Below are 72,089 nucleotides of genomic sequence, written 5' to 3' on the forward strand. Positions count from 1 at the left end.
AACATCCATGAGAGAGAAACATCAATGTAGATTGACTGCCTCCTGAGCACCCTTTGCTGGGGACCCAGCCAACAACCCAGCATGTGCCCTGACCGGGAATCAAACTGGAGACCTCGGGGTGCGTGGGTCAGTGCTCAACCACTGAGCTGCGCCGGTAGGACTGTCTCTGCTTTAGTACCATTTTAATGACTTCAGTTTTATAGTTAGATATGTGGCATCTCCAGCTTGTTATTCAAAATTATCTTGGGTGTTCTTGGACCTTACTTTTAAAAACTTAATCACATTGTGATGGTCTATGAGGTTTTATTTAAACTTGTTGCACTGATTATAAATTAAGGGAAATTGATAGATTTTTATATGGAATTTTTATGTTCTTGAACATTTCTTCTATTTATTGTTATATTATGCTATTACTATATTTTCTGTTACTGTTGTATAATAATGCAATTCTTTTAGTATATAAATTTTGTGTCTAGAAATATTGCTGAAATCCCTAATCAAATGTTATAATTTGTCTGTTTTACTCATGTAATTTCCAAATAGGGAAATATGTTTCTTACTTTCTAATCCTCATACACTAGGACTTTTTGATTCAATATTGAAGCTGTTATAGTCTAAAAAATCATAATATATTCTCTCTACTTCTTTAATAATGAAATGTGTGATTTACTTAGTTGAATGAATCAGATTTCCTAAATTCAGCTATAAATCTGCCCTTCTGTGTAGTGCTGTGACCCAACTCAATTTCTCTAAGCTTTAGTTTTTCAAAGTCCACAAATTGGATAAGTTATTCAATAAAAATCATTTAATTATTTAATAACAATTCCTAACTTGTAGGATTAAATTTCTAAGAATGTCTGAAATGAATGTTAAAACATAAAATCTGTATTTTCCATTCACTGATAGATTCACACAATTGAGAGTAAAGAATGAAAATGTTTTGAGATCATCCATGTCTAATCATGGTCAGAAAAAAATTATAAATTTACTTGTCCTAAAAGATTTTTTAAAATAGTTAATAAAAATAGCTACTACATAAAATTTTAGAATGTAAACTCAGGATAGATCTTTGAAAAATATTACTTGAAATGGATAAATTGATAAAAATGAACTGTCTAGAATAGTCAGGTATAGCAAATTCTTTAGGAGTTTTCAGGAGTAAAAATAAATCTGTAAAATGGAAAAAAAATCCAACTTAAAATTAGAATCGTGGCCTATGTCCATTCTTGGCAAACTGATTGCTGGGGTTTTTTTCTTGTTTTTTTATTTTATCTTATTTAAAAGCAGACATCTGTAGCCACTCCACAGGTTATGAGAATTGTGATCAGAAACACAGCATATGGTACCAAATGATGAATCTGAACAGACACAGCTAAGTTTAGATCTAAGTAAAATTTCTAGGTTTTGGATTTAATATATAATGTTATCTTTCTTTTTTAAATATATCCTTATTGATTTTAGAGAGAGGAAAGGAGAGGGAGAGAGAGAGATATAGAAGCATCAGTGAAGAGATCTGCTGCCTCCTGCATGCCCCCAACTGGAGATAGAGCCCGCAACCCGGGCATGTGCCCTGACTGGGAATCGAACCCTGATCACCTGGATCCTAGGTCGATGCTCAACCGCTGAGCCATGCCCAGCCTCGCAATGCTCGCATTCTTAACTGGTCTCTTAAAGCACAAGTATAAATGTAAGGCACACTTGCTATATGGTCTTTCCAAAGAAACACTATACAGAATTTATTTATACTTTTTTCCCCCTGACAGATGTAATATAATAAAGTTGACAATAAGAGAAAAATAAGTACATATGTGTGTGTATATTATTAAAATTTCAAATTTTTATGTAGATATAAAATTCATAAATAAGACACATAAATAAATTAAAATTTTACTTAAGTACCAAAGTAATTCTGATAAAATCTGAATAGTTAATTATTTGGCTTTTCCAGATTATTTCTCATATTCTAGACTGTTTGATGATATTCAAGCATCCATTCATAGTTATATAACTGAAATATATTGACAGTATAAAATTCATCATTAATTCTAAAAACATTTTTCAGAAAATGAACCTATAATAGATATATGCAGAGTAAGTTATAAAATCTCTGACTTTGTGCAAAATGCCTAATAAAACTAATGAATGAAATCCTGTTATTTGTAAAATACCCATTATATCTCAATATTAAAATAAGATGTGAGACCTGTATCCAAGAATACTTTTCCTATTGGTAGATTAGGAACAGAGCAGAGTTAGCTTTCAGGTTTGACAAAACTTCTGAGGCATCTTTTGTCCTTTCCCCTGACTTTAAAATACCTTTAATTCCAGTTCTTTACTAGTGCTTGGCCCCTTTGAGGTGCAAAGAATGAATGATTTTACCATTCTGCTCATGCCTTTAGACACTGGAAGAATGGTAGGGCCATTCATGATCCTTCACTTGCATATTTGGACACAAAATAATTATTTCATCACCCTGATGAAACCAGCATTTCTGTTGTTTAGAACCCTAAACCTATATATGTGTTTAAGTCCCTAATTTTAGCCAGTTCTTCATGAAGGAAAGGCAACAGATCTCAGAAATCCAGTACCATCTAAGGAATTATTATCATTAACCTTTAAAAACCTCCTTTCCACGCCCATAAGAAGCTTTATCTGTTCTCCTGCTGGAAGGATGGGGAACTTAGAAGCCTAGTTGTCTCATCATGTATTCATCATGGCCTGTGTCTCCTCATGGTCTAAGATTTCCAAATTCAAAATTACGTTCTTGGCCTCTACTATAACCATTTTATCCCATCGTATAGTGTTTGTTTGTAACAAATTACAACAAATTTAGTAGCTTAAAACAACATGCACTTATTTGCTCACTCTCTGTAGGTTAGAAGTTCAGGTGGGATCCACTGGGTTCCCAGCTGAGGATCTCACAAAGTCAAAATCAATATGTCAGGCAGCCTGAGCTTTCATTTGGAGGCTCTAGGGGAAAAGATGCTTCCAAACTCCTTACTATTGCAGAACCCAGTTCTGTTCAGCGATAGGACTAGGTCCTGCTTCCCCCCAGGATGGCAGATCAGGATCGCTCTTAGTTTCCAGGGAGCTCTCGTAAGCCCTTTCCACACGGCCTTGCCTTTCCCGATAAGCGATGCTGCCTCCAATCCCCTCATGCTTCCCGTCCCCGATTCCTTCCTCTGCTACCAGCTGGCGAAAACTTTCTGCTGCTCTTCTGCTCAAGGGATTAGATTAGTCCCACTCCCTGTCTTAGGGGGGAATAACTAGGAATGTCAAGGACATTTGCCAAATTCCTTTTGCCATGTAACAGGACATAATTACAAGAGTAATACCAGGGGATAAAGATAATGGGGAACATTTTAGAATTTTGCAAATCATACTTAGCCAATGAATATGTGAAGATCTAGGGCTCTGGTCCTGTGGAGAACTATTAGGATAATAGAATTGCATAGAAATATAGTCAAATATTACTTAAAATATTTTACCAGCATATGCATTGTGTTATTTTTCATATGCGGCTGCTTGCCAAAACAATTGCTTCATAAATTACTATTAAAAGAGTGAATGAATTAAAGTGAGATGAGATACGAAGGCCTCCTCATATTTATCTGCTCTCCATTTTATCAGAATGATTGCTGAATATTAATTCAGTCATTTTCTTAAATCATCACTAAATTATTTTTAAAAACTTAACTCTTTTTCAAACATGACTTAATTGACAATATTTTATTTTATTTTTAAAAAATATATCTTTATTGATTTTAGAGAGAAGAAGGGAGAGGGAGAGAGAAGATGAAACATCAATGATGAAAGAGTCATTGATCGGCTGGCTCCTGCACGCCCCTGACAGGGGATTGAGCCTGCAACTTGGGCATGTGCCCTGACTGGGAATCAAACTGAGATCTCCTGGATCCCAGGCCAATGCTCAACCACTGAGCCGCTCTAGGCCAGGCCACATTATTTTATTAAGAACTATATTCTTCTCATTACAGAATTTTTCTGTTTCAATTAGTTTTTGTTGAAAATTTTGTATTTTGGAATTTTGTTTTCATTTTTACTATCAATTATCTATGGCTCTTTGAAAATTTCAATTTATTAGAAAATCATTGGTTTATAATTTGCTTTTCTCATAAGGTGTAAAATTTTTCTCTGAATATACTTAAGAATTATTATTGCATCCAAAAAAAAGTTCTGTTATTTTTAGATTTATTCTTGTGAGTATGAACTTAACATAGATGTCTTATTATCTGCTCCTCTCCCATGAAGGAACTAGCCACTTAGTTGTGAATTCCTTGGTACATTTTACCTTTTCAACTGTAGAAAATCTGTACTAGAAATGTACCAAAAAAAGTAATTTTAATTCTTCACATGGTCCTCTGGCCTGAGACCATGTGCTGAAGAACTAGTTGCTCTCAGACTAAGCAGATAGCCCATCTAGCTGAATAGCTTCAGATTTGAGGACTGAGAAAGCTGCCTTTATGTTGCTGTTTTTCAAACATGCAGACTTATACACATTAGTGGCAACAGAGCAGCACCAATTTTCACATTTAGTTTTTCTATTAATTAAATAAATTATAAGTTAGCCCTGGCCCGTGTGGCTTAGTTGGTTGGGCATCCTCCCAGACACTGAAAGTTGCTGGTTCGATTTCAAGGGCACATGCTGGTGTTGCAGACTTGATCCCCAGTAGGGGGCATGCAGGAGGCAGTGGATTGATGTTGCTCTCACATTGATGGTTTTCTCTCTTTCCCTCTCCCTTCCTCTCTGTTTCAATAAACTATTCTTAAAAATATAATAAAGTATAATTTAAATGGTAGGAATATACATTTATTCTGTGCAGTGAAAACAGAATTTAGCATTTTGGCACTTTTTGTCTTGATTTTAGTTATGTGAAAAACTTAAATATTTGTTTAGAGGAAAGCACTTCAGTAATTTGGTGCTAATGGGCTAAGCTTTATATGAAACCACAGAAAGTTCTATCCTCTAGTTGTTTGGGTTATACTTTTTCAGGGGTAAATTTATACTTTAGAATTCAGAATAAGAGCTTTCCCTCACCACAGTCACTTGTGTTATTTATCTGCAGGCCATCATTCAAAGGCATTTGTTTTCAAATGTCTGCCTCAGAAGTCATAATTCCATTTGAATCCTTTAGAACCACACACAAGCTTCTTAGATAAAACCTCTCCCCTCACTTTACACGTTGCTTTGCCAAACCTAATATGACAAAATATTAATATATTTAATGTACCTGTCACTTACTATACCATTCTGAATTCTGTTTCTTCTTGCTGCTTACGAGTAAGAAATCCAATTAAGAATTATGATAGAGGAGAGAATAGTGTTCTTGATTTTATAGGCAATTGGCCAGTAGAATTTAATGTAAAATTTCTATTTTGGGGGAATTTGAATTAGAGTCATGCCCGGGTAATGCTGTTGCAGTCAACAAGGGCTCACATATATGATGGTAGTCTCATAAGACTATAATGGACCTGAAAAATTCCTATCGCTTAGTGATGTCATAACTGTCACACTGTAGCACAGTGCTTAAGTAATAGTAGTGTATTTGTGATGCTGCTGGTGAAAACAAACCTGTGCTGCCAGTCATATAGAAGTATAGCACATTCAATTATGTACAGTAAATAATACTTGATAATGATAAGGAATGACTATGTTACTGATTTATGTATCATTATTTTAGAGTATACTCTATAAAATAAATAATTTGCTGTAAAACAGTATGCCTTGTTATGCCAGTATCAGCCTCATACATTTCATGTTTACCTAGTCTCTTGATTGCATCATTTTCTCTTGTGCGTAATTTAATTTTGTGTTTTTGTATAGTAAGATGCTGTATGGGCTCATAGCCTAGGAGCAATAGGCTATACCATGTAGCCTAGGTGTGATGTAGGCTATGCCATCTCTGTTTGTGTAAGTGCACTCTATGATTGCACAACCATGAAATTGCCTACGGATTTCTCAGAACGTATTCCCATTGTTAAGTAGTACATGACGATATATGACAGACAAGATTTTTCTCTTGTAAGAAATAAGTTAGACTGAAGGAACTTTTTGAAACTTTTTACATGCCTTATTAAGAAATATTTTACCAATATTCATTGATCTCTTTTATTGATTATTATCTTACAAACATGGAAGGGAGAAGACAAGTGTTACTTAATATAAGTTAAAAAACCTATGCATATGTTACAAAACTGCAATAATTGAGAAAACTAGCAGAGACCACATCAACTGAAAGTAGATATCTGGGGGTAATTCTATGATCAGCAAGAGAAATTTACTCCTGGTCTATTCAAATGGCATGCTTATATAAAGAGGAATGGCCAAAGAAGTATAAATTTTGTATAAGATTTTATCATTTTCTCTACTTAGTTGAACTCCACTAGACTCCTTTTTTTATGCCCGAGGAGGAAAATGTGACCATTACTGTAATTCCTTTTTTCCTGTTAGTGAAAATTGCAAGACAAAATAGGTAGTGCAACTCTAGTGCTGCCCATGAACAGTAGTACCTCAGCACATCTCTACATGAAAGCTTATTTTACTATCACTTAAGGAACTCATTACCCTTTTATGAGACTTACATGCTGCTTTACAAATATAGCACTTTAGTAACATTATGGAAGCGTCATTATTCTTGCCAGTGGCATTTTTTAAAGCAAGGAAAAACTAGTTTGAAAATAACTTCCTTAGTGTTCTCAGGCTTTTGTACTATGCTAATATTTTCCCAAACTTTTGTTGAAGTCTTAGTTTTATTTTAGTTCATCCACCATCTGGAAGTTATTAAAATGTGAGAAAGCCTGTATGATTCTGATTTAATTGTTGAGATAAGAAACTTCTTTGGATCATCTTCAATAGAACAGGCTTCAGGCCCATTTTTGCACAGGAGCCAATGGAACTTCAACATTAGCATTAGTTTACCACCAACACCATTCTGATTCAAATACTAGAACTGTTTATGTCCACAAAAAGCTCAATTAACACAGTTACACTTTATTAATGATTATAGAGGCATCTGAAAAAATCTCATGTGAGTTCTGCCCCAGGTTTTTCCTATTAGCAAAAACTAAAACACAAGGGGTCCCCCAAAATGTATACACACTTTAATAGATGACAGCTCAATTTTTAAAGTGAAATTTTAATAAACACGGCCTTTATAATTGTTCAAAGTGTGTGTATGAATTTTTAGGATACCCTATATGAAAAATTACATAATTTAGTTTACATAAGGAGAGAAAATTCCAGTTTATTTTCATATTATCATTATCCTCAATTACTTTATGGTATTTTTTCTTGAATAAGAAAGTAGGTGACCAAGTTACAGTAAATTATTGGTAATTACACAGAATATTAAGTGTGTCTTGCAGGTAAATATTATATATTTTGTTGTAATTGTGAAATAAGAGGGCAAGCAGAACTATCGTGACACTATCATTTGCTAATTTAGGGCATCCCAATTTAAGGCATGCATCTAAATTCACCTAGAAAAGCATGTTTGAAATATCATTAATAAAAAATAGAAATATCATTAATGAGGTATTATGATAGGAGCATTATTTTGTCAAGTGAGTGTGAGTGAGAAACTTTTATGAAATGTAATTTAATATATTTTTAAGGCAATGAAAATATGACTTCTAGAATTCAGGACTTAATGTCCTAAATGCAGTAGAATGGACAGCTAAGGACTTGTTAACTTCTATTGCTCTGTGAAAATGATTAGTTCTAAGGACATTCTGAGCTTTCTAAAGTTATCATCCAACAACTGTTTCACAGTATGAATAAATTTGAATTATTTATTAATATTAACCCACTATCCCTTTTACTAATACCTACCTGACTATAACCTTTCTAAAAACAAAACAGATTTTTCTTTATATCATAGAAAGGACCTCCAAGAGTTACATGTTCAACTTCATTTATTTATTTATGTTTGGCTGGCCCTGATTTGAACCAGGATGTATGCCAGGGCAGCTGGGGTAAGATGACACTACAGGGATATGAAAAATTCATAACTATAAAGTATCAGGTAATGAATAACAAATGTATTCACTATTTTGTACATTACATGACAGCTAGCTTTAAAATGTTACATGTTTTTTTCTTATACTGAGAGCTCATTAAAAAAGTATTAATAGAGATTTTAATCACCCATCCAGGAACTTTTAGAAGACTAGAGAAGACACTTAAAAGGGTGTTTTTCTAACTTATTATACAATTGCTGATGTTAACATTCTAAACATAATTTGTAGTTCTATAACTAAACATAAAATGTGTCAAGTAAATTTGTTTCAAATTTCAAATTTCCAGATGGACAAACAAGACACCTGTATATTTTGTTCAATTATTTTGACATTAAACTATGCTACTCTGATTTTATTTTAATTAGATTTGAGGTAATTTATTAAAGTTTTAGACAATTGACTTTGTAATCCTCATGAATGGGCCTTTGGTTTTTTAAACTAAGTTATTATTGGCAAAAATTAATGTTCTCTTTCACAAAAGTCCAGATATATAATTTGTATAACATGAAATTGGCATTTGTCTTCACTAACTCTTTCTGTCTATTCCAATTTACCCCTCCCTGTCTTAATCTCACTTTATGGGAGGAATAATATATCATGCTCAATTATGAAAAAAACTTAAACAGAAGAAAACTGTTCAACTTTTAGCTACCTGACAGAATTATGTAACTGATGTATTTGCTCATTTCTTAGTTTTGTTTTAGTTTAGTCAAGTGTATGTTACACACAAAATATCAATGTTCAGTATCTTGGTGGCCTGGGAATTGGTGTAAACAGAACCATTTAGAAAAACTGGGCTTCACCATTCTTGTATTTCTTGGCTTTCCAGGAAATAAGTGACAGTATGGGCAACTTGTATTAGGGGAAGTGAGGAAGAGAAATGTAAGTTTTTAGGATGAGTGACATATTCACAATTGGAATCCTAGTTAATAAAGAGGTGAAAGAATGGGGAGACCACCATCGTAGAGTAGGTCAAGCTGTGCTGAACACTGGCTTTGCCTCTTTTAGAGTTGATTCAAGATGGAAAGTAATTTAAACTTTAAAGGATCTTTGAAAAGAATATGACTTTCACATCTCAGTAAACCCTGATAGTCCATCATGTCTTACAGTAACGAATCTTAATTAAGCATCAACTATGTGAATGGCAAAAAGCTAGATACCGCATATGGTAAAGTGTTACACTATTTCTAGTGTTAAGGAATGTTAAAAATATGACCTGCCCGGCCGGGCGTGGCTCGGTGGTTGAACGTCGACCTAGGATCCAGGCGATCCGGGTTCGATTCCCGGTCAGGGCACGTGCCTGGGTTGCGGGCTCGACCAATGACTCTGTCATCATTGATGTTTCTGTCTCTCTCTCCCCCTCTCCTTTCCTCTCTCTGAAATCAATAAAGATATATTTTTAAAAAAATGACCTAAATTACCGTTAACTTAAATTTGTAATATCAAATTATACATAGGGAATGACTGAATGAAATATGCAGTTGTCTCCTGTGCCTATCTGGAAATTTGAACATCAAAATAAATATATTTGACTTATTCTTTGTTTATTTGTGAAACTGTATATTATGATTAGATTAGTAAAATAACAGTTGCATGTAAGAGTAAGAAATAGAGATATGGAAAATCTAAAATGCAAGAAATTTTTGAGCCATGATTGCGATCTGATGAATCAACTGTTAACAGATATTTCCTCACACTATCCTGGTCATAAATTCTGGAGGCAAGATACTGATTTTTTTTTTTTTTACTCATAAATCAGTCCAACTGATAGGCTTCACTTGTTAACTCATCACATATTTGTCCAGGCATTGTTCAAGGTGCTGGAAATAACGGTGTAAATAAAATAGACATGATCTCTCTTGCTAACATGTATATTTTGGAGATAAATTCTAACAAGGCTAGAGCTCCATTTAGTATTGATAGAACCATAATTTATCCCATAAAGTTCTGTGATGTAGTCTCATATGGCAAAAATTGCCAGAAAGGAGCATCTCAAGTGAAACTTTATCCCTTCTGCTGTCCCCCTTTCTCCTATTATGCTATCGACTAGTGAAGTTTATTCAGTTTTATTTCATGCATTCACTTACCAAATATTTTTGAGTACCTGGGATGTTTGAAGCACTGATTTAATCCCTGGCAATGCAGAGTTAAATAAATATAGACAGAGACTATACAGAAAAGATCCTTGAATTAAATATTGGACAATGCCCTCACTGAGAAAATAAAAATAGCAGGTGTTACTATTAGGGGGAATATAGAATGAACATGCATGGGAGTGGATGGAGACAACACCTAGAAAACCACTAATACCAAAGAAAGAGAAAATGTCAACATGAAGCAGGTGTGCAGAAATGTAAGGTGTCAAGATAAATTGAGTCTGATAAAATAACTTTTTTTGACTAGTAGATCATGAAGGTAATATGAAAATAAATGAAAAAAATCAAGACCATAGACCAGATAATTTAGGCCAGTTTTTTTTTTTTTTTTCCACCCAAGAAATGACTATGTGTGACAAAAAAAGTGGTACCTGATTTTTTATAGTTTTTCTAATTGTCCATTTTAGTCTGATAGAGATATTCCAGACTAAGTTCTAGAAAACACATTACATTCCACCAAACACCATATTAATACAGCATATATTAATTCAGCAACTGTAAATCAATAAATCAGCGGTTTCAAATCTTTGCTTATTTCTACCTCTAGGAAGAATTTTCAGTGGCATTTTGATTTTGCCTTTATTATCAGTGCTTTAACATCAATTACACAGCATTTTAACAGTATGAAGTATCAAATAGAACCACAATTTAAACATTTCTAATGTATTTTAATACTTTATTAAGCATTGTTTGGTGTTAACTGTGAAATTATCTTTTTCTTTTATTTATTGTGAAAATCAGAAGTATAACAAGGAGTAAAGTAAACTTAGGTCAAAAGAGGGAAAAAACAATATTTGATCTGGTTAACACTAATGGGCAATATTTTCCATAATCGATGTCTGGAATGCTGATATGTATTAAAGAATTCTGATCAAACATATTTAAATATATCTGTTCCAACAAGGTAAAACACTTTTATATTGCAGGACTTCTCAGAAATCTGATATACATAAAACCCATAGGGGCGTAGATTGTTTCCATTTTACTCACTTCTGCCTATTAAATGTGTGATTCTCAGCGACTCTTTCCTGTAATGAGAGTACAGCAGTTCCCACATACATTTGGCCACAGGACTATTTTCCCCCCACAGAACATCTAGCCGTACAGACACACTGTGGAAAATGCTAATCTTTTGTAATTCATGGAAGAAGAGCCTCTATTACTGGGAATACTATTTACCAAAACTTCCTCTAGAGCCAATCAAGTACCCCAAAACGTCTATTATAAAGAAAATTCCATAAGCACGCACTGAATGCCGACAGCCCAAGTCACTGTGTAAATGATCTGGAGTACTGAGGTGGGGTGAAGCAAGCCTCTGCCACAAGATTTTGCCACACTGTATTGAAATAATTTGTGTTTACCTCCCGTGCTCTAAATAGGGTATGCAGAGGATGCTGTGGGAGCATAGACACGAGGCTCTTCCCCCGGGCAGCATTTACTGATCCTCAGAAGGAGGCCAGGCAGAGCTGAACCTGAGGAGCCTGCAGTAGCCACGGGAGAGTGGCGGGGCGGTGCAGGTGGAGGGAGCGGGGTGGTGGCAGGGGGCAAACAGCAGAGGGTTGGCAGGAAGCTACTGCTGATAGGAGGCAGGGAGTGGGGAAAGGGCAGCTGAAGGCGCACAAATCCAGGCCTCAGAGGCGTTTGAATACCTTGCTTGGGAGTGTGCTCAATAAAGGAACCTCCTGGAAGTGTGAGACCCATCTGCAGAGACAAGACATAAGCACAGGGAAGTTAAGAACAGATATAAATGGCAGTTTGAGGCAGCAATAAAGCAAGGGAAATGCCAAGTAGCATTTGTTATATACCTACTAGGTGCCAAGTGCTTTATTTCATTTCACTCGCTTAATAAGCCTGTGAGTTTAGTAGCCATCATGAACTGCTGGCACCGAAGTTAAGAGGTGATATATTATACTGTGTATGAACATGGCCTGTGCAGCTGGGCTACCGGGGTTGGAATCCTGTTTGTGCAACTGACAACGTGGACTTGGACACTTTGCAGAGATATGGAGAGGGACTTAACATGTAAATATATATAAATAGGGACATACAGAGTGCTTTAATGCCTTTATCTATACAAAAGGAATCATAATGCCACCTACTTTATGTGGCCATTGTGTGGATTAAATAAATTAATACATGTAAAGTGTTTTAAGCCATATCTGGCACATGGCAAGAGCCAGATAGTTCCTATCTTTATCACAGAACAAGTAAGTTGCCCAAGGTCACACAACTATTTTGTAGTAGAGTCAGGATTTATCTCGAGTCTGTCTGACTTCAAAGCCCAGGCTCTCTTTTCGCTATCTCAAGACAATGCGTGATTAATTTCTAAATACATTGCACAGACAAGAATTTCCAGGGGAGCTCTGAGCTAGGAGAATTCATTTCAGGTTGAGGTAGTCAGAGAGATCTTTATTAAAGAAGTGGGAATTGAGACAGGCCCTGAAAGATGAATGAAATCTTGAGAAATGAGGAGGAAAGGAGTGAGCATTTTAAGTGACTGTATTGGCATCAGCAGAAGTATAGTGTTAGAAAAGTGCAAATATCCATAAATCGATACATTTTCTTCTGAGTTTGGGAATCCTAACAAAAGTATAGTCAGGTAAAATTAATTCAAAAGGAAAATATTAACCTGAAATCTCACCAGTCTACTCATAAAATATATTTTTTTCATTTTTTATGTTATTGTCAAGTATTTGTCCACAGATAAATAAATATATAATTTATTTTATAGTTATGATCATGTGAAAAATCACTAATAAACTATCAATTTAGCACTGTGTGGCATGTCTGTATTACTACACTGTGCAACAGTTGAAGAAAAAATCACTGCAGTTGGCATATGCCAGATCATATTTATACATATTTGTGTGTATATACACACATATATTTACATATACATACATATATACACAAGTATATGCAATATGCTAATATATGTCCTAATATTTAAATAAATCTCATCATTATTCAGAAGCAAAATGTCTAAGCAGCGTTATTGGGTCGTAGTACAAAATACAAAAATAATATTAAGCATTTGTGTCAATTAAAACTTTTTAGTTTTAAGAGAAGAAAACTGTATCTGTATTACTTTAAAATTTTTATTAATGTGTAGTGGGTATACAGTATTATATTAGCTTCAGGTGTACAACATCATGATTCAACATTTATATACCTTATGATGTGAACCCCACAAGGCTAGTAACCACCTGTCACTGCATGAAGTTACTGCGATATTATTGACTGTATTCTCTGTGCTGTGCGTGCCATCCTCACGACTTACTTTCTTTATAACTAGAAGCTTGAACTTCTTGCTCTTCTTCCCCTTCATCTCCCATCCTCATATCCCCTCCCTTCCAACGATCATCAGCTTGTTCTCTGTATGTTTGAACCTGTTTTCTGTCTTGTTTGTTCATTTGTTTTGTTTTATTTTTAGATTCCACATGTAAGTAAAATCATACAGTCTTTGTCGGATTTATTCTACTTAGTATAATACCCTGTAGGTCCATCCATGTTGTTAGGAATCGCAAAATTTTATTTTTTTTTGTTGCTGAGTAATCTTTCATTACACACACACACACACACCCCACCTCTTCTTTATCCATTCATCTGTCGATGAACGCCTAGGTTGCTTCATATCTTGGCTTTTGTAAATATGCTGCAAAGAACATAGGAGTGCATGTATCTTTTCTAATTAGTGTTTTTGTTTTCTTTGGGTAAATACTGAGAAGTGGAATTGCTGGGTGTATCGTGGTTTGGTTTTTAATTTTTTGAGGAATCTCCATACTGTTCTCCATAATGGCTGCACCAATTTATATTACTACCAACAGAGCATGAGAGTTCTCTTTTCTCCACATCTTCACTAACACTTATTGTTTGTTGACTTTTTTTATAATAGCCATTGGTAGGTGTGAGGAAGTATCTGTATTACATTTAAATCAATGCTTAAGGAGAAATTAATTGACTTTCATAATTGTGAATCCAGGGTCCCAAAAGAGATTCTCTTTATGTTGAGTTCAAAGGAATGCTAATAGTCAAAACTCAGGTATTACCAATTCAGAATTAATATAATACTTAAGATTTATGGGTGCTTATGGAGTGTTTCAGGCACTGTACTTAGCATTTTAAGTACTTAATTTTTAAGATTATTTGGGTTTTTCTTTAACTTGATGAGCTAGATGGTTAAGAAATTGAAATAAGGGAAGTTGAATAACTTCCTCAGACCCATCTCTGAAATAATCTCAATGTTGATGGGATTGAGGGCTTGAATTGTTTAGACCTAGATCATCTGCCCACCCCAGAGTTGTTCCTAATGGTGAAATGGCTCAGCTCACCAAAAACCACAAGGACACACATGGAGGAGGGATTTCTGCGCAGGCAAAATCATAGATATCTGCTACTGGAATCTACTTATAAAACATAAAGAACCTCTACTTCCCAGGATCTTCCTGCTTTCCTCTAAATTAAAATATAAAATTTTTACATGAGTAAAATCAAGACAAATAAAAGTGCTAAAATGCTAAATTCTGTTTTCATTAGACAGGGTAAATATGTGTTCCGACTTAGATTGCATACTTAATAAAAGATAATTGAGAAAACTGGCATTGCCCTGAAGCCACTAAAATGTAAATGCCTATGCTTGTTTGAAAAATTGCTACATAAAGTCAGCTTTTTAATCTCTGAATCTAAAACTGGTTTAGTCTATCTGCTTGTATCCTGAGAACAACTAGTTTTGAAGAACAGAGTTTAAATTCTCCAATACAATCCTGAATACTCCGGGACACAACATTTCCCAAATTTAACTCATTTATACATTAAATTTATAAACTTTGCCCTCTCTAAAGACTATATTTATTGTCTTTAAATTAACAAATATTTTTCCCTCAAAGGGATTATTTTAAAACCTATACCATATTAGAAGTGAAAAGTGGATGTTTTCCAATAAATATTTAAATGGATTAAAATTATTCTAATTCAAGAAAATGTAATACCAAATGTAGTACTATATTTTATATAGTACCAAAATCTAAAGTTTATGCCATCAATGTTAGTCCTGTTATGTATTACAAAATAGTTGTTTTGGCTCTTTTTTGAGGACTTTATGAAGTAAGACGCCACAGATTCCTTGATGTTGGCATTCCTTAAATGCCTTTTATCAACACCAGGCTGGCATTACACTATGTCTTTGCTCTTTGAGCAATATCTGACCTCTTCCATAAAGAGCACCAGCATATAGCATACATTACGTGGAAAAGCAATAGTCATGTATTCTTCAATTTATGCCATATTTGGAGACTGTCAGTTTGTACTGATTAAAATAGAATTGAGGGAAGCATAAAAACTATATTCAAGAAAGATATAGAAAAGTCAACATACTCATTAATTTTTGATATTGAAGAGAAAGTTCTGCTGAGTTGAGTAATATAATTTTTTTATATAGTTTGGAGAAAAAAAAGCTTACCTTAATTTTTTTATTATCCTTCATCCCAGAGTTCAGACTTGTCCCAACATGTAATATCCACAAGATTGGGAAAGTCATAGTATGGTTGTCTCTGCAAATATTCTTGACTGACAAATAGTAGGGAAGAGAAGGAATACATATGAGTTGGGGTAAGAGGGGTGAAAGATACTTTAGAATTGTAGTCAACTATGTAGAAGAGATTAATTGAAATTAGAGGCATTTAAAACGAAACCAAGATGCCCATTTTCCTCATGTGGCCCTAAATGGTTCCCTGTATTAAAGAAGAGACTGTTTGTGAGGTCTCATCTTGAGGTGTTCTGTCCTGGAATTCTGAAATGTTTTCTGTGTGGATGTCTAAAAATACATCTTGGACCCAGAATGGAAATATTGAAAAGGCTTCAAAGATAAGAAGGAAACACTATCAGACTCTAGGTAGACTTTATTAACCCATAGTTTTGCCCTTTTCTGAAACTTGTGCATTCATTTTTTAGCTTATGTATACTTGTTTGTTTGTTTTTTTAATACATCTGCCCCTACCTCTGCAGAATACGAAGTCAGGAGCCATGTAACATTTATCTCTGCTACCACAAATGAGTATAATAATATTATTTTTTGAGCTTGTAAGGATTAAATTAACCAATTTATTTAGCATGTTTTGAATAATCTCATGCACACAGACCTTATTAAACACTAGCCTTTTTTTTTTACATTCAATATTATTCTGCATTAGATTCAGGTGTACAGCCATAGTGGTCAGATAATCATATACTGTACAGTGTTCCCCCTGATATTTCAAGTAACCAAATTAGTCATTGATTTTGACTAGATCAGAGAAAACTGATGAATTGTCTAAAATCAGCCTCATCCTGGTTTTATTGACCATGTTGAGGCTTTTATCTCTACAAAAGAGTTTTCTATATAAGGAGTATAAGGAGCTGTTTGAAAAAGTTTCTACTGCCTTAATTTCACTATGTTTTAACAACGTCTAATGGAAACAGAAAAGTTCATTGAACAAAATATTAGTTCTGCAGGCCACTACCTAGTTTCGCAAATTTCAATGCTGATAGTCATGCACCTTGTTTAGACAACCCACTTATATTCTTACATTCATGCATTATTTTAAACAGAAGTTGTGGTAAAACTAAAGCCATTTCAATAGAAAAACAATATTTGCATGCTTGATATACTCTGTTTCTTAATAATAATTATGAGAGTTATCAATTTAAAACTGGTGACTGTACAAGGATGGTTCTAAGCTATTTTGTTTGATATCTCATTTAATATTTAGAACATCCTTATGAAACTGGCATTTTTATCTCAGTTTTGCAAATGAGTAAGTTGAGGCACAAAGAAGTTAAATAATAATTCAAAGATTTCTAAATTAATAAATTATGGAGCTTAAATTTAAACCAGAACTCAAGCCCCTATTTTATTTATTAAAATAGCTTGTTTGTTTTCCTGTGATATTTTTTTTATTTCTTGAGAAACAAAGAGCTTACACCCTGTCTTTATACTGCAAGTATTTTTTATTCTTTTTATCGTCTTGATAGAATCATTCTAATTTTTTATCTTTTATATCTAACTCCATAAAATTGTGCTTAAATTACCCACTAGATTTTTCCCCTCATGTAAATCTGAATTGGTATTAAGAAAAGTGAAACACTCTTTCCATGTTCAAATATTTTGGCCTCTGTGAATATTCCCCTTGAGGGGTTCTTGCTCTATACCTCATAAATCATATAATCACTATCCGATTTTGTCATGCCAGCTAAGTAGTTATGGATACATCGCTAAATGACATATGATTTATAGTTCTGGTAGGTAATCTCTGATGGCAAATATCTTTTAATGTCTTCTTCCATAGGACTAAGTGCCCTTTATTAGTGATTTCTAGAAGTTTTTTTAATTGAATAATAAATTTTAAAAAAAGCATAAAAGATAATCAGAACCGCTTCAATGTATTCAGTCAGACAGTATGTGTATGTATGTTGGATCTGACCTCTTACTAACTTCTGATTGTTTATTCCTGAAGTTTAAAAGAAAAATACAACAATTTCTATAGACAACCAGAAAAATAAGATTGCTATACCGTCTTTTTTAAAACAAAACAAAACAAAACTCTGAATGGTCTTTGTAAAGTTTTCTAAAACATGCTTTTAGTGAGGTATTTGTATTGTTCTTTTAATTTTTTAAACTGCACAGTAATTAAAGATTATATGTATATATATTATATATATCAACATAGTTTTTAAAGCTACAAGAAATGCATTGTCAAATATTATAATGAGCTATTTAAATATATTATTTTAACAAGACTAATGCTCTACAAAATGTACTTCTCACAATAACTTGGACTGCAGGAATCAATGCCTGGGAATAAACATTTGACTTTGTAGTATAAAAAGGAAGATCAGTGAATTCTCTGAAAGATATTGGAAATAAAAATCTTTTAAAAAATTATTAACAGTCTGTGTGAAGTTATAGCTACAATTTACCAATCTTTCTCTAATCATTTTCTTTTGAAGAAAGCTGTGCCTCTCTTATTTGAGGATGTGTCCCCTGAACAAGGATCAGGTTTCAGATACTGTCTAGCTTTGGCATGTTCCACAGGGGGCAGGTTCTAGACCATAAGCCAGAGGTGGTCCCTTTAAACCTCTCCACTCACCCATCCATTCCATTCCTACAAACTGCATCATGTACAAAATCCCAATTTCTGTTGCATGCATTTACATACATGTTTATGAGTATGCTATTTAAATTTTTTTCCTGCTCACATGTTGCATTTTATTTTTTATGATAATTCCTCTTGTCTTTTTTTAATCTTTATTGTTGAAAGTATTATAGGTGTCTCAATTTTTCCCCCAATTGACCCCCTCCACCTCACTCCCACTCCCTCCCCAGGCTTTTGCTCTATTATTGACTATGTCCACAGGTTATGCATATATGCATATAACTTCTTAGGTTAATCTTTTCCCACCCTCCACCCTCCTTCCCTCTTTCCTCTGAAAATGATCGTCCTTTGCATATGTCAGTGTCTCTGGATCTATTTAGTTCCTCAGATTCTTTTGTTCATTAGCTTCTTAAAGAAGACCCTTCAAAATTTCCTGTAGTGCTGATCTGGTGGTGATGAACTGCTTTAGCTTTTTCTTATCTGTGAACCTCTTTATCTGACCTTCAATTCTAAATGATAGCTTTGTTGGGTAGAGCAATCTTGGTTGTAGTTCCATGTTTTTCATCACTTTGAATATTTCTTGCCACTCCCTTCTGGCCTGCAAAGTTTCTGTTGAGAAATCAGCTGACAGTCATATGGGTGCTCCCTTGTAGGTAATTAATTGCTTTTCTCTTGCTGCTTTTAAGATTCTCTCTTTGTCTTTAACCTTTGTCATTTTAATTATGATGTGTCCTGCTGTGGGCCTCTTTGGGTTCCTCTTGTTTGGGACCCTCTGTGCTTCCTGGACTTGTAAGTCTATTTCTTTCCCCAGGTAGGGGAAGTTTTCTGTCATTATTTTTTCAAATAGGTTTCCAATTTCTTGCTTTCTTTCTTCCCCTTCTGGCACCCCAATAAAACGAATGTTGATCCTCTTGAAGTTGTCCCAGAGGCTCCTTGTACTATCTTCATATTTCTGGATTCTTTTTCTTTTTGTTCTTCTGGTTGGGTGTTTTTTGTTTCCTCGTGTTCCAAATTGCTGATTTGATTCTCAGTGTCCTCTACTCTACCGTTGATTCCCTGTAAATTATTCTTCATTTCAGTTAGTGGAGCCTTCATTTCAAATTGGTACTTTATTATGTTATTGATTTTCTCAGTTATTTTCGTAATAATATGGTTGAGCATCCTTATAAACAGAATCCTGAACTCTGCATCTGTTAGCTTGCTTGGATCTATTTCATTTAGTTCCTCTTCTAGAGATTTCTTCTGTACTTTTCTTTGTGACATGTTTCATTGCTTCCACATTTTGGCTGCTTCCATGTGTTTGTTTCTATGTATTAGGTAGAGCTGCTATGTCTCCTGGAATTTGTAGAGTGGCTTTGTGTAGTAGGTGTCTTGTAGGGTCCCGTGGCTCAGCCTCCCCAGTCACCTGAGCTGGGCCTTCTAGGTGCTCCCTTGTGTGGGCTGTGTGCACTGTCCTGTTGTAGCTGAGCCTTGGTTGCTGTTAGTGTTAGTGGGAGGAATTGACCCCCAGGCCAATCAGCTGTGAGGACCAGCTGCAGCTACAGCCAAAGAGCTGCTGTGCTGGAGACACCCTCATGAAGCAGGATTTACTTCAGTGGAGCTTTGGTGCTCACCAGTTGTGCCCCTTGAGTGTGTCACTGGTGGATGTGGCAGGGTTGTAATCCAGTGTGGTCGAGTCTGACCACCAGGTGCACTGTCTCTGGGGCCTCCTGGGAGGTGCAAAGTCAGCGTCTGCCAGTGCCTTGCCCAGGGCCCCCCAGCATGAGCTGCACAGCAAACCGTAGTTGGCCGCTACTTGTGCTGGGCTTGGAGGTGTCCAGGAGAGGCCAAGCTCTGAGCCAATGCAGCTGCCACTAGTGCCAGGCTTGGGGCCGCTTATCAAGCCGTATGGGGCAGCTGCTGCTTGTTTGAGAGATTTTTAGGAAAGTCCTAAGCATGAGGCTTGAGAGGCCACTTGAACAGAAAAGCCCCTGGAAATGGCCTGGATGAGCTGCAGGTGGGGAGGGGCGGGGCCTCCGGGAATCACGGGGCGGGGCCAAAGGTGGGAGTCAGGTGCTGGCGATTCAAACATGGCGCCTGCCTGCCGGCTGTGTGCGGGGAGGACTCGCCACAGGAGCCATGGCCTCCGCCAGCCCTTCTGCCCGGGAGGAAGCCGCCCCTCCGCCTCTCGCCCGGATCTCAGGCAGGTTAGTTCCTCCCCGAGTGTCCCGGGTCCTTTCAGGCTGCTGCCCGGCGCTGGGCTCAGAGGGAGCGTCCGAGTGAGTCCGTGCCGGGCCCTTTAGAGGAGCCTCCGCAACCCTCAGGGACAGTCCCCGCTGGTTTCACAGCCTGGAGTTGTGGGGACGTCTCTTCCCAGCCCTGGCGCCCTGGGCTGGGGGCCTGCTGTGGGGCTGGGACTCCTCCCTCCTCCGGGAAGCCTCAGCTTCGGAGATTCCCTCCTGGGTTTAACGCGTGGCACCTGGTGTTGGCGTCTCTGCCCCTCCCCCCGTCTCTGTGCCCCTTCAGTCCCCTGGTTGTGGGGCTTCTGTGCAGCTGGATCTCAGGAGGCTCTGAGTGACGGTGGTTCTGTGTTTTAGTTGTGATTTTGATGTGGCTGCGGAGGCGGCGGTGCAGCTGTTACCTACGCGCCATCTTGTTTCCTCCCCCGTTGCATATTTTTAATATAAATTCTCATTGTCTTAAGCAGTGAGCACACTCTCTTCCTGTAACCTTAAAGGGCTTGGCCAACCAAAGCAGTATGAACCTGTTATTTGCATTTTTTCAGTTTTTATCTTAACACAAAAGACTTCTTGTAAATATATTCAATCTTATGTGGGGTTTTCTTTCCTTGTCTTGCTTTGGTTTCTTCATTTTTACTGTACTGATTTCATCTTCTAGTTTTATAATGTTATTTTTTCAAGTTACAAAAAGTGGACATTGGCACTGGTGGGATTATAGGCCACTGCCATCATGTTATTAGAATATGGCTAAGCTTTTATCTATTTTTTATATACTGGGCCCACATACAATTGTATTTGAAAAAATAATCTTGCTATTAAAATTGTTTAAATATTCAGTATAGTAAATTAGTAATTTGTACTATGTAAATTTAATAAAATTTAGCATACATATTCCCTTTTTTATTTGATCCTCACCTGAGGATATGTTTTTATTGATTTGAGAGAGAGAGAGAGAGAGATAAAGAGAAACATTGATGTGAGAGAGAAACATCGATGGGTCGCCTCCCATATGCACCCTGACTGGGATTGAACCTGCAACCTAGGTATGTGCCCTGAATCAAAACTGCAGCCTTTTTGTGTTCATGATGATGCTGCAACCAGTTGAGCTACCTGGCTAGGGAAGTTTTTTGTTTTGTTTTTTAAATATGTTTTTATTGGATTTCAGAGAGGAATGCAGAAGGAGAGAGAGAGAGAAACATCAATGATGAGAGAGAGTCATTGATCAGCTGCCTCCTGCATGCTCCCTACTGGCAATTGTGCCCACAACACCCAGGCATGTGCCCTGACTGGGAATCGAACCCCTACCTCCTGGTTCATGGGTTGACGCTCAACCACTGAGCAACACCAGCTAGGTCAGGGCAGTTTTTATTCCCCTTTGATACAAGGTTTGTTTAATAAATAGTTTTAAAAGTTTTCTGGGGAGAGTGTTTTGGTTTGTTTTCTGATTTTAGTAATAATTTCCATCTCTCTGCATGCATTGACAACCTGTTTCACATTTTATCCATTGGAGCCCTTAGCACAGTAATCATAGTTGTTTTAAATTCCTGCTCTGCTAATTCTGACATCTCTGCCACATCTGGTTGTGATGTTTACTCTGTCTCTTCGTAGTGTGTTTTTGCCTTTGGTATGCCTTGTAATTTTTTCTTAATAGCTGTATATGATATACTGGGTAAAGGAATTTTTATAAATGGGCCTTTAGTGATGCGGTGGTGAGGTGTGTGGTGCTATGAGAAGTGTTCTATAGTCCTGCGGTTAGGTCTCAGTCTCATAGTAAGCTTGTGTGTCTGGAGTGTGAACTTAAGTGTTTCTCAGGAATTTACCCTTAGGTAGGACAAGATGGCTCCAGCTGCCTGGAGTTGGGTATTTCCCTTCCCCCAGGTTAGTTAAACTCTAAAGATAGTTCAGCAAATTAGAATCTAATTAACTAGTTTTCCCTGGGAACCTGCCTTGTTAAGAAAAAAGTGCTCTGGAGTATTTCAAAATGGTTCCTTTTCCCTTTTCGGTGCTAGAAGTACAAGGGGATTTTTCTCTGATATTTATTCTAGGAACCTGGTTGAGTTCCTGGAGGTAAATTCACAACATTGTGGCCTTCCCCACCCTGACTGGGTCCACTGGTGTTTCTTTGTTTGTTTGGTTTTTAAATATATCTTTATTGATTTCAGAGAGAGGATGGGAGAGGGAGAGAGAGAGAGATAGAAACATCAATGATGAGAGAGTCATTGATCAGCTGCCTCCTGCACGCCCCCCACTGGGGATTGAGCCTACAACCTGGCATGTGCCCTGACCGGAATCAAACTGTGATCTCTTGGATCCTAGGTTGATGCTCAACCCCTGAGCCACACCAGGCCAGGCAGTCCACTGCTGTTTTCAAACTTCAGACTTGTCCACAATGAGCCTCTAATGTTTTAATTACCTTTCAGATTTTCTTATTCCAGCTCTAGTTCCTCTTTCAAGGTTTCTGCCTGTGATTTCTGCTCTGGTAACTCAGGACATTGTGCATTTGCTTGTCTCTCTTTAATTGGGGGTAGTGGTTTTCCTTGTGTCCTTTCCTCTATTACAAATCAAAGAAAAGTTGTTGATTTTTCTGTCAGTTAGGCTTAACTTGGTTTTCTGATTGAGTGGCAATTTCCAACTTTTCACATGTGGAAATGAAAACTGTAAGTCTGCCTATTATTTTTTAAAATTGTTTTTTGTATTTGTCTTCTTGAGTTATGGGTGTTCTTTATATATTGAGGATACAGTTTATCAGGTATGCTATTTACAAATATTTAATATTTGCTTCCAGTGTATGACTTATCTTTTTATTTCCATAAGAGTGACTTTCAAAGAACAAAAGTTCTTAGTTTTGATAAAGTCTAATATTTTATTTATATATTTGTGGAGCATGGTTTTGGACTGTATTAAGGAACATTTGTCTTAAGGTTAAGATTACTTTCTATTCTATTTTCTTCTTAAAAGTTTATAGTTTTAGGTTTTACACTTAAGTCTATGATCCATTTTAACTAACTTTTTAATATGACATTAAATATGATTAAAGTATTTAACTATTTTTGCATAAGGTATCTAATGGTTTGCAGCAATGCATGTTTAAAAGATTGTCTTTTTTCACTGTTTCTTTTCTCAACTTTTTCAAGTATTAATTTACAATATATGTGAGTCTCTTTCTGGACTCTGTATTCTTCTCTAGTTATCTGTCTGTTATCGTGCTAAAATTCACACTATCTTGATTATAATTTTATAATGCTTATTGAAGCCAGGTAGTGTAACTCCCCCAACTTGATTCTTTTCCAAAGTTGTTGTGGCTAATTTAAGTTTTTATGTTGCTATGGCTACTCTAGATCCTTTGGATTTCCATACATATTTTAAAACAGTTTATCAATTTCTTCAAAAACATCTGCTGAAAAATTGATTAGGATTTCATTGTATCTATAGACTAATCAAGGAAGAATTTGCATCTTTAAAATTTTCAGACTTCAGACCATAAAAAGAGTATGCCTTTCTGTTATTTGTGTCTTTTAAATTTCTTTTGAAGGTGTTTTTAAATTTTCATTATACTGGTCTTGCACATCTTTTGTTGGATTTATCCTTAAGGGTTTTATACTTTTGTGTTATCGTAAATGGTATCCTATTTTTAATTTCAATTTTGGGGTGTGGTGTGTTTTTTGCTAGAAACAAGATTGTTTTGTCTATGTTGAACTTGTATCATTAATGTTACTAATATCATTTATTAGTTCTGTTATTAGTAGCTTTTGTCTGGACTCCTGGAATTCTACATAGATAGTTATGTCATATACAAATAAAGATTTTTAGTTTATCTTTTTATTCTATCAGTTATCCAGAATTGAATGAAAAAATACTCTAAAATATGTTGGCTTAAAACAACAATGCTTTACCATTGTTATAGTTTGTATGTTGGTGGGGTGGTTTTTCTATTGGTTCTGCCTAAACTCATTCATGTAACTGCATCAAAATTGCCCCTGAGTTGCCAAATTTCTATGGACATGAAACAGACTGAGAAAGTTACTTATCCAAAAATATAATCCATTTCTTAGGGAAAAAGAAAGAAGTCTAAGACCTCTTGATGGGAGGAGCTACAAAGAATATTTCCATATTTAGTCTATCAGAGTATTGATATATTATTTTTTACCTATTGCTTGATTTTACTTATTAATATTTTAAGTAAATTTTGCTGTGTATTTTGATATTTTGTTTATTTAATTGAATGTGCTGCATAAAGTTGTACATAATATATTGATAATATGTTAGTCATTAAATGTCTAAGGACATTACCAATCTAAGATTAATTAATCTAAAGATCTATGGAGTTATCTTTCTTGTTGATGTTGGTCATTTATCTCTTTATTGTACTTAGTCTTACAAGGGGGTTATTACTTTTATTAACCTTTCTGAGGAATCAAAATTTGGCTTTCTTGATTTTCTATGCTTCTGTTTGTTTTCTATACACGTGATTTATGCTCTTACCTATTTATTTATCCCTTGTACTTACCTTTGTTCATTTTGCTCTTTAATTGTACCTATTTGAGAAGTAGGATCATTTATTTTTTAACAAAAACATTAAAAACTACTATTGTCCTTTTTAGCACTTGATTATCAACATTTTATAAATCCTCATACATTGTCTTTTTAGAATTATTTGTTTTAAAATATCTCCTAATTTATTTTATTTTATTGTGACTTGTGGATTATTAAGAATTGGATTGTTTAATCTTTAAATATTTGAGAATTTATATATATATATATATATATATATATATTTGGTTATTCATTTCTATTTCAATTCTTTTTTAAAGTCAGAAAATATACTTTTTACAATTTTAATCCTTTAGACTTGACTGAGACTTGTTTTATGGTTCAGTATATGAACTGACTTGGTGTTTTATATACACTTGAAAACAATGTGTTTGCTGCCATAGTTGAAAATAATGTGCCCGGCTGGGCGTGGCTCAGTGGTTAAAGCATCGACCTAGGATCCAGGCGATCAGGGTTCGATTCCGGGTCAGGGCACATGCCCGGGTTGTGGGCTGCAGCCGATCAATGACTCTCTTATCATTGATGTTTCTATCTCTCTCTCTCTCCCTCTCCTTTCCTCTCTCTGAAATCAATAAAGATATATTAAAAAAAAAAAAAAAAAAAGAAAAAAGAAGAAAATAATGTACATTAAATTGGGTCATTGTCTGGTGGTTTCTTACAAAAGTAAATATATTCTTTCCATACAATTTATCAGTTGTACTCCTTGGTATATACTCAAAAGAGATGAAAAGCTATGTTCACACAAAACCTACACATGGGTGTTTACAGCAGTTTTATTCATATTTGCCAAAACTTCGAAGCAATAAAGATGTCCTTTAGTAAGTGCATGGATAAATAAACTGTGGTATATCCAGACAATGGATTATTATTAATGCTGAAAAGAACTGAGCTATCAAGCCATGAAGAAACATAAAGGAAACTTATATGTATATTACTAAGTGAAAAAAGCCAATCTATAAGGGTTATATTTTATATGCTTCTGACTAAATGACATTCTGTGAAAGGCAAACTTAGAGACAATAAAAAGATCGGTGATTGACAGGATTCAGAGGTGGGAGTAGGAGAGAAATGAATAGGCAGAGCTCAGAGGATTTTTAGGGCAGTGAAAGTACTCTGTATGATATAATGATGACTATATGTCATTATACTTTTGTCCAAACCCATAGAATGTACAGCACCAAGAGTGAACCCTAAAGTATATAAACTTTGGGTGATTATGATGTGTCAATGTAGGTTCATTCTTGGTAAAAATGAACCATTCTGGTGAGTGATGTTGATAAATGGGAGGTGGGGATGTGCATGTGTGGGGCAGGAGGAATATGGGAAATCTCTGTATTTTCCTTTCAATTTTGTTGCAAATCTAAAACTTCTCTTAAAAAATAAGACATTGGTTCATGATGGTTGGAAGTGTTCTAATCTTTTATATCTTTTTATTTTTCCTATTTTTCTAATTATTGAGCAGTGTGTTCAAGTCTTCAAGTATGATAGATTTGTCTATTTTTTCCATAAGTCTGCTAGTTGATAAGAAGTGATTAGATTACAGGTGTATTTTTAAATCCATGGTCCATAAAATTTGGAGTTGCCATTTACTGTGTTGCCATTTGTGGTATTTTCTGTTATCAGTGGACCCAAAGGATAAAGTGTTTTAAACTATTTGTAGGTAACGCATGTGGAGACTGGGGAAAGTAACTCAAATTTAAACATTTGAGGGACCAGAGTTTTAGGATTGCCAAAGTTAATATCCCATCACTGTGTCTGGACACAAAGTAGAATTCTCCTAGAAAGCTTGACTCACTAACTTATCATTGTGAAAATCTCTTTTGCATTTACATATTCAGCTTGAAATGTAATATTAAATTTGTTGACATATTCGTTTGATTTACATTTATATTGTTTTCTATTTGACTTGACCTGAATCTGTGTTAAATATTAAAGCAGAGTGCTTGTTCGTTGTTCGTTATTTCTACCTCATGCCTAGAGTTCTCTGATCTGTACAAAGTATGAGTTTATGAATCACAAAATACCTGTGTTGGTATATCAAAGATCATCTAGCCTGACCACCATTTATAGTGAGAAGCTCCAGTACAAAATACCCATCAAAGGTTAATTATCCTCAGCTAATGCATTTCCAGTAACAAGATTGCATTCTTCCTCAAGACAGCCAGCTTCTTTATTTAACAAAAAAACTTTGACATTGACTGAATATATATCTTAATTACTTTGTAAAATTAATCAGAATGCAGATATTCATAATTTTTAGAAAATATTATATATATAAAAATATCTGGCCCTAGCTGGTTTAGCTCAGTGGTTGGAGTGTCAGCCCTTAGACTGAAAAGTTTCACCTTTGATTCCTGTCAAGGACACATACCTCTGTTGCAGGCTAGATCCCTGGCCCTGGAAGGGGTGGGTGCAGGAGGCAACTAGTCAATATGTCTTCCTCACATCCCTGTTTCTCTCTCTCTCTCACTCTCCCTTCCACTCTCTGAAAAAGCAATGGAAAAAAATCCTCAGGTGAGAATTTAAAAAAATCTGATTTACAAAATAGATAACCATGGGCATGATAATTTTCTCTGTGGTTTTCAGGGAACCTACACACACACACATATATGTGCATATGCAACAACTACCAAATCTGAATATTAAAATCCTGTTTCTGGTGCAGTTGGACAGGATTTACCTAATGGTAGGTCAGAAAATTATCAAGATTCAACTCAAAATTGACCAAGAATTTGCTAAGCAAAAATGAATGAATGAATGAATGAATGAATATATTCTGTATTGGCTCATTCAGCTTAAAAGTTTTTTGGTAAATCTGACCTATATCCCAATTGATCAGTCAGAATACAAAGACTGCAAATAAAGGAGCTATAGTTTTCCAGAGAAACTTGCATTGTATATTTGTCCTATTAGAAGAAGGGTGAATGGGCAAAAAAATACCATAGATGTCCATTAAAATGAACTAGAATTTGTAACAAGGAATGGATGGAAAATTAATTTCAATAACAGAGAATAGCAAGATCCTTTGTGATAGACCTTGTTCCTGGTTGGTTCCAAGCAGCCTTGATAAAACAGCAGAAGCAGCAGAGGTGGCCATGACCTTGTTTTCAAATTACTTTGAGATGGTAACCAGAATTTTAGATGAAAATAAAGAAGTAAATTCAAGTCATAGAGCTCAACTTGTGCTTTTTGTGATATAGATAGCATTGTATTACTGTTGTTATGCAACAGTGACATACATTCTGCATCTGAAAAAATGCTATTTACTGACTATGTTTTATTATGCAATTGACATTATAATATATAGCTTAGTGTACTATTTCTATAAGGCCAGATGCTCCCAGTATCACAGCTGTCATTGGAGAATTATCTGCTATCGATTGTATAATGGTGTTAAAACAATTTTAGTAAATAGCTCTTATCTGTTATGAAAATTTATATTACTTCTTTTCCTTTAAAAAAAATACTGATCCCATTAAACTAACACCATGATCCAGTGGTTCAAGATTAAATATTTAGTATTAGTTTATTTTTATTGTTCTACAAAACATGTCTGTGGTTTTTTTTTTCTCAGTATAGGTCATTTTATTTCATAATAATCTTATTTAAATAAGCAGTCTTTCTTGGACTATTGTGGAATGGCAGTCTCTAAGCATTTCTCATGGTTCCTTGGTGGGATGGTCACTTAATGATCAAATTAGAGCTCACTCAACCAGATCTGTGGTAACAACAGTTACTAGGCTGCAGCTCTCCTTTTCAGATTTACAGAGCATCCAGGTGGAGTTCATTACTGTGAATCACCCAGCATGCTCCCCTGGCAGCAGATTAAGAAAACAGTCTAAATTAGAGATGGCTGCTCTGCTAAACTTATTCTTCTCTCAAAATGTGAGGCCCCCCTACGCTTAGCCGCATACATCTTATCTGTAGCAACCTTCTATCCAGGGAGGTCTCTATTACTGTTGCTGCTGTATCTCTACAATACCTAAAATATTTATGAATCTGAAAGCTGAAAAATTACAGATTTGCTGTTAATACATTCCACAGCTGCATGTTCTTGGTTTGCAAATTTATAACTGGGAATTTGCTACTAACAAATTCCAGCTTTTGAACAATTGTATGTATTTCTCTAACTCTCTGTTTTGCCCAATCTCTGTTACTCTCACTCCCCAGGCTGGGATGGCTGCAACGGTGGTACAGCCTCTGGGGAAGGAGGGAGGAGGGGGGGTGGAACTGTATGCCATCAGTCACCAACAGCCCCTCTGGCTGATTAAGTAGCAGGTGTTAATAGGAACCCAGGGGAGTGCTCTCCTGTTCCCTTTAGCTGGAATGATAGTGACATGATTCAAGGCCTGAAGGGTTTGGAGCCTTTTTAGGAAGGGGGAAGGGAAGTGGACTTGTAAAGTGGAAAATAATAGAAGGAGTACGTTGTTTCGAAAGGCATCTCCTAATGCTTGAAAGATATTCAGTTTTTGAAGACTTGAACAATGAAAATACTAATAGAGATGTGCCAGGCATTAAAAAAAGGAGTGAGGAAATACTCTAACCTTTAAAACACTGCTCCCTCATTATAATTTTGGTTTCATTGGAAGTTTGTTATAAAAAATGTTATAAGATTTCATTCTTGTTTGGGACAGGTATTTATTACGTAAATATACAAAAAAGTTGATGTTATGAAAATATTGCGAAAAGATGCCATAGCCCTTACAAAATTGCAAAACACATGCTTATACATAAAATGCACAAAAATCAATAGATTCGATTGATAATACAAGTCAGTGATGATTATTAAACTATGGTAAACTTCAGATTTTCTTTAACTATAAGATTAATTTGAATCTCTCCTTTGTCTTAGAGAAGTTTGTTAAACTTTTGAACTAGACTTTTAAATTTGATGTATGCAGAATTAAAATATTTTAAGGACTTTATTGATATCAGTATCCCCCAAATGCTGTCACACTTCTTTCTGTTCATTAAATACCACACACTATTACTCAACTGCTAACAGCATTGGTCAATGTTTGTACTTTATATACATAAATTTTTATTTAGAGATAAATGTTATACTTTATAGAATATATTATATATTTTTGTGCCTAGTTTATTTTACCTAACATGATTGTGAGATTAATGTCCATTACTGTATGCAGTGCTGGTTTATTCATTATTATTTTTGTATAGTATATAATGGACAGATATACCATAATTTATATATTATAAAATTGATTTTTACTGAGTGCTTCCCAAATGGATATTAAGCGTAATGTACATGTGAGCATTCCAATGCATGTCTTTTGGTGAGGATAGGTACATGTTGCTATTTGGTATAAACCTAGGAGTAGAATTGCTTTATTATAGGGTCTGCAGATCTTCAACTTTAGTAAATGTTGCCAAAGACTTGACTTTTACCAATATCTGAGAGTTCTGGTTGTTCCACATTCTCACAAACATTATTTTCTTTTTCTTTAGTTTTAGCAATTCTTTGTGGTTTCAGTTTGCATTTGCCTAATAATGAGTGAAATTGATCACTTTCTCTTATATGTATTGGACACTTGAATATCTCCTCATGTAGTGTTTGCTTTTTTGTTTTGTTTTGTTTTTGCCTTTCTGTATTGATGAATATGAATTATTTATATATTCTGGATACAAGTCTTTCTTTGACATAGGAATTGAGACTGTTTTCTCCTAATTGAGGCTTACCTTTTCACATTCTTAATATCATTTCTGTGAAAATAATATATTAATTCTAATGTAGTCCATTTATCACTATTTTCTTATGGTCAACAGTATTCTGATTATAGTAATATTAGAAGAAATTAACTTTTAATTCAGAATAACTTATGAATTTTAGAAAAAATATAAAAATATATTTAAGGCTTTGGAAAGCAACTGAAACAAAAAAGAATCTGGAAGTCAACCCATAAAAACTGGGAACTTCATTGAGTAAGATTTGCATGTTAGTTTTAACCTGTGACAGCCCCTATCCATATAGCATGGAGTTGTTGAAGCAGAAATCCACATCTTGCTAGCTTGAGGACTCAAAACATAGAATTTAGGGCTTCTAGAGTGACTGGAAAGTGAGGAGAAAATCCCAGGAAGAACAGAGACTCAGAGTGGGAAATAATCTCCTTGTAAATTCCACCTCTGGCCTTGGCTGACTTCTGAACTAAGTATGCTGCTTACCTGAGACTGTAAGAAGCCTGCAGAAAGCAGCAGCTGAAAGGCTGAGGTAAGGAAGGTTTCAGATGTTATCGTCTAGAGGGGAAAAGGAGTTTGTAGTTTTAGTCCAGTCAAGTTAACACATTTCAAAGGAAAATAAAAGAATTTAGAATATCTACAAAGTATCTGGCCAATAGAAGAATAAAATGAGGAGACATGTGAGAAGCAGAAAAATGTGACCCATAGTCAAGAAAACATAAATCATTAGAAACAGAAAATAAAATGTCAGGTGTTATAATTATTAGACTAAGGTTCTGGAGCAGTTATAAATATGTCCAAGAAAATAGAGAAAATTTTGGTTATAAAAGTTGAAAATATGGGAAACATCCAAAAAGAAATCAAATACATAAAAAATGTTTCAATGGCTATTCTAGAACTTATATTATCTGTAATTTTTTAAAAAGATGGTTGAGCTTAAAAGTAATTGAAGCTGGGCAATGAAAGGGTGAGCAAACTTGAAGTTAGATTAATAGAAATTATTTTACTCCAAGAAGAAAGAGGTAAAAAAATGAATAAGAAAGTTAACAGAATCCACTGTCTTGTGGGACAACATCATGTGACTTAACACACATGTAATTAGAGTGTCAGAAGGAGAGAAAGTAGAGTACACATCATAAATATTCCTTTAATAAATAATAGCTAAAATTTTCCCAAATTAAGAGAAAAACATAGATCTAGAGAACCAAAAATTTCACCCAAATATAGCAAGATACTTGAGGAAAACCACACCTCAGCACATCATGGAGATCTATGAATAATGGTTGATTTCTTCTTAGAAAAGTATGAAAGCCTGGAGACAAGTAAATGAAAACTATAAAGTGCTGAGAGAGAAAAAAATCAGAATTCTGTAGCCAGTGAAAATGAAAATAATCTTCAAAACTGAAAGTCAATCAAATAGTTTCTTACTGCTACTTTGATAAAATACCACAGCCTCAGTGGCTTCAACAAAACAGATTTTTGGTCTTAACAGTCCTAGAAGTCAACAGCCTGAAATGGAGGGCACTGGGCTGAAATCCAAGTGTTTGCAGGACCAGGCCGTGGGGGGGAGGGGGAGTCACTTGCTTGCTCTTCCAGCTTCTTAGTTGTTGCTTCTAGTCCTTGGTCGTTGGTTTTCTTCAGAGCCAGCTGTTACATCCTCCGACCTCTACTTCTAGCATCACGTCTTCTTGGCCTTTGACTTTTCTGCCTCCCTATTTCACTTGTAAGAATTTTTTTTTAAAAATCCTCACCCGAGGATATTTTTTCCATTGCTTTTCAGAGAGTGTGTGTGGAGGGGAGAGATGTGAGAGAAACACATTGATTGGTTGCCTCCTGCACGCTCCCCAGCGGGGGCCGGGGATCAAGCCTGCAACTGAGGTAGTGCCCTTGGCCGGAGTCCACCCTGGGACCCTCCAGACAGCAGGCCAGTGCTCTAACCACTGAGCCAAACCAGCCAGGGCTACTTATAAGAACTTTTATCATTACATTGGGCACAACTGGATAAGCCACAATAATCTACTCATTTTAAAATTATTAATATAATCACATCAGCAAAGTCCTTTTTGCCATGTAAATTAGTCTGGTCATAGGAATTAGGACTTTTGGGGAGCCATTATTCTGTCTATTTTGCCAGGGAAATGTAAACATTTTCAGATCAATAAATCAGAGCAAGTTCCTGACCCACATATCTGCAGTAACAGAAATGCTAAAGAAAATTCTTTATAGATAGAAACATATATTTAGAAGAAGAAATAAAAAGCATGAGAAATGGTATTTACTATTAACTATGTTGACAAATATAAAAGACTATTTTTTTCTTTCTAATTTTTATGTATTTTAATTTTTTTCTTAACTCATTGCACTAGGTATATTCACAGTTATATTGCTGAGTTCTACTGATGCTATCAGGGATCCTTCTCTTATACCAGACCTCACTGGTAAAATTTTCAATATCTTATTGGTGAGTACTCTAGTTAAAATAGGGATTTAAAATGATATTCTTTATCAGATTGTGTTCTTTTCTCCTATCTTCAATATCTCAGTCATCTAATGGGTATGTTCCCTAGTATCTGGTGGTCGTTTTTTTTCACTTGAGTAACTCGAATTTTCTTTATTTTTTACATTATGGTAATTTTTGGGTGTATGCTAGATTTTGTGTGTAAATTAACCTTGTGGTTCAGATGATATAGTTTACTAGAGAGTTTTCTCATTTATTCTCCGTGAGAAAGTTAGGGCAAGGAGACAGATCACATCAATCCAATTAGTGATTACGGTAATTGAGGCTATTTTGCAGCATTAGTAAGACTGGTTTTCTTATGGTCAGTTCCTAATCCTAGATTAGAGCTTTCAGTAGAGTGCCTGAAAGAGTACTGGAGAGTGAGCTCTGTTCTTCAGACTTCTCAGCATAGGTCTTCAGTCTACAACCCCAAGACCCTTGAAATCTGGTAAATATCTTAAGAGGGAAACCAAACCTGTGCTTGGAACTTGCCTCTAGCCCAGAAATACTTGTGACTGTGGGAGAGCTACTCATTTTAGAAGTTTTTTCTTAGTCTTCCAGCGTATTGTGCTTTACCTCAAATTCCAGGTTGCTACTCCAGTTCCTTGCAGCTAAGGCTTGGTTGATTTTTCTTTCCACCAGTAGAGGGGTATTGCTTGTACTAATCACAGTCTTTCACTCAAGCTTACAATTGCTAAATACTTTCAGGGAAAAGAGGGTTCTGGAAGTCAGCTCACCTCTAAAAAGCTTTCTACTCTCTGTAATTTCATTAATCTAGCCTTTGTTGTAATCACATTTCTGTGATGTCTTTAAATATTATTTTATAATGTAATTGACTTTGCCAGTTTTGCAGTAGAGCTTTGTCCTGCCATGACTTACAATATCATATCCAAGGACAGTTAAAGTAACTTATTTATTAGGTCCACATAAACACTGTGTCTTCATTCATCCCACAAAAAGAGAGGTACTTCCCATGGAACTTTAAATCACCAATATGCTAGTAATTGTTTAACCTGCTTTTCCACAGGGAAGGTGGGGTGGAAGGGGTGGGGCTAGGTAGGGAAAGGGAGCACAGATTTGCAGGTTTGCTCATTCCCATGGTGTAAATACTCCAACCCTGGCTAATTTCAAACTCTACACATGCCATTACTTTATGCAGAGTTAGAAAAAGGTGCATAGTCCTGCTTAAATCAGTGTCTAGAGTTGCAATATATTAAAATGATTTTCTGTAACAACTAAGGGTTGCAATGATAATTTATCCTTATATTATTTTGAAATTAAATTATGTTGACCTCTTAATAGGAAAAAAGTTTTTAATTCAAGTTAATTTAAGCTATAGATTTATGTGAAGTAAATCAAATATTGAAAGGTAGTAAGAATGCTGTTAATCACTGGTGTCTATTGTTTTATAGGTAGTATTTCTCATCATCATAATTATTTTAATTGATTGTCCATTAACGAGATGGTTACAGCAATAACCACTGAAATTAAGTTTATATAAATGAAAATATTTATATTTCAGACATTTTCCCTTGAACTATTATAAATAGCAGTAGTTGTAGAGATGTGTCAGATATATTTTGTAACTGCCCGGCTGGGCTTGGTTCAGCTGTTGAACATCGACCTAGGATTCAGGAGATCGAGGTTCAATTCCCAATCAAGGCACATGCCCGGGTTGTGGGCTCAATCCCCAGTCAGGGGTGTGCAGGAGGCAGCTGATCAATGACCACTCTCTCATCATTGATGGTTCTATCTCTCTCTCCCTCTCCCTTCTTCTCTCTGAAATCAATAAAGATGTATTTAAATATATATATATATATAGTGGTTAAGAGAATTACAATTAAATTATGACAGTGCTATAACAGTAAAAAAATAGTTTTTAGAAAAGAAGACTATATAAACATTCAAAAAGATCACAAAATTAATTACTATTCTACAGAATATTGAGGAGTTCTATTTCTTTAGCTCCATAGTTAGATAATGAAACCTATTGGTTTAGAGGAAAAGTCAAGATGTCTACATTTAAAGGGGAAAAATAATTTGTTTCTGGGTAGCCCTTCTGGAGTTTTAGAAGGCAACAGAATTGGTTTTGAAAAAAATGTCAAATAATTCAGGAAGGAAGGGGGAGAGGGAGAGGGAGAGGGAGAGGGACAGGGACAGGGACAGGGACAGGGACAGGGACAGGGACAGGGACAGGGAGAGGGGAGGAAGGAAGGGAAGGGGAAGGAAAAAAGGGGGAAAGTGTTGTATAGTTTACTTTATCCCTGGAAGGCCTAGAGAAGAGGATTGTGTGGGCATGGGCAGATGGATAGACAAACAAGTCCAAGAACTGGACTACTAAAGGAAACCCTGTTTCCACCATCAACTACTACAAGCTACAGCCTGCACCCTAACACAGGGCATAATGCTGGGCTGTACCCGAGGGCCACAGGTTTGAGGAGCCTAAGCCACATGCCAGTCTTAGCTGGCAAATCCAGGAAACTGTGTACCTGACTTTTATCTTCTGAGGTGAGAAGTTGCTTCCTTTGGTGGGGAAATTTCCCAAAGAAAAGAGATTTCCAATGCTGAATGGGCAAAAAGGATTATAAGTATAAATTGCCTCAGGTTTGAAGTCATTTCTAGTTTATAAAACAGAGGTAGTTGAATTATCCTTTTATACTCAGATCTTCAAACTCCTGCGTTAGGCCAGGAGGGTTAACCAGTACAAGCAAAGTTAATTCTGAAGAGAAAAGTCATATTAAGAATGGTAAGACTTGGAGACTGTTTTTTTTTTTTTTTTCCCACGCATACATAATGATGTTGAATAGTCAATCAATATATGATCATTTTCTTGAAATATAGCAGTATACCAATAACAAATCTTTTAATGTAATTAGTGAGACTTTTATGTACTGTCAGCATAACTTGAAAACATTTTTATACATGTAGAGAGGTAAAGTTGTAATAGATTTAGTTAAATAGAATGGAAGCAAATTGAGAAAATTAAATATTTCTCCAAATATCATGCTAGAAAGATAAATCTTTATAAACTCTTGCCTAATAACAAGCATATTAAAATATTTTATTAGTATTTATAGAATAGAAGTGGTTCTGAAAATCTTTGGACTAATTAGAAATTACTTGTTAAAATTAACAGTAATAAAACAATTGTAAATTTGAAGGTATATCTTTGGGTTTCCTACAGAGTAAAACTGGCTGAATCCAGGCTTCATCAACTTACTTTTTCTGCCTGAGGTCAATATCAGTTTCTCCAGGATTAAAGCAAGAAACACAAAATGAAAAGCTTTAGCATTTCTGAGGAAATGAGTAAATTTAAAGTTAAGTTTCTTTACAAAAAACTTTCAGAACCTCTAATAGCTCATGTGCCTTGCGACTTTCCAAGAAAGGGAGGGACAGGATGCAGTGGAATCTTGGGGGAGATAAAGAGAGAAAGAGGGAAAATTGAAAATCTGGACTAATTTGAACATGATGTTTGAGAATTACAAAAGTATATTATACCATTTCTTCTGAAATAGCAATCACATTAAACATGGCCAACTTTTTTTCTTCCAGATTTATAAATCATCAAGCTTAAATTTAAGGACTCGCACCTTAATGTGCTCTATATTCAGAGAACAAAAATCTTGAAAATATTATTTATTGATATTTTCTGCCTTATAAAAATTTCTGTAGCTTTTTTACAATTTTCCAAAAGTGCAGGTGGCAAATCATTTCTTTTAGAAGTATGCAGATTGCTGTTCCTCAAAGCCTGTTCACTCAATGGGGCTAAATACATACCCATGCAAGGCGAGGATGGTATTGAGTCAGAAAAATCTTGAAGGACCAAGAGACCAAAATAAACATGTTTTCAACTCTTCTGACATCTGGTACTCAACATAAAATAGCAATATTGAAAAATCGTTAAAAGATGCTTATTTCAAAGTTTGATTCAAATAATTATATATTAGTATCTACCAGTACCATTGACATAGTGATACAGAGAAGATTGTTCACTAGTGTATTCAGTTTGAAAAAGCAGTTCTTAAAATAATAACTTATGGTATAATTTGACATAGTGATTCATTTAAAAATAGCCCTTGTTCATAATAAGAGGATACCCCCACTCCTGAATTGGAGAGTATAGGGAACACTTTCTGTGGTTATAAGATAAAACATTTAATATTGCTCAGTTCAATGAGGTTCTTGTGGTAGTGGTTCATAATTGTAGTACAGTTAAAATTACACTATAATAAAAAAATCTTCTCTGCCCCCTCAAAGCAAAGCTTAGTCTTAGCAAAAACTGAAAAATTCTCAATCGAGACACCTTTCATCAGCCTCAATGCTAAAAAGTGCTGAGTGAGAGCAAATTTTTTAAGACGTTCTCTTCTACATGTTCAAGCTGATTGATTTTTAGTTATTGGGTTTGTTAGCTATTCAATTCACATTAATTGTGCAAATATTTATTGTCCACTCTGTATTAGACACTCGTCTAGAAGGTAAAGAACAAGATAGCATTTGTTTTCATATATATTTCTTCATTAAAATCCAGTCTGTCAAATGGACACAGTTACAATTTGTCATTTTTTTTTTTTTAAAACAAAATGAAGAAAATTTATACAAAATGGCTAAGTCACCAAGACTGCCAACTGGGTGATAGCAGTGTTGAAATGGAAGCCAAGATCCATTGACCTTTAAACTAAAAAACCTCCAATGAAGTCTAGAACTCAACCAGAAACCAAACCACAAAATGATTTCCTAATCCATACCCAAGGTCATAGCTAACTATATATATCAATAAAGGCAAATCCCTGGCGGGGGGCAGGGGGGGAGATTACCTACCTTCACATTCTTAGTGCAAGGAATGTTTACTAAACAAACAAAACAAAATACACTTCTAGAAAGATTGAAATAACCCAAAGCTTTACAACAACCGTTAATGGGCTTTGCTATAATATTTAGGAGCAAATTTATTTATATATGTGGAAATTTTGTTAATTTCTTCCTCTCTTGTTCCTCCTGTATTTTAGTTCTAGGCATAGCACATTGATAAATGCTATATACCTCTATTGCTTAAGATGGTTTTTAATCTTGATATTTATTATAAACTATTACTTGATTTTAGCATTCCACAAATTGTAACTATGTCCATTTGACAGACTGGATTTTAATGAAGCAATGCATATGAAAATATTTGAAAACTACAAACTTCTGTAGGTGTTGTTGCTGCTATTATGATTACAATTATCTAAATAAGGGGTGAGCCTTTCTCAGAAATATAGAAATGATTGACTAGAGGCATCAGATTATTTGAATCAGGAACTCTCATTTTTTAGACTCAGGATCCCTTTAGACTCTTAAATTGCTGAGTACCCCCACAGTGCTTATGTTTATGTTACATATATGTTGTTATTATCAATTAGAGGTTAAACCAGACATTTTAAAATTATTTATATTTTTATTTATAATTAACAATAAAGCTATTACCTGTTAATATAAATAACATATATTTAAATGAAAAAACTATATTTTAAAGCAAAATATTAGCAAAAGGAATGGTGTTGTTTTACAGTTTTTTTAATGTCTGGTTTGTTAAAAAATAGCTGGCTTCTCATATCTACTTCTGCATTCAATCTGGGGTCAGGATAGAGAGAATGTCATGAAGTGCTCACAAGTCCCTGAGGACCCCAAAGTTTTCTCACCATACTTAACTAGGTGCTGCACAGAAAAAGGGAAAATTGGAAGGATTAAGAATATTTGAGTTAGAACACTTAACTCTATAAGTATTTTGGTATAAGGGTTGGCATCAAGAGTTTGATACATTGGCCGATGGCAACCATTGTACCCCAATCTTTACCCTTTACTATCAGGGAGTAGCTCTTTGATTCTGAGGGAATGATTTCCCATTATCAGTGATTTGCTGAGGCGAGGAGTGGGGGAGAGCCTGGTCTTTGTGAACAGGAGCCTGAAGTGCAAGCCTGAGATCTGTCATAGCAGTTTTATAAGCAAGAGCTGTTATGCAGAAGCTTGTTTATAATATTCAGGATTCCAGGAACCAGAAACATGGCTGAGAAGTTCAAGATTTCTTTACCACTCCAGAGGAAAAACTGAATACATAAAAATGTGTGTCAAAGCCCAAGTTGGTTGGCTAACCGAGGCATAATCTACACTCTAGGAGAAAGGCTTTTATTTCTTGGAGACAAAGGCAACTTTGGCAATTAAAATACTACGGAAATGGAAGGCTGCCAATTTGCAGGTGATTTTGGAGTGGTGATCTGGTTGATTTTTTAGTGACCTATGTAGATTAGATCTGATCCTTATCTGTTGACTTTCTGTAAACTTTTGTGAAAAAAACTTCCTTTGGTCTTGTTAGGAAAAAGCAAAGAGTAAGAACTGGAGTAAAAGATGATCATTTCTCTCAAAAAATATGGCTGAGTGTGGTGATGCAGGAATAGTAATGATGCCTATTCTAGTTTTAAGGACAAAGTCAATATTTCTCAGTCAATATTTCTCTGAGCTCTAGAAACTTCTCGTCACAGCTTATGCTTGACAACATTTTTATCTTCGACTTAATTGGTTGTAAGCTTTGACAATGTGAATTTATAATGGCCCTTTGTGAATATATGAAATTCTAATTCTCCAGTAATTCAGATATACCATATTTACTTTAATTTCCCCTCTAGGCATAGTGGAGGCCCTTTGAAACAGGAACACACAAACTACACACACGCAGACACACACACATTTACACATACTCAGGATTTAGAAGCAGATTTTTTTTAAAGCATTACAGCAGAATCTGAAAGGCCACTCTGTTTCATACTATTAGTAAGTTACCTACTCGGGTCATTCTGTCCTTTGTTCCAGACAACCAATGTGAAGAATAATCAGTCTTTCAAGTCAATAATCAGTCTTTTAAATGAGGTAACCTAAATCTTGGGGGAAATAGTGTGGGTAGATTACTCTTTTCCTCTTTTAACAGTGATATAGATGTGTGATATTCTGCAAAATAAGTTTACATTATTTATTGGTGATGTCACCATTCCCATCAGAAATTCCAGATAATATCAGTTTATTCCTTTCCTTCCTTCTTACTTTCTTCCTCCCTTCCTCTTTGTTTACTCTAAATAATATTATTACTATGGAAAACTCCACACCAAATTAAAACTGGGTGATCATACTTACAAAACACATTTCTTTGTAATTTTCTATTTTTTTAACAAGTGGCATAAGAACATTAGGGTGTTGACTAGGAAATTAATATAACAAAGGCAAAATAAATATTTAGAAAAAAATATGTGGAGTAGGCACAGGATGGGCTTTTATGGTATTAAATATTGAATAGCTTTCCTGGAGTTGGTTTTATTCACTCCCTGATAAAGTGAGCAGTTTAAAGATGCTTCTGAAAAGTCACGAGAAATTTTTATTTCTGGAATTTTCTACATTGTTGGTAATAACTGTGGCTTAAAATATGCATGTATATTTAATTTAAGATGGAAGGGGCCATGAGAAGCTTATTTTTCTTGTGTGATATATTACAAAATGCATAAAAATTATACAACAAATGCTCCTTTTCTGCCATCAAGAATATCTATAATGGAGATTTTTTAGTTGAAATTTTATTTTTGACAAAGAAAATACTCTAGGCTAGTTCTAGATAAAACCTTACAACATTTGGTCTCAACTACAGAAACTTTAAGGAAGGAAACCAGTTAGTTAATGACTTAATAGAAGTATAACAACTTTCTTTTCTCTCCAAACTAGGTTGCTATCATATGCACTGCCATTTTCATGTAGCTATTATAAAGAAATAATCAAGGATATGATTTCTTCTTTATTTTCATTTTACATTTTTTTTTTTTTTTTTTTACTTCTTAAGATTGTTCATTACATTGACAATTTTTTAAAAATTAAAATGTGGGTAGCTAGAAGCATCACTGGAAGACTTGGAAATATGTGGGATGAGCCTTGGCTGTGTTGTATCAATTTAGTCACAAGGCACATAAGTATACAGTGCCCCCTTTTACTGTAATGAGTTGAAAAGCTTTCCCCAAGCATTTAACGTTTCAACTTTTAGCCAATCAGTAGTTAGTTAGTAACTCATAGAAACAGTGGTAAACCTCGTTCTTCACCAGGTTTAGATATAAAATATTAAATCAGTTTTTGAAATATAACAAGATTTCCATTGCAGATTTAATGTGACAAGATAGTATTTTATACTGTTTTTATTAGCAGTATAATAAATGGCAAGTAATAAATTCAGTCATAGTGCAGATAGACTCAGGCTGTCAGAAGCTCTGGGTTGCTTTGTCTGGTTATAAGGGTACAAAACCAATAGGCAGAATACATGGAGAAAACATTTTTCTTCCTGCCGATAAGTGACAAATATTTTGGGGTATCATTTTATAGTTCTTTTCTCTGTGATATTATTGCCTCTCCTACAAAACACATTTTCCAGGGTTCTCAATTTAACATAATATGCATATAATTACTCTCAATTTCCATAGAAATTGGGCATTTTCTAATATCCTATATGCCACTATTTAACTTTAGATGCCTTGAAGTGAGAAACACTTTGTGATACAATCCTCTTATTTTTCCATAGTACCTAGAAAAATGTTTGATATAAATGCTTGCTGAAAGAATGTGAGACAGAGAACTGCTAGGAATGGCGGAGCCAGACTTGCATTAGGGATCTGCAATTGTCACTTACTGGTTATGTAGGTATGAGCAAGTTAATGGGATTCAAACATAGCAAAATAATTCAATGGAAAAAAATCTAAAATATTTTCAATAAATAGTTCTGGAGAAACTAAATATCTATTTGGAAAAATGAAAAAAAAGTGATCCCTACTTTACACTATGTACACAATATAATTTGAAATGATTCTAAACATAAATGCTAATGCAATAAAGATTCCAGAAGAAAATACAGTGGTACCTGGGTTTTTTAATGTAATCCATTCCGGAAGACTTTTCAAGTTCTGAAACGTTTGGAAACCGAGGGATCCGTAGTCGATAGCTGGGCCTCAGGATCTTGCCCTCAATGGAAGCTGTGTGGCAGGTTCAACTTCCAAGGTGTGTTCGAAAACCGAAGCATTTCCTTCCAGATTTATGGCGTTCATAACCCAAAATGTTCATCAACAGAGACCTTCGAAAACCAAGGGACTACTGTATAAGTAAACAAAAATTTTTAAGACAGGTCACAGAAAGAACTATGAAAGAAAAATCATAACAAGTGGAACTTAATTAAAATTTACTGATCATCAAATGATACTATTAACAAAATAAAAAGGCAAAGACACAAACTGGGATAAAATATTGTTAAAATATATATTTAGAATGGACTCATATCCAGGGCAAGTTAATAAAAATCCCTCAATCTCAACAACAAAAGAGAAATGACACAAAAAGTGAACAAATTATTTGAAAATACACTTCACAAAAGATACATATGTCATGGATGCAAGATGCAGGTGAAAGTAATTGGATACAAAAGAGCAGTCCCACTTATTTAAAGACTATATAGCTGGTGGAGTGTGAGTTAGCTTTACCAGTTGGAAAGTAAGATGACTTCCCTGCCACATCTCATTTTTTTTAAAGGGAATTCTGACTAAGAGTTCATTATTCTAATGGACAAGTCTTATTCCAGCAAAAATCTAGTGTGATTCTATATGTAACAATTATTTTCTACGTGCTTTGTATTCAGAGTTTGCAGCTTTATTGGACCCTATGGTCTGTTCACTACATTTAATTATGCATGACTTTATACTTGAAAGATATCATTTTCTGGCTGGAGCTGGGGCTTGATCATATGACCTATGTTCAGTTAACTGTATTGTTTCCCTTGAATTTTGAAACTCCGAGAAATGAATAAAAGAAACAAGAATAGAGAGAAAGTGTTTTAGGTAGTAGTGGTGGACAGAGAAGAGTGTAGCATCAGCAAAATGTATTAACGGCAGCAGTTCTAAACGCCATCCCAAACTGATTCTTCCCATTGGTTCTTTTCCTTTTTCTGTTCTTTTTCTTTTTTTAAAAAAAAATCTTTATTGATCTTAGAGAAAGGAAGGGAGAAGGAGAGAGAGAGAGATAGAAACATCGATGATGAAAGAGTCATTGATAGGCTGGCTCCTGCACTCCCCCTGCTAGGGATGGAGCACACAATCCCCCGGAATTGAACCTTGATCTCCTGGATCATAGGTCAGTGCTCAACCACTGAGCAACACCGGCTGGGCCCCCTGTTGGTCCTTAGCATTCCTTTCCATACCTTTATCTCTGCCTATTTCCCAAGACTGGTTCTCCAGTTTTTCCATAATTCAGTGTTCTACCTACTAGCCTTCTAACAAAGACCTTTTCTGTTACATTAGAGCCAGTGTCTGTTATTTGTAACAAAGCACTCAGATTGTACACCTCAATACATTTGAGCATGTATGTTTTTAAGAATTACTCTGATTGGAAATGGATACATCTCCAATATCTATCTACTACAATTTTTAACTGTTTTGTTTACAACTGCAGCTGGTTAATCTAACTGCTGTAATAGTTCTTCTCTATGTGTTGCATGTGTCATCTATGTGAAAATCAAGGGGGTGGGAGGGGAGGCGGGGAGCTTGCTACACAGGCTTACTCCTGAGTATTACACCATGCTTACTAATTCAAAATTTTAACACATATCCAGGTTTATGTCAAAGGTTGAAATACACTGTAACATATGTGGATTTACTAACTGATTTCAAGTGAGTTGTTTTCCCATATATTCTACTTTTAGTACAGGTATGAATAGGAATCTTGTTTTTTAATGCATCCCAAAATGTGCCATTTCAGAGTAGCTCAATGTATCTCAGTTGCTTAATTTTAGACTACTATTTGTGGAAAAGGAATACAAATAATAAAAGGTCCTTAAAACAGTGTGGACTGGCGAAGGGTTAGGAGATGGCAAGAGAATGGACTAAGGATTGCCTAAGTCACTCTTAATGAATGGGTTTTGGGGGGAAAGCTGACCAGCTATTTTCCATCCCCACTGAAGTTAGTCAGAATAAATACAAGTAGACTGTTCTTGGAATAAATGTTAGAAGTTGGGGATAAAGTGGGTAGAGGAAAGAGGAAATAGCTTCCCCAAATAGCTTTAAATGTGGAGAAAAATAGTAGAATAAATGACAGACTAAAGAAAAATGAAGTGGCTTAAATTATCTACTCAGTTTCCTTTAAGACCTTGGAGCCCCGAATTCAGGATGAGAGGAACATCCAACTTCTTAGCAGCCAAAGAAAATATATTAAGGAACATATTTACCATTAAATTGTTACTGAATTTAAAGGAACTTGATGAATGGTTGGCAAAAGGAGATTGTCTTTTGATGTTCTGAAAGCAAAGCCAGTTAAGAGGGTCGGCAGATCTCTGATTATAAGGGAGCAGTTAACACCACTATAATTAAAGCCTTATAAAGCATTTCCATCACACACTGATGTTTTTCATGGGTTCAGACTCAGCTGTAAAGATTCATTCTGGGCTAAAAGTTGGCACATAGGGTTCAGCAGGGAGGAGGCAAAGAAGGAAGATTTTAAATATGTTTTTATTAATTTTTAGAGAGAGGGAAAAGGAGAGGGCTAGAGAGATAGAAACATCAATGAGAGAGAAAAACCATCAATCGGCTGCCTCTGCATGCCCCCTACTAGGGATCAAGCCCACAACCTGGGCATATGCCCTGACCAGGAATCAACGCTCAACCATTGAGCAACACCAGCCAGGAAAGAAGAACGATTTAAAAATTTTTATTTATCAAGCTGTCAAATACAAAATAAAGCCATTAAGATCTGCTGAGGAAATAATCATTAATACAGTCTTTCAAAATTAGTATTCAGAGCAAATCAGGGGTGCCATAGCCCTGGTGAAAGAGAACATTTAAATTATATAGATTGGAAAATACAGAAAAACTAACTTGAACTGAAGGATGAGTTTTTAATACTATGAGTCATGTCTATTAAACAGAGAATATTTAGATGTTACTAAAAACATATTTAGTGTTCTTAAATATTTATTTGCCAAGAAATTTAGATGACTCCAATGAAACGGCAAAATGTTCACCAGCACAGTGGGGTTAGTTACAAAGAATGTTATCACTTTTTTCCCCTCAGACTCCTTTGATAGATAACTTTAATCTAAATTCCCTCATTTCTATGAATGTTAGCACTTTTTTAAAAACATGACTTTATGTTTGTTAATAATGATATAATGATTTACTATGATATGCAAATATTTGTTTTATACATATTCCAGTTTTATACCCTAAAAGGTACAGCTAATAACTTTGAAGGAAACAAATAAGATATTAAGACCTACTATGCACCAGACAGGTCTAGGGGCTCATTTTCAACTTTATAATAATTGTACTTTGAATTATTTTTATTTTTAATTATTATATTTACATTAAAATATAATTGACTTCATAACTCTATTGCTTTAATTTCCATTACGTTGTGATTATTATTCTTATTTTTTGCTGCAGGAAATCAAAGCTCTTTGTTTTTAGTGTGGTTAACACTACCTAGTTAAGGTCCAGTTTGCTTAATCTCAACTAATCCATAATCTTGTTATAATTAAAATTACAAGACCAAGTAAGATATCTGGATTGAAAGTCATTTCAGATAACTTTCATATTAAGGAAAATAAATAGTATACTGAATATATATTGACAAATATGTAGAAGGATAATTACCAAGCTGAGAAACATGATTAGAGACTGGAGACAAGTAGACAAGAACCAATTATTAAAGATGATAATAAAGTGACTTAAATTTGCTTGTTATATTTTACATTTTTATAGGGAGAATGGTTTTTATATTATGAACTTAAATGAACTTTAGCAATAAAAATTAAAAGTAAAACTTGTTCTAGGAAATCTACCAATTAAACGAATAGAAGATATGAAGTTGTACACATGGAATAATAATACCATGTTTTCTTTTATTTGCACCTGCATTTATGGTTCAAATGACTTCTTAATATATGTCAACTCAGTATGGATATAAAAACCTATTACACGGAGTAAAAACATTCCATTAATATACTAAATAGTTTCCACATAGTGATCCAAAAATAGTTTGTAATTTGCATAGAGCTAGTCAATAAACTTTCTCCCAGTGGGTGGTTTATTGAAATTAGGGAAGAAAAGGTTGTAGTAGATAATGGATTGGACACATCTTGTGGTTCTATCACTGTCTCACCCACCATTTCCCCTCACATGTGTTTTAAACTGTGCTTGAGTCTGCTACCTTTGTCAGACCGTTATTCCACTAACACACTCTCAGGAATGCCAACGTATGTAACCACTCTCTGCCCCCAAGCTACCGTCAGGAGAAAGGTGGCAGTTATTGAAAGTCAGCCTAGAAAAAGTGAAAAGTAGATTTCAGAGGTTATGGACATAGACGGGGGTCTTCGAAATAGGTTTAAGCCTAGCCAGCCTGAATTGAGCAGCTATTATTCTACAAAAACTTTCTAATAGGGAAATTGCCATTCATGTTCCAGTTTAGACCAAAATGTCAAGAGTTAAGCGAAATGATATGCAGATAATCCAACACAAGAACTAGAAAACCTCAAACAACCCCTAGTAGAAAGAGGGGAAAAACGAGTATGGAAACCTCCAAATACAACTTAATCAACTCCACCTTCTTGAAGCAGCTCAGTCATTCACTCAGCCAGTTATCCAGTTGGTGACTATGTATTGAGCATCTGCTCTGCGTCATTTGTGATATGGAGGCTGAAGAAACAAAAATAAATCAGCTATCAAGTGACACATATTTATGATCATTTAAAAACACATCCTCTCGCTTTAATCAGAACTTCCTATTACAGCCTTTGTTTTACAATCTATTTTGTCTGAATAAGTCTTGCTACCCCAGCTTTTATTTTGTTTCCATTTGCATGAAATATTTTTAATCAGTTTCCTTTCAGTCTGTATGTGTCTTTTGACCTGAAGCGGATCTCTTGTTGGCAGCATATGCATGGGTCTTGTTATTTTTATTAATTTAGTCACCCTATGTCTTTTGATTGAAGCATTTAGTTCATTTACATTTAAAGTAATTATTGATAGGTATATAGTTATTGCCATTTTATCAATCGTTTTCTGGTTGTTTTTGTAGTTCTCTGTTCCTTTCTTATTCTCTTGCTCTTTTCTCTTGTATGGTGATACATTTTTATAGTGTTATGATAAATAAAAAGTAGACTAAGGAACTTAAAAAAATTATTTGAGAGTACTTGGTAAAATTTCGGATATTGTCAGAAAAACTTTGTACTGTTATGTTCAATTATCATACTATTCCAGCTTATACATATCTTTAGTATTTTATCATTCATAGATATCACTACTGAATACCAGATCCTAAAATTGTCAATGTTTGTGATTAAATACTGTAACATTCTCTTTCAAGTGGGCTGATTTTCTACCCGATTGTGGCTCTGGGAGTAAGGTACTAAAAATGGGTAACTATTAAGTTTTATAGACTATTCATAAAAGCTTATAATAACCAGCTGGATCCTGTAAACTGCACGGTGGGTGTTCAGCTATATTTATCATCAACTCTGTAAACAATATGTATACTTTCATTTCAGGTTAACTAGCAATAATCACTATCAAAATGTTATACAATCTTATTGCTCCTAGCCAAAGATTTTTTTTAAAAAAAGCACAGGAAACCAAGAAAACAACATATCCTTACTTTGGGGACTTTCAAAATAAATAGATTTGTTCTAGAAGCCAAGGCGCTTGAAACATAGTCTCCATTTACATTTTTGTCCTGACATAACGAGGGAGGAAGAAACATCGACGTGAGTGAGAAACCTCCATCGGCTGCCTCCCATACATGCCCCAGCAGGGGATCGCGCCCCACAACATTTTGGCGTACAGGACGAAGCTCCGACCAACTGAGCCATCCAGCCAGGCCGAACTTTCATTTCTTAATTAAAGCAAAAAAGCAAGGGGAGTATAGCAAGGAGAAAAGAAAGTAAGGGAAAATGAAGGTTTATTATTTAGGCTTCAATCAAAAGCTCTCTAAACTTCTCCCTTGAATTCTCTTCTGGAGATAACTCAATATTTTGGAGATGAAATAACCTTTTTCTCAAAATAGGTTTGGTTTAAGTTCTTTTATTATGCATTTGACAAAGTCAGCTTTGGGTGGATTTTATAAACTTCACACTGATCAAATAAGTGATACGAACAAAACACATATTTGACATTAAGCAGCTACTTATGCCATTTTTTTCAACATATATGAAATGTAGCTTAACCACAGTGAATAAATTCAAACCGGCCTTTGGAAAAACATTATTGTAGGATTTGACTTGAAGTTTTCAACACTTAAAATAAGTGTGTGCTTAATAGCCTTTTTCTTTTGAAAAATAATCTACTTCTCTAAAATTGTACTTTAACTTTCACCTTAATACTTTATCTGTGCTTTTTCATACTTTGTATAAGTGGCACAGAATATGCCACTTTGAAATAAACTTCAAGCTGGCTTACAATAAGAAATAATTACATAATTACATAAATATGATTAATTATGATTAATTCAGATTCATTAAAAAATTAAAACTTTCTGAATGAAAACGTGAGCTATAATTTTTCAAAAGTAAATCTTTCTTCACTACCCATAAATAAACTCTTAAACAGTATATTTATATCTGGGAGATGAAGTAGAAACTTTTTCTCATGACATCAGGATGATGTCACTTTTTTTTATTCATAAAATGTTAGGAACAACTTTTACATCTTGATCATCAGGAGCACTTAGTATTCACAATAAAACATCAAACACCCTTTTGAAGAGACAAAGAAAAGGCTATAAAGAAGTCTTTTACATTGATTTTTGATTTTTATAAGAACATTTTCCTGTAGAATCAATTGGTGCATAAAGGAATAGAAGACAATTGATTTTAGAGTATGAAAAAGGAGTTTATGAAGACTGCAGTGTCTTACTGCAGTATATCAAAGTCCTTTGGGTGTTTTGTAGGTTTGGGATATTATATAAAATTCTTTTGGAATTTTGAGTTAATAAATATTCTGTGGTCTGTATTACATTCTTATTACTTATTTGAATCATAACTATACCTTGAACTTTGAATTGTTAGATCTAGAAAAGTGGACTTGGGGAAAAATAAAGAATATGTATTTTATTCAGACTCTCCAGACATTTGAGATATCACATATCTTTAAAGATATTTTTGACATGTGGATATGGTTTAAGAATATATATAAACTTTAGTGGAACCTCAAATTGCAAACAATAAAATATACTTGAAAGACCTTTCCACTATGTTTTTTGAGTAAAAATTAACTTCAAAAATTATTAAAAATTAACATTTATTTTTTGTTAGCTATCTAGGACCATTTATTGGCATTATTTTAATGATGACTGGATATTTTTTCCTAAACAACTGAAAAGAACATAAACAGTCATGGTGATTTTAACACTATTAAAAAATAACAGAAGAAAATCAATGGAAGAGTCTTAAAAAGGACTGAATAGAAAGAATATATATATATATATACACACACACACACATATATGTGTGTGTGTGTGTGTATATATATGCATGAAAGAAAATGTTTTTAGTCTTCTCAGAATATTGTACAGTATCTTAATAGATGTATTGTGACATCTCATTTTAATTTTTAAATCCCTAGTGACATGATTTTGAGCATGTCATATGTTTATTTTCCACATGTATATCTTCTTTGTGAGGTATCTTTTTCCAACTTTATTTCATTTTGAGTTAATTGCTGTAGAGGGATTGAGATAGTGGTCCAATTTTATACTTCTTTATGTAGAAATCCAGTTTTTTAAATAACATTTATTGAAGGCACAGTCTTTTTCCCATTGTGTGTTCTTGGTAACTTTGTTGAAGATCAGCTGACCATAAATTTGTAGATTCATTTCTGGGCTCTCTATTCCATTTCATTGATCTCCGTGTCTGTTTTTATGCCAATACCATACTGTTTTGATTACTATAGTTTTATGATATAATGTTGACCCTTGAACAACATACTGTTTATGGGTTGATCTTCATACAATATATGGTTTACTGAGCACTTCTACAGTAAAAAATCTACCAATAACTTAATTTGGCCCTGCACATATGTGGATCCCCAATAGCCAATTGACCTTTGATCAACATGAGTTTCAGTTGCATGCATCAATTGACCTGCACAGGTAATCGAAGTGCACAGGTCAATTGAAAAAATAATCTGTGAATAAGCCAACCTGTGCAGTTAAAGCCTTCATTGTTCAAGGCTCATCTGTATTTGAAATCAGACAGAGTGATGCATCCTCTTACTAAAAAGAGCATCAGCTATTTGGGATGTAATGTGTTCCACACAAATTTTAGGATTGTTTATTTCTTTGAAAAATGGTCATTGTGATTTTGATAAGAATTAATTATATTAAATCTTTAGATCACTTTAGACAATTTAGGCATTTTAACGATATTAATTCTTCCAATCAATGAACAGGGATTATACTTCCATTTATTTCTGATTTCTTAAATTTCTTTCATTCATGTTCTATAATTTACAATGTTCAGGTTTTTTGCCTTCTTGGTTTAATTTATTCCTAAGTATTTTGTTTTTTCGATGCTGTTATAAATGACATTGTTTTCTTGAAAGATATTGTTTTCTTAAATGACATTGTTTTCTTAATTTCTTTTTCTGATAGTTTGTTGAGATTGTATAAAAATAACATTGAGTTGTGTATGATAATTTTGTATCCTGAAACTTTACTGATTTTTTAAATCAATTCTAACAGGGTTTTTTATGTTTGTATGTTTGTGGAGTTTTTAGGATTTTCTATATATAAAAATATGTTTTCTACAAACAAAGACAATTTTACTTTTTAATTTCTGATTTGGATGATTTTTTTTCCCCTTGTGTAATTGCTCTGACTAGGATTTCCAGTAGCATGTTAAACAAAAGGGGCAGGGGTGGTCCTTGGTTGTTTCTGATCATAAAGAAAAAGCTTTCAGCTTTTCAACATTGAGTTATGATGTTAGCTGTGAGCTTATCACATACAGCCCTAAGTATGTTAAGGTGCATTCCTTCAATTCCTCATTTATTGAGAGCTTAAATCATGAAAGTATGTTGAATTTTGTCAAATGTTTTTTATGCATTCATTGGGTTGATCATATGATTTTTATTATTTTGTTAATCACATCAATTTGGTGTATCACATCAATTGATTTATGGATGTTGAACCATCCTTATAGCTCAAGTTTAAATCTCACATGATTATGGTGTATGATTTTTTTGAATGCACTGTTGAATTTGGTTTGCTAATATTTTGTTGAGAATTTTTTTATCTGTGATTACCAGGAATATTTGCTTATAATTTTTTTATACTCTTCTTGTTTGGCTTTGGTATAAAGGTAAGGTTAGCTTTATAAAATGAGTTGAAATTGTTCCTTCCTTTAATTTTTTTATAGTTTGAAAAGGATTGACATTAATTCTTCTTTAAATGTTTGGTCGTCTTTACCAGTGAAGCCATCTGGCCTTGGACATTGTTGGCAGGTTTTTGGTTACTGATTCAATCTTCTTACTAGTGATTGGTCTGTTCAGATTTTCTGTTTCTTCAGATTCAGTCTCGGTTAGGTTAGATGTTTCAAGGAATTTATTCATTTCTGCAAGTTATCTAATTTGTTGACATATAATTGTTCACAGTATTCTCTTATGATCCTTTGTGTTACTATGGTATTAGTTGTAATGTCTCTTTTTTATTTCTGATTTATTTATCTAAGTCTTCTCTTATTATCTTAGTTATCCTAGCTAAAGTTTTGCCAGTATTGTTTATATTTTCAAACAAAGCCTTAAATGAGTAGAAGGAAGGAAATAATAAAAATGAGAGTGGGAATAAAAAAGTAGAATATGAATACAAAAGATCAATTAAACCAAGAACTGGTTCTTTGAAAAGATGAACAAGATAGATAAACCTTCAACCAATCTCATCAAGCAAAAAAAGAGAGATGACCCAAATAAAATCAGAAGTGAAAGAGAAGTAACAATTGACATCACAGAAATACAAAGAATTGTAAGAAAATACTGTGAACAATTATATGCCAACAAATTCGACAATCTGGAAGAAATGGATAAATTCCTAGAAACATACAATCTTCCAAGACTGAAGCAAGAAGAAGAAAAAATCTGAACAGACTGATTACAGCCAACTAAATCAAAGCATTATTCATTTGTCTTCAATATAAATAAGAAAATTATAAGAATTAAAATCTAAAGCTAAATATGAGCATAAGCTCTTCTTACGAAGGAAATTATGGGACCAATTACTATTTACTTTTTTCAAGAATTACAGATCTTACAAATGTTTCACATTATATGTACTCCAAAGAGGTCACCTTTTTCCAGGGCTTCATAACCTATATTTAAATAATATTTATGCCAGCTCAACTGATTGAAGTAAAATTGACAACTAAATCTTCACCAGGTGACTTTGAAATAAGTTCTCCCACATATAACTATTTTTTATTACTCATTAATTTAGGATTGGTTTGGCTCCCTAACCTTGACCTCTAGTTTTCTGTCTTAATTATACTGCATTCCTTACTGCTGTGGCGATGGAAATTGTTATAATTCATTGCCTCTGATACGAAGAGTCTATTTTTTATTGGGCTTAACCGTTGCTCCATATTATCATGAAAGCTGCCTCTCCACCTCTTTATACCAAGCAGTAACCCAGGAATTCCTGTTTAACAATCTCACATCTAATAATACATGAGGTTGAATCAAATGTCAATTTATAGTATACCATTCTGTATGACATGTACAAGCAGAAGAAAGCACATACATTATAGAAGGCAAAATAACCAAAGAAAAAAATATTTTTTATTTTTTTGTTTGTGATTGAGGAAGTTGTAATATTTATAAATTTATATGCCAACTACATTAGTATTTGGTTCCTTAAATCATGAATTTATTTACTAATACTTGATTTTTTTGCAAAGGAATTCTATAATCTTAGGTGTTTTTCTTATTTAGCAGTTTAACATCAAAAGAAGGAGAATTATGAACCTTTGAAGCTCAAATACTTTTATTATGAATCATCTTTTTCAGTATTTTCCCTTGATGGATCCTGTATTTAAAAATATTTTTGCTTATCAATCTACGTCAATTAATATTTCTTCCTTATTTAAAAAATTAAATATTACATAACCACCAATAGAACCTTTGACCATTATGAAAAACAGTGTCATGACAGGGAGTTGAAGAATTTCAGTCAAAATTGAGGAAGTTAACATTTTACTTTATTGTTTAGTCCTATCTCTGATTTTCATATTTAAAAAATCTTAACAAGAACATAGAGGCCTCGGTTCATAGTTTCACCATTCATAGACACCTGAAATCCCAGATTGAAGCCACTGTTATAGAGGAAGTTTTATTTATTTTTCTGATCTTACAATACCCTCCCTCCTGCAAAAATAAATTATTTCTACTCATTTTTTTTTTTAATCAAAGAAGAATTTGTATAAGTACTTGCTCAATTTTAGTTAAAATGAAATATCTCTTTTTTTTTTAATCCTTTTCTTTGGTGGTTTTAATGTCTCTGAATTCATTTTAACAAGACTTAACTACATGGCACTAAATAGATAACCAAGCATATGCACAAAATGAAAGTATAAAGGATTTCACATCCTTAGGCCAGTGGCTTATCTATTGGAGCATGTTGGGTCCCTGGTGTGGCACAAAAACACTTGATTTCACTCTTACTTCAAAAAGAAATACCTCTGTATAAATGGTCCATGTAGCAATTTGATCACTTACAATTGAGGGGCCACTTTAAACCAGAGTAATACACCCAAGAGAGTCATGGTTTCCACCAAAAAAATCACAATAGGCTTATGCAGTAGTTTCAGGCACCGGAGGGAACAACTTCTTCACAGAGAAAAGCCTTAAAATGAAGTAGCATGTTCTACAAAGGACAAAATGTCTTCTTAGAATGAACAAGTTGATTTTGCTGGAAGTAAAGACAGTTTCTCTAAAAATATTATGGTTCACTGACCTATTTTCGTTTCTTTTTTTCCTAATTCTCCTTCACCTCAACGTGCAATGACATTATGAAAACTATATCAGTGATTTTAAAATATAAAACTTTATTCATTGGGCTAAACTATATTATTTTTAAAAGAAAAAACATAGCCCTGTCGGCGTGGCTCAGCAGGTGAGCATCAACCTATGATCAGGAGATCCCTGTTCGATTCCCAGGCAGGGCACATGCCGGGGTTGCAGGCTCCATCCCCAGCAGAGGGCGTGCAGGGGGCAGCCGATCAGGTACTCATCATTGATGTTTCTGTCTCTCTTCCCTTCTCCCTTCCTCTCTCTGAAATCAATAAAGACATTAAAAAGAAAAGAAAAGACATAGTTCTTCTGTAAAGAATATGATAAGCTAAGTTAAGAATACAGAAACATTCTACCTCTCTAAGTGTGTGTATGTGGAAATGGTAGTTGAATCACACCAAAGGAGATAGCAGAAGAACTTGAGTAACTGCAGCCCCAGCATCTTGAAATAAATTGTAATCCACAGAAGTCCACAGCCAAAGGTGAAGAAGAATGAGTGGGAATATTTATGGGAGTCCCAGTAACAGTCAGGTGTCATAGCAATTTTTTTCTGTATAAAAGTGCCCAGAAAGTAAACATAATCAGAATATATCAGATAAAATTAAATATAAATCTTATAATTGTACCACATTAGATCCCAGTTCTGATGACATGCAGGCATTCCTTAATTTGCTGAATAATTTGTGGAGCCAAATTCATGTATAGTAAATTTCAGAATGGTGTTCTGAGGCAGTAAAGAAGACCTAAGGTTTAGAATTACATTTGGATAGGCCCTAATACAAGGGGAACTTTGTTAATGCTACATTTCTTTCTTCCTCTTTCTATTTTTTCCTTCCTTCTTCTTATATAAATTCTACTTTATTGTTGATAACCAAATGCAATTAGAGAGATATGCATATGCAAAATTCCTTCAGTAACTTTTTCAAAAGATAGGATCAGTCTGGCCGGTGTGGCTCAGTGGTTGAACATTGACCTATGAACCAGGAGGTCATGGTTCAATTCCCTGTCTGGTCAGGGCACATGCCTGGGTTGCAGCTTCAATCCTCAGTGGAGGGGGGTGGTGCAGGAGGCAGCTGATCGATAACTCTCTCTCATCATTGATGTTTCTGTCTCCCTCTCCCTTCCTCTCTCTGGAATTTATTTATTTATTTATTTATTTATTTATTTATTTATTTATTTATTTATTTATTTATTTATTTATAAATGTATCTTTATTTATTTCAGAGAGAGGAAAGGAGAGGCAGAGAGAGAGATAGAAACATCAATGATGAGAGAGTCATTGATCGAGCCCACAACCCGGGCATGTTCCCTGACCAGGAATGGAACCCCAATCGCCTGGATCCTAGGTCGACGCTCAACCGCTTAGCTCTGCTGGGCTGGAATCAATTTTAAAAAAATAAAATTAAAATTAAAAAGATAGGATCAGAGTGGCACACACTTTTCTGGGCTTATCATATAGCAAGACTTGTACTTCCTCACTGACTATAGAATTTCAGATTTCCCCCTCTCATCACAGGCAATTCTCAACATCCAATCATTTCCACATCAAAATTATCCCTCTCTATTGGTATGCCTGTAGGGAATGTTGCATTGCAAAATAATCAGAGGTTGTATTCAGAGTGTCATGATTGATTACAATATTTCATATATGCTAGGATTGATATGTTTCCTTCCCTGGAATTGAGGTGTGTCTAACAATCAATGACGTGTCACAGTCTAATTGGCATATTATTTTCCTTTTTAATCAAACATAAAATAATGGTGTGTCTAATGATTCATGGCATCTTAGAGGCAATGAATCATAGTAGCAATGTCTGCCATAGGCACAGAAGAGACAATGTAGACCAGCCATCTATTTTTATCTAATATTTGAAAGAAACCTTTCCTAGCTCTTTAAAATATTTGCAGAAGCCACAGGTTTATTGTAGAGAAATGTGGTTATTTTTCTCTTACCTTCAGATACTTTGTGTATTTATATATTATTTTATAAACTATAAATGATTAAAGCATACATTCATAACATATGTTCCAGAAAAGGAGTGCCAAGGTATGAAGCATGATCCTATTAAGTTAAATTAAATCAATTATTTTTAAAAAATCATTAAAACCATGGCCAGAGCTATGATGTGTATGTGTGTGTGTGTGTAATATTACATGTAATTCTATATATATATATTTCTTTATATACTATACACCTCTAACCACATACATGTTGAATTTAAGACACTGATTCTAAATATTAATATCTTTAAAAAAAGGACTTCTCTTATAATCAAAGACATCTTATAACTGGTGGAGATTTTTTCTCAGTTATACCAAAAATAATTGTACTGTCTATAAAGAATGGAATTTTAAATTTAACATAATGCAATTGAAAAATAGATGTAAAGGTAGATAAATATTTGATAGATGATAGATAGATTTCGTCTACATAAGTGCCTGTTACATTACTCTATTTTTTTCATGAAATAAATTACCTTCTGGAAATACATTTTAAAAAAATATATTACAACCAATAATTACTTTTAAGAGCAACTAAATTACACTTAATTTCTATCTAATGTACAAAGGCCTCAGTCAATAATTTGAAAGCATCCTTTTAATTCCAAAATTATTACAGGAATCTTGATACCATGTAGTAAATAAAAGTACTAGAGTAAAAGAATACAGGTGGTGATTTTAGTGTGAGTTATAACTTTATTAGCCATGAATATTATTTGCTTTGCACAGAACCTGAGTTTAACCTAAGAGATTATTTACTTTTTTCTGGTGTTAGGAAACATTATTTTGGGGGAAAATGATTTTAACCATGCTTATGAATTTGTACTTGATTTAATTGAAAATGAATTAATGACCATATTTACAATTTTATTAAAATATACCAAATTTTAAAATGAAAGTAAAAAACATTGATCAAAAACCTGTGGCACTTTATCTGTTATAATTCATTAATTTGAGGATGTATTGCTAAATAATTAGTCATGTAACTATGCAAATATTTATTTTTATTAATATGTAAAAAGTTGGAAAGCTATTCAAAAGGCTCCAACTATGGTGGCTTGAGTAAATACATTACAGTCATTCATACAGTAGAGAGTAGAAATTATGCTGGTGTGAAAAATAAGATTATGTACTAAAAAACAAACTCATCTGTGAATACAGAAATTAGTCATTCTGTGAAATAATGTTATTAATGCTACTACATAGTTATTTATGTTTTGCAAATGTTTTAAAAAATTTGTACACTTATGCATTTTCTTTAATGAACATAATTAGTTTTGTATCAATAAAACAACAGGAAATAAATTTATATATAAAATATGCCATAGTCAACAGAATTTAATAAGAGCAGCTAGGAAATATGAACAACAAATTAAAAACAAATAATTTTGTCCCTCACGCATATTCTTCCTTAGCTTATGTAAAGAAGGCATAAGTGGATTGTTGGCTGATGATAAAGTGAGTGTCTAACTTCAGGCGGGCAAAGGGATGTTGGAACCAGCACTTACACAGAAATAGCTCTCTGCATGCACACATTCTTTGCACAAACGGCAGAACTTTTATGGTCAGCTTCTTTCTCTTTCTTTCTCTCTCCTCCTTAAATAATGACTCAATTCAACTTTGGAGCCGCCTTTTGCTCATTGAAAGTCATCCCCATAAGAAGTTGGTTCAGACTGTATCGTTAGTATTTGAACTGGCAGCAGTGACCTGATCTGTGCGGGGCTTCTTCCCAACCTTTGATGTGCTGTCAGAAGATAAGTTCAATCCCAGGCTTCTTGGCATCAGGTTTTAATTTGATATCATGGAAATGAATTGCACATTCAGTACTAGGACAGATAGTGTCTATTACCGATCTTGTGAAGTGGTTGGAGGAACTGCCTAAGTTAAATGATCAGGAGAAAAAAAATTATAATTTGTGAGCTTCATTATATGCCTAGTAATTTGCCTCATTCATAATAAGTGTTTGGGACATTTCTGATTGGATGACAAGCATTTATTGCCTCTGACAATAGACTCCGTTGCCATGTGTACCCTGGTGAGCATTGGTTAACAGCATATGGGAACTGTTTCTCCTGCTGCTTGAAGGAACATTTAGCAGTCCTATGGTTTTAGAAACTATAAGAAAACAAAGTGCATATGAACAAAGAGGATATGAACTTCTTACAATATTCAGGTCATAAATATCTTCTACTCTGTGTCTGGTATATATATGTCACACATAACTGTGTGTGTGTGCATATTATTTTAAAAGACTGCCATGATAGTTTAAAAGTGATAAGAAACCTTAGAAATTAAAATCCAAAGTGGATTTATCCTGAATAGCAGTGCAAAGCTCTGTTTTTAGGAAAAATTAAGAGCATATGTTACAGAATTAAGCTCTAATGTGCAATGAATTGCTTCTGTAAAACCACTTATATCAGTATTGTTAATCTTAATGGCTACAAGTGACCCATGTTTTAATAATCCAGACCATCGGCTGAGTACAAATTTCTTTTTCTAATTAAGAATGTTTGACCACAAGAGGGAGTTCCTTGCCAACTGTTTACTTGTTCTCAAACAGATCTTACAGGCCTGAATTTACAAAGAAAAATACCTTCAAACATATTTAGTTTCTTCAGTGCTTTTAGGCTAAGAAAATGATGACAATCTATTTAAATTTAGGCCTTTATGAATTTCCAGAAATAAAATATAATTTGCACTATAAAATTCTCAGGCTAACATACTAATCATTTTTAAGAATGAAATAGCATGTTATATTTTGAAAGTACTTTCAAATTTGCACCTGCAGAATTACAGTGCACCAGCTTGTGAATAAAATCCACATTGACACACCAAGGAGCCTTTGAAGGCGTAGATTATATTACTGTACACCAATTTACTTAATTTGTGTGAGTAAAGAAAGCTTTGTTTACATAAATGAATGCACATATTTTTGCTGAATTTGGTAGCTTCCCTGAATAGAGTATAGGACATGGAATGTGACTCTCAAAATACAAAATGAAATGAACATTTTTAAAGATAAAAAATGCTCCAACTAGTGGACTCCTAAGAATATAAATTAAGGCAATTTTCCTCATGATTAAGTGCGTAATATACATGGTAACTCAACCAGATATTAGAAAGCTAAAAGTATTTTCTACCTCATAACTATTTAAAATTATATGTAACTCAGAGCACCCCAATAAAATATGCACTGACACAACTTTGAAAAAGCATCAGCATAATTAGGAAATGATGCTAGTTATTCAATATTGTTTCATGCTTTTCATTTAAGGTCAAAAGTAGGATTGTTTTAAAACTTGTAAAGGATTCCCCCCAAAATGTGATTTCTGTCCTGATTGTTCCCAAAGTTTATACCAGTCTCCAGAAATTACATTCAACAGCATCTTTCCTCATCTTATGATTAGAACAAGAATTGCCTCCAGGTCAAAGCACATGGGCATTTAGAGATAGTCACCCCAGCAATAGGTACTGAGATAATTAATAAGTGTAACAGTAGTAAATGCAGTCATTTTGACAAAACTTATTTGGAGAAAATGACTGCATCTCACATGTGTTCCTGGCGTGCCTTTATGGCACTGGCTATAAATATGGGATATAGAAGAAAATACCAGTAATTCTTTTTGCTGTTGCCTCCCACCCCCTATGGTTCTTAGGATTGTATTATTTTAAACCATTTTTGACACATTTGACCACATGAAGTCATGCATTTTTAAGAGCTGTTCTTTTTACAGTAACTTGAACTGACAAGTTAAGAAAGCAGACTTTTTTGGTGACCCAACTAGTCCTGCAGCTCACTGAAAGGGCTCTCCCACGTGTTTCCAGCACAAATGCAGTGAGGAATAAAAGAGTAGTGCAGGTTTATATATATTTGAGAGCAAAAATTGAAGAAAAATAAAATACAGGGTAAGTCACAAGACACTGAAAACACACACACACTAAATTATAGACAGAAGTGTGTCTGAAATTAATATTCTTTGTCAGTGTAGAAATGAAGTCATCATAAATCCTTCCTTTAAGTCTGAGACTAAAGTCAAGATGGCATTAAGGTGGAGAAATGGGAAATTTCTCTCATTTTTTACTGCAAGTGTTTGTAGCATATACTGTGTTATTCTTTATAGAGTAGGAAGGTGGAATTTTCCCTCCCTCCTTCCCCCTTCTTCCTCCTCTCTCCCTCTTTCTCTCTCTCTCATACACACACACACCATACATGTACTTCTCTTTCGGGGGGTTAGTAATATTGAGATTCTCAAAGGATGTATTGAAAATATGCCTAGCACTAAAACTCAGTGAAAACATCTGGATGTTTTGGTCTTCATAATGCAAAAGATCCAGATGTTTGAAAATATGCTTACTGACGTGTGTGTGTGTGTGTGTGTGTGTGTGTGTAATCTTTTGCTTCACTGCTTGGTGTAGACAAAACCTTGATCTTTACATATTGCCATTATGAAGCATAATAGACACCTCATAAATATATAACACATTTGTATTTTGAACATTTTATTTTAGTAGATCCCTCATACTACTAACATATGCACATTTGAAGGTGAATTAAGGAATCATGCTAATCATCTGGAAGAGCACTTAAAGATCAACAAACCCAACTCTTCAGTTTAACAGCTGGCAACGGAAAGCCAGTGAGGCACAGAGTGACTTGCATGTAGGGCCATTTTTCAGCCCTTTCAAAGGCAGGCCTAACTCATGAATTTTAACTTAGTATCCTTACCTGATAGGATAAAGACTAAAAGGGAAAAGAATTTTAGCCTTAACAGTTGCACTAAGAATTTCATGTTTACATGAACTTTTAAGAAGAGGTCTTAGGTTATTCTACTATTTCTAGTCAAGTATTGGTTTTTTACTTGATTGGTAAATTTTAAGTATTACTAATGCTACTGATGCCTGTCATGATTATAACATTAGTATATTTTGATTTTACAAAACCAATTTACATACAAACATAATAAACAAATTTTCCTAATCAGTCTCAATCCCCAAATAAGAACAGCATACAACTTTCTAGCACTATGTTCCATGGGAGGTGAGGTGGAGAAGTTCTTTAGATCCAAATATCTTAAATAAATTCCAATAAGCTGTTCAAAAAAAGCCTGGCTTAAAATATGCCAAAATATCCGCATGTCGCCACTGGGCTGAGGGCTTCAGTTAATACTGCAAAAAGCTATCTTTAATAGCGATTGGATGCTCAGCAGGGTGAGCAAGGCTGGGATTAGAGATAATGATACTTGTTGAAACTGCAGGGAGGCAAAGGAGAAAGCCATCGGCCTCCCTTGGCTTCGTAAAAGCATATCGGGAAGAAACTTTTATATTCAGGACATGATACTAGATGGTGATACAATCGACAATCTAAATATTTCTTCTTTTTTCCTTTTAAGTGGATCCAAACAGCTATTTCAAATTTAAATAGAGCACTGAAATACACCGTGAAGTCTCCTCATATTGGTGTCCCCTTTTTCTATTTCCTTGTCTCCGTTCTATTTCAACCCTTGTCGTCTTAGAGAATATTGGTGTACTGATAGTGTTCCCTAAGTGATTGTTCAACACCCGGAGCCTCTCCAAAATGGTCTAAGCTAATTGTGGAAGCCAGATTGATCTTTCTAATGGGCTGCTATGATTGCCTTATTTTCTTATTCTAAAACTTACAGAGACTTTTTTTTCATATTCAACAAACCAAAAATGCCATATTTTTTGGTTCCCTCCTAGGAGATATAAGCCTATTTTTTTTTTTTTTTTTTTTTTACTACCACTGCTTCCACATGAAACATCCTGTGAACTGTGATGTCCTTTTACCATACCACAGAGATAATTTTCCTCAGGCAGGAAAATCTATACTTTGACTAAGGAAATATGTCCACCGCTTAAGGCCCAGATCATTTAGCAATATGTTCCATAAGTATTCCTTCACATCTGTTGTGAATGGATCCCTTACTGCTCATCTCTTGATAGCACTTAATTTGTACCACTGAAACAGCATGTGTGCCAGAATTATAGATATCTGTGTGTGGGTACTATCTCTCCTTCACATTTTACTCTCTTCTATAATAGCACAAACCATGTCACATCCAACTTTTCTTACAAAACTGCCTGCTTGTTACATAATACACTCTACATAAGTTATTTGTGAATTGATGAGTTAGTCAATGTTTGAATAAAGTAATAAGCTGCATGAATATATATATTAACAAAAACAACCTTACTTGCTTGCTTAGATTTGCAGCCATTTAAATTTAGTACTTTTATTGTCACTTGTTCTGGATTACCCCTTCCGATAGCCAAGGATGGTTTCTGCTTGTCCCTCCTATGGCCAAGGATGAACATTACAGAAGGTCACGGCCATGAGTAAAGTGAGGTCCAAGTGTTTCATTCCTCTGATCTTTCTGTGAGGGATTACCTTGGGATGGTGGTTTCTTTTGACCAAAGGTCACAGCTCTCATCAAAACGGCCTCTCCTGAATTGCCTCTCCAGGTTTTAATAATTGTCCCTTCCTCTTGCCCTTTAGGCCTAGGTGTGCTACTAAATCTGCTTTGTTGCTGACCTTAAGAGGCTGAACTCTTTCTTGTGGTCTCTACATTTCACTAATGCTATAAGTAATCCCCTATTAAACTCTCTTCAAATTTTCCTATTTAATGGTGTCATCTGTTTTCTTAAAGGATCCTGATTGGTATGTCTACAAACATGCATGTACTTTTAGAACTTATACATTGTATACCTACAAAATGACAATTTTAGACAGCCATGGGGATTTACATTAATTAACAAATGACTATCTTTTTCCAAGAGTGTTATGGAAATCTGAATTAGTTCAATCATCAATAACTCTGTTAAATGTGTGAGCATTAGCTTAGTTTCTGTTTCTAGCCATTGTTATATAACAAAGAACATAAGTACATATATAAATATCTGTCATCTTCAGAATATAAAGTTGCTGAAAGTGATTGTAACCTATGTAAAGCCAACATCTCTTGCTAACCAATGCCTGCATAAAGTCAATACACAAATTATTCAATTTCATACTTGTGAGTAATAATTGCACCTTTGATTTTCAAAAAATCTTACTGTATCACTTAAGCTGCTTGCCAATAAGAAATTGCTGAAGTTATTTGTTATTCATAGGTAGACAACACTGATTGTAAAATTGTTTTTTTAATATGTGTTCTACCTTGTGTATTGTTAAAGGCTAAAGAGACCCTATATTTAATACACAGTAGTTTATTAAAAGTTGGTATAATAAAACCATTAACAAAACATTTACCTGAAATAACTTATTTTGAAAATGTTTCAAGAACTAAAATGCACAAATGTTATATATCCAAGTGGGAGACTACAGAAAATCAAAAAACATAAAGTGCTACAATAAAAACTAGTTTTCTACCTTGAATATATAAACACCCAACACATTTTGCAAATTCAATTCAAACGACTCATATTTTAAATGAAAACAATTTTTTGTTAGTGTGCTTCTGAAGCTAGAAATGTGGCTGAACCAATTTGAATTCAATTTTGTAATTAAAAATTGCTCCCCTCTGTGAACTTGTAGTAATGTTTCATCCAAAAGCAGATTATTACAACCAAATTATATACCCCTAAAAAGAGGGGGCGTCATAAATGGAAACACCCATACAACCTTAAGTACCATATAGCAGTGCAAACAGCGTTGCTCTAATGACAGGAATCCGCTTGCCTCAGCCATATTCATGCAAATTACAGTTTTGTACAGATGTGGCACACATTTGCATGGTTAATGGCATCATTTTTTCCCTCCTTTTCTACTCCTCTATAGTATGATCAGCTGTTATGCTTAACATTACAAATTCTATGCGCTGTTTCTAACATTAGTGGAAACATAAGGCTGATAGTTTCCTTGTCAGTGATTTAACTAAAACATGCATATTCACAGAAAGAAAGAACACACACCCAGGAGTGTGAGAAGAGAGATGAGGGAGGTGAGGTCGGAAAGAGGCGGTTAGTGTTTGGTTGAGGTTTTCTGCCTTTAAGAGATTTTTCTTTTAAGAATGACTCAGAATAGAATCAGTTTTTAATGGCCAAATAACCTCAATAGTTCCCTGTTTCAAATATAAATTCAGAATATTCTATATGTAAGTTTAACTTACACAATAGTGTCCTAAGTAGATTAATGTACATATTTCTCCCATTCCATTTCTAAATATTCACCTCAATTCATTGAAAGAACTTTTCCTTTCTTTGTACAATTTGATGAAAATAAATATGCAAAATATTGATGGTTCAAGTTAGGAGAGTAATTAATACATACATAATATATTTTTGTTTTTAAACATTTCTTAATGGTAAAATTTCCAGAGCACCATATTAAGTTAAGAAGCAGACACATTTCTGATCAAGAAAAGTTGTATATAATCTCATTTTCTGATTTTGTGCTCAGGGTATATATATATACATTTGTACATATACACAGAGAGAAAGAGAGAGGCAGCGAGCAGAGAGAGAGGAGAAAGAGTTAAACTGTATTCCATGGTGAACACAATTAGTTAACTAGTTTAACATGACAATGCAATACATTTCATTGATTACTTGATTTTAGGGGATTCATTTTTTTAAATATGGGAAGAACACTTCAAATGTTATATTTTTCTCATCATTTTACTAAATTTCAGAATTATATTAGTTATTAAGCCTAACCCTTAACTAAAAGGAGCCCTAATTCTCAGTTCAACATTTTCTTATTTTTCTTCATACTTTCTCTTTATTTACTCTACCATATTCTCCCCATAAGCTCCACTCCAATACACACTATTATTTCCCACTGTCCAAAGATAACCTTTCCTTCAAAGTGGATTCTTTATCTGTCAGGTGCCTCTATTATAATTACTGCCCTTTCCAAAGTCCTGTTTAAACAGTTTTCTGTGTTGTTTTTCAAGGAGATAGATAGACAGACAGATTGATTGATTTTTATAGAGAGAGAAATTTATATACAGTTTTTTAGTGTTATAATTTTATATGTATATATATGTGTATTATTATTATCGTACTATTTTTACTAATATTGTATTATTTTTCATATGAACAACTCTAAGCCTACTTTTGCCCCACCCATATGTGTGTGTGTATATATGTATGTATGTATGTGTGTATATATATATGTATATTATATATATATATGTAAATTGTCACATCTGAACAATTAGATTTCTTGTCTACTTCCTTTACCCAAATTTTTGATTCAAAAACGGGGGCAGCTGCATCAATAAGACTAGTATAGAGTTAATTATATTGAAGATAACTTCTAACTCTATAAAGAATGTAAACAATCTCCACCAAAAAACAGGTACCGTAAATACCTATTAAGTACATTCCGGTGTGTTAAGCTTTACTGCTATACAAAGAGATTTTACCATATCCCACAAGGATTTATAAATATGGGAGTGACATGATGAAATCACTGACTGAGAAAAACTTCATAGCAACATAGATTGGAATGTGGAACTACAGGGACAGAGGAAACTTTAAATAAGCAATAACGATAATGCAAGTGACTCACGTTGATGCTTAAAGGTATAGAAATATTTGTGCAAATGAGGAGAGGAAATGATTTTTTGATATGCTAAAAGGGTATAATTTTAAAAAATTAGCGATTCCCGGTTTCTGGTTCCACATTTAATAAACTTGGGAGTCTTTCCTCCATCCTAAGAAGTAAAAACCTAAATAAACTGAAAATCAGCAACACTCTCTGCATTCATAAGAGAGAAGAGAGCGAGGCCGACCACTGCCCTCCGATTGGGGAGGCAGAGAAGCGAGGACAGGAGCCCTGACCTCTCCTGACAGCCAGGCCCGAGCCGTCACTGACAGGCTGCCGGAGATGCAGGGTGCACGGGTCTGAGGGTTAAAAACCTCAGGGGGTGCACACACGGGGCACCCCAATATTGTCAAATATACTTTGCGGAGCTCAGTCAGGTTCCCAAAGTAAAAATCAGAGAAAATTTTTTTGGCTTCTGGCAAGAGGGGAGGAAAAAAGAACTGTTTTGCATAATGCCAGAGTACTCTGTTCTTCACAAGCCTGCCCTCAGGAGGAAGCTCTTAACCAGATGCTAACCCACTGGACAAATTTTAGAACTAACTGACCCGAGGGAAGAGAAATACCCAACACCAGTGAGCTTTAGTTATCCTGTCTCTTTCAAAGGAGCAGAAAAATCCTGAGAAACTCTTGTGAAGTTCACAGTCCAGTAGCACATGCTTACTAAGAAACAGAAACCTTATAGAAAAACTATAACTCACCACTACACTACTATAGAACTTTCTTTTACCCGGTACATCATTTCTACCTATGAAGAAAAAATTACAAGGCATACCAAAAGGCAAAAAAATAATATGAAGAGACAAAGCAAGCATCAGAACCACACACGGCAGAGATGTTGGAATTAGCAGAGCAAAAATTTAAAACAACAGTGATTAATATGCTAAGGACTCCCATGGATAAAGTAGACAGCATGCAAGAACAGGTAGGCAATGTAAGCAAAGAGATGGAAATCCTAAGACAGAACAAAATAGAAAACTAGAGATAAAAAATGTTGTAACAGAAATGAAGAATGCCTTTGATGGGCTTATTAATAGACTGGACACAGTTGAAGAAAGAATATTTGAGGTAGAAGATATATCAGTAGAATCCGGGAAAACAAAAGCAAAGGGAACAAAGACAGATGAAACCCCAAAACCAGACAATCAATAGATTCTGGGACAACTATAAAATGTGTTACGTGAAATACTAGAAGAAGAGAAAAAGGAACCAAAGAAATCTTTGAAACAATAACGACTGAGAATTTCTCCAAATTAAGATTTAAAACCAAACCACAGATCCAGGAAGCTCAGAGAATACCAGGCAGGAAAACTGCAAAACAAAACAAAACAAAAATAAAAACCCAACCTTACACCTAGACATGTAATTTTCAAACAACAATAAAAACAAAGATTAACCAAAAATTCTAACAGAGGCAAGAGGAAAAACACCTCAGCAATAAAGAAACAAAGATAAGAATTACTTTAGACTTACTATCTTAAGAAACCATGCAAAGAAAAAAAGAGTGGAGTTGAAACTGGACAACAATGGGTCTGGGCTGCCTGTCACCACTTGAGCCAATTAAGCAGAGACAGGGTTGAATCCTATAAGAGCATTTATTCCAGTACTGCCAGCAAATTGGGAGGGCAGTAATGGTCATCCACAAAAATCTGCTCTGCCGCTCCCTCTCCCCCCATAAGCCAGCTTCTTATATTGAGTAGAAGGACAAAGATTACATGGGAAAATAGGAATTTCAGGCATGGGAAAGTAGGGAAGGTGGGTTGGGGGATTTCTGGAACAGGCTATTAATCTTCCCATGTTGATAAAAGAAGTATGGACTGCGTTCCACAGTTAACTCCCATGTCCCGGGGTGTACAACTCTCAGCCAGGTTAGAATGTGCTTTCTGTAATCAGAACAGAACAATCATGGTTAACAGAGCATGATCAATATTTCTAATAACTATAGGCAAAATCATGGTTAACAGAGCATGATTAATATTTCTGCCCCAAACAGAGTGAAATATTTACTGTTGGGAGTAAAAACAAAACAAAAACCCACATAACAATAACAACAAAACCTAGAATTATTCTGCAAAATTATCCTTAAAAAGTGAAGGTGAAATAAAACTTTTAAAGATAAATAAAATATTAAAGGGGATTGTTATCAGTAGACCTCTCTTACATCAAATGTTAAGAGCAGTATTTTAAAAGAAAAATACTATAGGTCAAAAACTAGGATCTAATAAAGAAAATATGACCATTGAAGAAGAAATGTATAAAGAAAAATTTTGTTTTTTTCTTGATCTAACAGAGTAATTTGTTCAAAATAGCAACATATTCTGTTATATATTCTGTAAAAGATATATATGACATACATATCTTTTTATATATGTGAATATACTTATGTATACTTATACTTAAGTGAAATTAATGACAGCATTGATATAAGGAATAAAAGAGAGGGCTTAAGATTACTTTGTTATTATTAGATACTTGGACTACACTTATAGTGATATAATGTTGTGTAAAAATAGATGTGGATTAGCTGTAAATGTATATTTTGTACTCTAGGCAACCAATGAAAGATTCCATGGATACAAATCTAAACTCTGCCATTTACTAGCTATAAAAACTTGACTAAATTACTTAACCTATATGGACCTAAGTTTTCTCATCTATGTGTGGAGGCAAAGATAACACTCTCCTGTATTCCCGTTGTAAGCACTGACATAAAATAGTTGATGCAAAGTATTTAGAAGTATTTATTTACATGTTCAATGCTCAATGGATTTTATTGTTAAACTACAAAGAAAATTTGAAAAGAATAATTTTCAAGAGGTGTTTTTTCCCCTAGTTTTTATTTCCCTACAAGTGACAAAGTTTTCTGATTACATATGCTATGAAGTTGTTTAAAAATCTTTTTGTGGCATCTGAAATGTGTGTACATGTGTATTTTGGTACATTTCTGGACACAATTTATAGAGAGACAAGGAGAGTCAGATGCACAGTATTTAATAGCTTTTCTGAAGTGGAAAATGTTGGTAGCATCTTTTCCAAAGGGTACTTTATTCACACTGACTAATTCAGTGAATGGGCTTTCTGGTTTTAATTAAGTAGAGTGTTTGCATATGCATTTGTGTGTTTGTTTACTCAGAGGCGATAAGAGTGAGATTTTAATATAGAAAGGAAGAAATAGCCACTAAGAAAGTTCAAGCCTGTTCAATTAAAAATCCTAACCTGATAGTTTTATGCAAGGCAAAGTTAATGGACTGGTTCGAATTCCATAAAATGCTACTTTTTTTTTTTTTATCATCTGAAATGGCTCATGGATCTCCTATGAACATACCTAATATTTCTGGAGCATTACATCTTCAGAAATATAATCACACTGTGTATCAATAAAGATAAAATATGTGATAAGGGGAATTTTGCTTTCTAGCTGCTTTGAGAGTCTATGGCTAATGGCCATGGGGAGATACTCAGGCAGTTGGAATAGGGAGAGTCGTTAGTTCTGAGGACATAGGCAAGATTTCAAAGTGTGCAGCGTGACTAGACCAGAGAATGGAAACAAAGGTGGTATATTCACAGATGATTGTCAGGTTTGGTTTTTAGAAGTTGAAGGAGCAAGTCTGTTCAGGATATTATTTTAAAGATAGAACACAAAGGAATAAGTGAAAGAACTGGACTGTACATAGACCAGCTGCATTGCCTTATCTGGTGTGGTTCTGTGGAAAGATTGATAAACTTACAAGAGCGGTAACTCACAGTTCTCCCAGCAAATTAGCTGAATGGCTTTAGACAAGCTACTTCACTTCTCTCAGAGCCTGTTTTCCTATTTATAGTATAAAGATGTTGATGGAAGAAACATCCAAACCTGTAAGAATTTTTATGAGTTTATCCAGGGTAAACTGATGACAATTGCTGGGGAGCAAAATCTCAATGGCTTGAGAAAATGCTCCAGAGAATGGTAGTTTTGCATCTTATTTTATACATTAGAATCAAAGAAGACTTAAGGGGGTTACATGAAATTCATTGGTGATAGATTAAGGAGAAAAAAACCCATAAGGAATTCTCTGAGATTAGATATAAAGTAAAATGGATAGACACATACTTCTTTTACATCGGTGAGTATAGGATAGTTAACAGTTAACATTTGTAATACATAGAGATGGTATTTGGGCAACGAGATAACAATAAGGGGTTCATGGTCTTGTGCTCTGGTGGGAAGTTGTTCCCTGAGGGGTCTGGAAAAAGGGAATTACTTTGATATTCCAAAGGTATGTTATCATAGATGCAAATCTAGACAATAGACAGGCTCGGTTAAGGTAAAGATTGACCTTTGGCAGGGAAGACACCGGCCTAGGACATGACTACCTGCTACGGCTCACTTTTAGTTAGGTAGTTTTCATTTCAGACCATCCTATGTGGTTACTTTAGGTCTGAGTTTATAAGGCCCACCATGTAAGCTTCCCCTGAGCTTATCAGGTTTAGTATGTGGCTCCTTTTTCATTCACAAAGAGATTCAGAAATATTCTATGAGTGCCTGCATGTGCTAGCTTTGAGCTAGGCTTAAGATACTAGGAAAGACAGCACAATTCCTTTTTTGGATTGGAAGCCTCCCATTATAAAGAGGAAGGCAGGTACTCAATAAGTGCAGTAAGACACTACAAGTGCTGTTTTACTTCTACTAATGAGAAGACAAGGGGGGAAGAATTAGAGTGTACAACCTTACTTGCAGGTGTGGGTAGACAATGAAGATAAGTAGGCATCTGTGAGAGAGATGGAGACTGCAGAAGGTTTCAGGAAGGGAGAGCATGGTGGGAAGTCTGGGAGCTGCAAGCACTTTGATATAGTGTGGCAAAGATAGGAATGTAAACACTGACAAATGGTTCAGTTGTCAAATCTTAAGTGCCAAGATATTTGGGGAAAACTGATACTCATGTTGAGATAAATGGTCAATCATTATGGCTATCTTTGGAGCAGAGGGAGAAGAGTTATGTGATTTCAATGCAAACAATTGTAGCACTGTGTCCTCTAATGTGATTCCATTTTACCTTCATTGTAATGAGTCCAGTAATTGTCCTGAGCCATGCAGAGTTACTTTTTGCAATATCTTCTCACAAAATTGGCCTGTTCAGAATCCTTGAGAAACATTCTCATGTAAATGTCCTTACAATGATCAGAACCTATGAATCTCCATCAGGGTGAGTGCTATAGTCTGCCCAATGTATCTATGGACTTTCAAATTTCATGTTTAGACTTTATCTTCCACTGGATCATTGCTGGAAAGATTTTTTCAACATAAGGATGTTAAAAAAAATGTCAATAGGGATAGCAAACATGGTAAATGTCCCAACAATTCAAACATAATATTGCCTTGTGTTTAAAGCAGAGTATCTTTACCCTTCAAGCTAAACTTTACTACTGCAACCCCTTTTAATGATATAAGGGACAATAAGCTTGGGTTCATCGTGAAATCTTCAAAAAGCAGGCAGGGAATATCACTCACTAAATTACAGTGCAGGTAGCATTGCGTAGCCCTCACATTGTTGAAACCCTCTGACTATCTCACACTCAGAAAAACTAAATTATTTAGAGGTATGCATGTGACAGACTAGAAATGTATCCTACAAATAGCTTACATCACATCAAGAGGTTACTATGTGATTCATTTTAGTAAATTCTATTTTTATGTTGTAGGTACTGATAAAAAACTAACATAAGGGAATAACTGTTGTATCATGGCATATCATCGAATTTTTGAATCGGAAGGAACTTGAGCATGCATCTAAATACAATTCCTTTGGACTGTGTGTTAGTGCTCTCCAGAGAGACAGAACCAATGGGATATATATGTATATCCTGCTAAAGAGAGAGATTTATTATAGGGATTGGTTTATGTGATTATGGAGACTAAGAAGTCCAATAATCTGCCCTCTACAAACTGGGAACCAGGAAAGCCAGCGGTATAGTTCAGTCTGAGTCTGAAGGCCTGAGAAGTGGAGGGTCAGATGGTATAAGTCCTGGTCAGAGTAAGGCAAGAGGAGTATCAGTGTCAAAGGGAGAAGGGGGACGTCCCATTTGGTGGGTGGATGGGTGAATGGGGGGGTTCAACCTTTCTCCACCTTTTTGTTCTGTCTAAGCCCTCAGGGGATTGGAGGATTGCTACCTATGTTGG

The sequence above is a fragment of the Miniopterus natalensis genome, chromosome 3 (genome assembly GCF_054644295.1).
Source record: "Miniopterus natalensis isolate mMinNat1 chromosome 3, mMinNat1.hap1, whole genome shotgun sequence".
Classification (NCBI taxonomy): Eukaryota; Metazoa; Chordata; class Mammalia; order Chiroptera; family Miniopteridae; genus Miniopterus; species Miniopterus natalensis.